Genomic DNA, 60,948 nt, shown 5'->3' on the forward strand with positions numbered 1-60,948 from the left:
GCCTCAAGCCCTGTCATTAAACGTAGCAGCGAGCACTAATGTTTATGATAGAATGTTAAAAAAGGATCCAGACAATAGGAATGCCTCTTTATTTTTCTGCTGCACCCTGCTGTCCTAAAAGTATATGTATGTTATTCAGGATCACTTAGTATTTAGCACATATGCATGTATTTTATGCACATAGAAGAATCATATGAATTATTTGTAAACATCTATGGATGTTCTAAAAATTAAAAGCGTCTCATCAGGACTGGTATCAAGCAGGAACATGTGCCTGTGGTGTCAGTACCATTTTGCTGGTCTGTCTAGATCAGTAAAACTTCAGACCTTGGTTTCCCTTTTGCCCTCTATGCGTTATGATCAACAGCATGGAGTAAAAAAGGATAGAAAAAAATACTTTCTTCTGCCAAATATCTGCTGCCTTCATAAGATCGCACCTTCTGATTTTTTCTTAAATATTTTTGTTTGGTGCGTTTAAGGCCTGAAAGCAGTGACCCTGTTGCTAAGCAACTGAGATGCTTAGGCCTCAGCCCCGGTGGCTGAGATGAAAAAAGGTCAATTAATGTGGCATGCCTGTCCTTATCAATATGCTACTGTGGCACCAACTTTTATTTCTTTGCAGTAATATATCATAATAAGTTTTGTAGGTCTTTATACTGTGGTTCTCCTTTTGAATAAAAGCATAACTAAGACTTGAGGGTATGTCTGATATAACAGAAAATGTAACCATAAAAAAAAGAAACCCAGAATAGAAATCATCTGACTGCTGACTATCCTGCTGTGCTGCCTGAGGCAGTTACACATTTCCATTGAGTTATTTTATGATCAGGCCAGTATGTTATTGAAATATTATCTCTTTAGCCTTTCTCATTCTGATAAGAAATGACAGGCTCTCAGAACAGTAATACACATGGAGAACAAAATATGGAGCTGTGGAGAAAATTCGGTTGGGGTAAGGAACAGTAGCTCAAGCATATTCCTGTTAAAACTTCCTCACCACTCTTGTATTGGATTTTAAATAACTGTCCTTTTTTATTCCAAAGTGAGCACCAGAAACCTTTACTACTAGTGCTGCTACTACTACTACTACCACTACGACTACTACTACTACAACAACAACAACAACAACAACAACAAAATTTTGTCAAATAATTTAGCAGTACGAACTACTTGCTACATGGAAAGTGTCCCTCATTTGGAAACACTGTTATTTTAAAAGGCACTCAACTGCTTGTCACTGGATTTTTAAAGCATTTAGAGATGTAACCTAAAATCCATTGACTGTTCCTACTGCCCCCACCTGCCCGTTGATCAGCCTCCTGACTGTGAAGATCACCCTCTTAGGAAATTATCAAAGGTAAAGAGCTACACAGGCTTCTAAGGAGGAGGTTGCTGCTGGTGTTGCTCTGGTTGTTTTGGGATCACTTGGTGATAAAGCCAGACACTTACCTCTTCTCCAAGGTGCATGGTGTCTGGGCTACTGTCAGCAGGTGCGTCCTCCTTTCCCACATAGTCAGAGTGGGACTGAAGAAGCACTCTCTCTGTCCCTGGAACCAGTGGTTACTAATTTGGCAGCACCTTTTGCATGATGAAGGCACTGCCAACAGGGTAAATTGTGTGGCATCATGCTGCCATGCATTAGCTGGTGCAGGGATGATCAGTGCTCAGACAAAGTGCCATATGGAGAAACCAGTTTTTACTTGGTGATTTGAAAACACAGAATGTTTTGCCTGCATTACTGATCATTCTTCCTTTCCAAGTGCTATTACGGTCTCAAGAAAGCTTAGTCTTCCTTATTTTTGACAGTCTTCTCTACCCCAAAACTGCACTATCAAACGCTCTCGATGCAGATGTTGATGGACTGGGTGTCCCATTTCTCGACTGCTCTTTGCCCTTCTTTCAAGCTTATCTTGCCACCCATGGCAGGAAAAAAGGGTCTGAGCAAGGTCCAAGTGCTTAATTATGTATTCATTCAAGCAGCAAACAAGAATTGCATCAGTTCATGGTGGTGGTTTCCATAAGTGATTCTTACGTGTCAGATAGTGGGGGAGAGGCTAACGCCTGCTAGCATCCCTTCAAATGAGCCTGTTCTGCAGAAAATAGGAGTTAAAAGCCAGAAAAGGCACCCTGCTCCTAATCCTATAGGTACTCCCAACAGTCTGTAGAAGAGTATTTTGTTGCTGTCAGATGAAAGAAATTCAGAATGCAGCCTTTTATATCTTAGTTGCAGTCACTTCATGATTTCAGGTACATAAATGCTACCTTGTTAATTACCATTTATAGATAAGAATAAAACTAAAGGTCTCAATCCCTGTTTTGAAAACATGACTACCCCTTCTCTTCCCCATACCTCTCACCCACGTTAAATAATTTGCTTTCTTGAAATTCCTCCTGACTTTACATTAATGTGAGACTAGACTCCAGGCCTACAGTTGTCACCCTGCTTTAGGGAATGGGATTTTGTATTCCCTCTCTTCTTATACCCCATGTACATAATGGTATATACTGACCTCCAACTAATTTGGAGCTAGGGCTCTCAGCTGTTCAGCCCGGTTCCCCCGCAGTTACGATGCTCATGTGTGTTTTACTTCCTTGTTTTATAGCATTAATGAAGAAGCAGATGTTGCCTTCCTCCCTGCAAATGCTATATACAGTGAATCATCTTAGCCTCTCTGTAAAATTTTAACTTAATGGAGTCCTGGCATTTGTGATGAGCTGAGGAACTTAATTTTATAGAACAACCTATTGAACAAGCTGTTCTTGGACATTCCCATCTCAACTAAATGTTAAAAGTATTAAAATTCACATTAGCACAAGAGGAAATTTTGCATGGGTAATCCTTTAATACAGTGTTTTATGGCTCTATTAGCTGCACAGCAGCTGGTGACATGATGAATTTAATCCATTAAAAAATTCAGTAAGAGGTTTAAAAGTCAGCTTTTTAAAACATAATCTTGCTGCAAGGGAAGAGAACTCCTCAGGGCCAGAGACATGGTGAGTTCACAGTGTGGCAGGTATACGAAATACACCTGCATGACAAGCTTTCAAATGCTTATGGTTTCACACCTAGCAGAGAGCTTATGGTGGTGAAAAAGAAATCAGGAGCACAAGGGAATTCTTAAGGAGCACGTTTAAGTAATGCATCTGTCCAGCTTTCTCTCCATCTCTCTATTTTTTTTCTGTTAAAGGATTTAATACTGTAGAGTTAAAAGGTCGCCTTTCTCCTTCTTATATATGTATTCCATACAAAGACCATAGCACAGGAACTATTTACTTCTCTCTTGAAGATTTACTACCTGCCAAAGCCTGGTAGAACTAGAAAATTCCTGTGTTTGCTGCATGAAGAAAAATTATGGATTTCTGAAAAGCCCTTTCTTTTTCTTGTTTTTGATACAAAGATAGAAGTTAACATGTTTGTGTGTCATGTATGTTTTATAAATGTGTATGAGTACACAGCCTTGCCAAGTTATTATTTTATAATGATATTTAATAGCCTTCTTGAGCAAGCTGCTACAGCCACATAGATTTAGTAAAAATGTGAGCTTCCATTCAAGAGTTTTTCTTAAAAGTTTCTTCACAGATGCAAAGAACTCCCTGAAAACATGGCTTAAATTCCTACAGGCTTGTAACCTAAAAAGTACCTAAAAATTAATTATTATTATTTTAAGCTACATGGCATTTTAATTATTTTGGGAGCCCTCTTCCAACACTGTTGGCGATATTATTATCATATGTCCTTGCTCCTCGCCAGTTCTCTGGAATCAGCCTTTTATGAAATTAGACTGCTTAAAAACTAATTTAACTTGACTGTGCAGTTGTTTCAATCATGATTTCCCCACACAAACATTTCACCAGTATCTATATTCTCCTGGATGACTTACTTTGGCAGGCACAAGTGCATTCTACCTTCCCTTCCCAAACATTCACCTTTGCCAGGTTTCCCTGGGGAAACACTAAATGTGCTTTAAATCAGGGTAAGCACATTTCTTTATGTAACCCCATTGGTAAATTTTATTTATTGTACATCTGATTATGATCCATGATGTACTGTTGCAGATCATAAAACAATAAAGGACACTTTAAGTAAATAAGTGATTTGGTCTTTACCCAATCCAACTATGCCAAGCAAGACCCCACAGAACTTCGGTAACATTGTCCTTTAAATTCTTTATTAAAAAAAATCCCAATGGCATAAATTGCTTTTCTTCTGTGAATCCTGCTCCTTCTTTCCTCTCCTTTTGGAAATAGTTGAGATATAAGTGAGAAAGAACTGCACAGAGACAGTGTACTCAGATTAGTTGAAAGCAAAACTGAGGGAAACATTTCTTGTTCATTGTATTTGATATTACCTGACAATAATTTTATTTGATTTTCCTCTAACTGACTTTGTGCTTCTTACATTTCATCTAGGTGCATATAAACATAAGCTTCATTACAAAATAAAGTTGATAGAAACTCCTGAAGAATTTGCATTCACTAAAAAACCTCAACAGGAATGTGTGTTCTAACTTGGGCTAAATAAAGGTATATCTACATACTCAGGTGTTTGCTGTTGTGCATTAGCTATGCCCATATTCAAAACAGATTCATGACTTATAGTCTAGGAATATCCAGAGATGAAATGTATCTTCTATGTGTAGATATGCACCGACTCAAGGTTATGGAGAGCCATCCATAGGAAGGAATTACAGTATGCAACTTCCTTTTACCTTATTTCTGAGGGATTGTAGTTTCTGATCACTTAGACACTGTATTTCACTAAATAAATCCCATGTAGATATTCTATTTTGTGACTGGTGCACACATCCAGTATGCTAGGACAGGTACACGGCAGTGTCTTTCTCACATTTTGGGTAACCTTTTGACTGGAAGCTGTGCTGCATTACAGTATCCTACTTTCCTCCTGCTTCAGGAGGTGTGAATTGGGGCGGGGGTGTGGGGGTGTGTGTACATGGAGGGGATTATGTGTGTATTAGACTCCATCCTGGCTCGACACTTGTTTTGCATATATTTTTATGTCTATGCCTGACATTATTTCTCCATTGTTATTGGCTGTCTTACTTTTTCACATCTTTTGAAAAACTGCCCTCTGTGCAGTGAGTTGGGTAGGTCAACATGGAGGAGTGTGTCTTTTAGACTGACTTTTATCTTGATGTGTACATCTAAGCTCCAGAGTGTACTATCAGGGTGGTATATTTAATAATCACAAACCACCTACTTGGCTGTCCTTAACAAAATCTTGAGATTTTGTAAAGGATAAAGATAATCTAAAAAAAAGAGAGAGATCAAAACACCAAGCAAAAACCTGTTTAGAAGCACACACACTCCTGAAGATCTCTGCCATGCTTTTCCTTAAAACCTATTTCCAGATAAATTGGTGTGAAGGTTACACCACTAGCTGAGAGAACGCACTGTCCTTTGTCCCCTCAAGTGTTCTGGCTGTTTAGAATGTAGCCATTTGCGTGGCTTTTTTGATTTGGTGATTTCAGTAGTAGGAAAAGCAATTAACATCTCCAAAAACCTAGAATGAGCTTCCTTAAGATGAATGTAATTACTACAGAACTAAAAATTTAAATTCAAACTATACTAAATCACCGTACACAGTGCAATTAGTAAAGAGAGAAATAACTTATTTGCCCTTTTAGAGTCATGAAACTTGTTATAACACACCCTTAGCAATACATTATATTTAAAATTGGATTTGTCAGAGTAGCATTTACTGGCAAACTTGATTCCTTTTTCCTTGTTACAGTGTGTAACATCGCAGATGGCTGATTTATAGATATTCAAATAATTGACTGTATTTCACACTTTCAGTACCAATGATTTTTAAAATAAGATTTTGATGCAGGGGAGCAGAGAGTGAAGAAAGATTTAGAACAGCTAGAATAGTACATTCACATAATATACACAGACACATACATACATACATAAACACTTTGCATTTAAAAACTGAAAACTTGATAAAACATCAATTAATAATTGCCCACATCACCTCTCTGAAGGAGGCATTGTTATTACACTCAACATACATAAATAACAGGGAAGAGCTTATCAAATGTAGATGGGAGGTTCTTCATGTTTTTATTATTGAGATACACAGTTTAAAGTGTTTACCATGTAGCATAAAAGTATGTGCCTATAGGCAACTTCTGAAAGCATGCATTCTACTTATTATAATAATAAAATATTACAACTTCTATTTTATTACTGGAAACTGTCTGATATGGAGAAGAGAATTTTAAAGACTTCTTATACCTCTTTTGCTAATGTCATTTAGCTTTTGTTTAAGTTTAGGTTGTACATTCTTCTACATTTTTCATTTGAACCATGTTCTAATTCAGTGTGACAGCTTTGTCTGTTTGGTAACTCCATTCTGTGGAAGAAAACAGTAAGAATATTGTGATAAAAGTTAATGCTACAATTTCAGATATCTTGTTTGCCTTTTAGCCAGTTATTGAAAAACCTTCCTTATTTTAAGAACACAAATTATCCCTATGAACTTTACGTAAAAGCAAAGTAATGGATTTGATTTGACAAAGGTCATTGACTGAATCATTTCTGTGGACTGCATTAAAAGAACTCTAAAAGTTGAGATGAACATGACTATTCACACTGCTTTGTGCTAGCAACTTCTCAACTGGACCAGAAAAAAATAATTGCTAAATTTGGAAGAAAAATCCCACTGCCTAGAAAAGACAATTTTATTGGTATGTGTTCCAGCATAGTTTAGTCTTATACAGGAAGACACCTCAGCAATGGGATGTCTGTATTAGGTATAATCAGTTATGCTTGTGATTGTAGAAAGAAAACCTGGATTTTAAAAAAGCCTCAGAATGAATCCAAATAGATTTATTGGTATAAAACTTAGTTAGATTAGATCAGAGCAACTTGGTATTTTCAAAGTTTACATTTATTGTAAGTATCTGCTTCTCACTTATCATGTCATTTTGACCTCATATTAATGTTTATGTTTACACAGGTAAAGTAGTACAAAATGCCACATATGGCAGTATAAACAAGCTTTGAAAGTTATTTAAATTACTATATCTCTTTCTAAATTTCATCGCCTCAGGTAAATACTTAAGCATGTGCAGCCATCATATACAATTTGAATGTTACCTGTCTCACCTTTTAATTGAACCCTTTACTGCAAGTGTCCAAACACGTGAGTGACAGAATGAGGAATACTCTTTTTCTTTTTCTTTTTTTTCTTTTCTTTTCTTTCAGCTTTCAGGACCACTTGCCTGACAGCAGTTACTCCTTGTAAGTTAATTCTTCAGGTTGTTTTCCCTAGAACTAACTTTCAAGACCACTGAGCAGCTACCAAGGGCACAGTCAGAGGCTCCTTGCCTTTATGAAGGAAAGACTGGCAAGAACATGTTTCTACAGTCTCTGCTTCTCACTGTTTCATTTCCAGATGAAAGGAGAGGCAGTGATCAATCATTTGCATAACCTTCTTGTCAATGCCCCATCACATATAATGCTACTTAAGAGTACTGCAGTCAAACAGCCTAAGCTAAGGCATGTGGGAGGTAGGTGCTAGTTTTGCCATCTGTAAAATTAGGATGCTAATATTTAGCAAACACACAATTTTACAATGATGAAACAAACAGTACTTGAAAAGTTTTTAGAAGAGGTAAAGAGGCTTCAAAAGTACTAATTGCTGTTACTAAACAAGCATTCTGAGGTGAGCAACTTCCATATGCGTTATGTCAAAAACATTTATCAACAACTTTTCTATGGTAGCTGGAAAAACATCATTTGTAAAGAAGGCATGGAGATAGTTTAATATGGCTAGATAATGAGGCCCCTAAAAAGCTGGTTTTCTCCGTGAAGAAATGCAAACCATCAGTGACAAAAAGGATCTTTTAAGTTGTCAAGATAGGCCACAAAGGTATTACAGGAAAATAAAAACCACCCTGGAAATGGCTCAAAAAAGACGATGTGGAATCTCCCACCTGTGAAGGGGCAAACAAAGCAAGCGGTGAAAAAATGAGAGCTGACATGTGTGTCACATGTGAAGAAGACAGAGTGGATAACAAGAACTGACATGTAGGAAGATGCCTTTGTCAAATTGCCAGAAGTTCCAGAGCTGGGGACACCTTGCTGAAGGCAGATGAGGTTGGGAAAGATGAATGCACCACACCACCTTTCAAAGGTCAAGACTATGCAACGGCATTGACGAAACACTGCCACAGCTGCCACACAGTCTAGGTAGAGAAAGAAAACTTTCATTCCTTCCTGCAACACAAAAATTGAAGGGGAATCTAATAATTAGCCTATTACAGGATAGTCAATCATTTAACTACTGAAAATCAGGGGAGACATATTCTAATCTCATTTCACTTGAGAAATCCTGTTGCCTTTATTGGCAGAATTTGTACCACTGATGGGAAATCTCTCATTCTGACTTCAAGAGCAGTTGTTCTCTTGCGGCCTGATTCATTAAGTTAATGGGACACTTTCTGTTGAGTCCTCTGAGAATAAGATCTGTGCACTGATAAATCTCAGTAGTTTCAGAAGTTCATCTAATCAAAGGTGATCTGAATGTCTTCCATCCAATTACTGCACCAAAGACAATCAGTTTCGTAATACTTCCAGATACTGCTTTTTCAGCTGGGTCCATCACACCAGGAAAAACGGTTCCTTGCACTTCATTGTACATCTGTATCCTTGCCTATAGCTCCTGCCAATCCAGAAAAAAAAAAGAGCAGGCTGGGTAGAAAGGGAAGAATAGAACAGTATCTTTCACTCCAGCACAAAAAAAGTGGGTTTAAAAGTTGAGGAAAGATTCAGGGTTTGATGTCATTTTGTCTAAATTGCTACAATCATTCCTGGATTTTGAACCACAAAGTGCAAAATAGCTTTCTGTGAAAATTCAATGGTTTTTCCTGTTCCCCATGCTATCTTCCTCCCAGATGTTGGTCTGGTGCTTTTTTGTCACTCTTTCCTCACAGTTTTCACCTTTCTACCCTTCACACCCCACTGTTTTTCTTATATAACTAATATATGTGGCAGTTTCTTCTGTTAATTAATTTCCATTATGAGGGATGTTGTCTTTTCTGTACACTAACACTACCCATGACTGCCAGATTTAGATAGCTACATGTATCTGAGGCACTCTCTCTTGACTGAAAAAAGGTCAAAGTGATCTTTGCTTGTGATACACAATAATTCATTGTCCTTACATTCCAAACCATGACCAAGACACTACATTTTGCTATGTATTTTATGATGCTTAATGTACCCACGTGATATTCCAGAAAGGTCTTGCAATAAAAGCAGTAATCCCCATTTTACCAATGGAATTTAAATCAGGAAAACCCACCTGCTTTATACTTTCCTAGCATCAGTGATTAGCTTCTGTTATGTACACAGCAGTGTAGGGGAAAATAGGCTAGTTGAAACTGATATATAAGCAGTCACACTGTTTGTGGTAACTCAATGCAGACTTCATGGTTCTTTGTCATGCTGCCTCAGATTGCTTGTCTTTATCTGCAGTTCTGGGCAGCTGTTTTTCTTGAGAAGCACTGGAAACTATGTATTGTGCACTGGAAACTAGGTATTGCATAAAAACAAAGGGAGGGTGCCTTGCTTGTCAAATTTGGTTATTCTGATTGCAAAGTGGTGGGAGCGAAGAGAGTTGTACAAAAAGTAATATAAAAAACTATCACACAGTGTTGGTCTCTTTCCACACTGACGGACTGCTTATCTTTCATATTTCAGTGCAGCTAATGGAGATGAGAGATGGAAGAGCTAAGCCAGTCTCAATTACAATAGGTAACCTGACTGGGGTCATGTGTTTGGTCTGAGTAATTGTCAATGTGTTAACAAGGCCCACATTTAAAGGAAGAGAGAACAAAAGGGGTAAAAGCCAAAATTTATCTGCCTATACTATCCATTCTTACAAGGGACCAACTAAAGCACATGTTCCTAATTCCATCAAGGACATTTCTTCCGTTTAATAAGCACATAGGAAAGAGAGACATTGTTCAAGTACAAGGGTTCAGTTTGCAGCAAGCCACAAATCACATTTCATTTATCAGGCCTACAGATGACAGGATATCATCAAATCCCTGGAGAGTCATATTCATTAAAAAGAAATCTTAAGTAATTACAACAATTAATTGACTTGAAACAGTTTCGGGTGGAGAAGGTTTACATAATTCATTTGCCAGACAAAACAAGCCTTATGAAGTCAGGGCAACATATTATTTAGAAGCATCCTCCCCTTCCTGTCATCTTGAAAAGTGCAGAATAACACCAAACACCCAGAGACAACTCACACGGGCAAACAAGCAAACAAACAAAAGACAGAAAAAGCATCTCAACTTCTACAACTTTACAAAAGTGATAGTACTTCACTGACCTGCTCATATTATTACTTAAAAACCTGAAAATAAAACATTCTCCCATTTCTCCTTGTGTTTATTCTAAATAGGCAAAGGATTTCTAAGAATTAATTATGTAGTAGCAAATCTGGGAAAAGAAGGCAAACTAAACCCCTTCACACAGCCTCCGTACAACACAAACGTCACCTATGTCTAGCTGCAAATTCAGCCTGGAGTTTCCTCCAGACTGGGAAGCACACAAACAAATTTTGTTACTTCCTGTCGACCGATCCTGAATTTATAAACATCAGAATGCCATTCTTACATCCATACCAGCAGTGAACAGAAAATTTCCTCAGATGACTCCTATTAACTACCCAATATTTTCTTGTGTTCCCTAATCTGCCTGTTTCTCCATTTTAGTGCTTACTTTTTACTTATTTGACAAATTGAGGCAGAGGTTTTTCTGTTCTATTTGTGTTCTGTCTCTAATACAGGATGGTATTAATCCATGAGTACGACTTCTCGGTATTACTAGAAAAAAGGCACAGCACTGAGATTTCCATGATAATTCCAAGTTCTTGAGTTGAGAAAACTCTTTATGTGCTTAGATTGTTTTTTAGTATGTTATTGTTTCTATTGGTGGCCCCAGTTGGAATTCCACTTCTCTGCACATACATATCAATATCTTTGGGGAAATGAAGGAAAAGAATAGTCATGCTTCAGAAAACGTGTTTGGCAGAATAACAGCCACAGAAAAGTAAGTGCTAGAAATGCTCTGGGATGCTTATGAAAACACTTAAATTCAATGTGTAGGCATGCAATTCATTAGTCATATAGCTTCACTTGAAGAACAAGGCAAATATTATTGTGAGAGTTAAAAAACTAGTTTCCTACATCATTGACTAAGACAAATCTGCAACTCTACCTAAAAATTAGGAAATACCCGATTCAAATGATTAGTGATGTACAGTGTCAGTGAACATGTTGATGACAATCAGTGCCTGTATATGACAAACAACAATGCTATTTTTTTAACTTGACTGTTACAGAAAGACCATCTCAGTTCATGAGTTTCTGGCCTCTACTATCTGCCTGCTACATCCTCACTAACAGAGATCCTTGTGTCTTTTCAAAGCTCTTCCCATGATGTCTGTAGAAAAAGAAAAAAAAATTCTGATTTTTGGTAGTGCCATACACTGAGAGGATAAATCAAGATTTTCCCGTGTTTTCTGGATGCATAGAATTTCAGGACACTAATTTCAGGTATGTTCTCTCTAAGGTCCAGGTATTCTGAATATTCTTCAAGTCACTGTTGGATTCCTTTGAAGTGGGCAGTTGGAGCTGCCTGCCACAGTGGAAAAGCTCACACATTTATGAATATTAATATGGCATATTTTTCATATGTATAAATTTATAATTTTTTCTTAAAAAAACTTTCTTATGTGAATTCTGGTGCTCTGATAGAAAATGCAAGTAGTGCAAGTAACTTTGTTTTTCTTAACTCATCATCCAGTTAGTCTCTGCCCATCAAAATAAGGTAACACAGATGAGTCACATTTCCCTGAAATTTTTATATGCAGATTATATAATCTGCAATCCACAAAGACAGAGTACAATTTTGCTGCTTTGTACCAGTAGGACTAAGGGAGGGTCTCAAATACAAACATTGTGTTTCCCTCTGATTCTGACCATAGTAGGCAGTGTGAAAAAACAGAACAGAATATATAAAAGCACTATCTATGTTATTTCAGAATATTTCATACAAGACTGATGCAACAAACCCATCACAAATAAGACATCATGACTGCAGCAATGATTAACTAGAATCTAAGTTCAAGTAGAAAATATTATTAATTTCTGCCTAAGTATACAATCATGATATTCTGCAAATTCTTTTTGATATTGCACACAGTTCACATGTGCTGGAGCCTACATAGCAGAAGGGATGCACTTAACTAGCATAAATAACCCACATACTAGGCTTCAGACCATTAGAAATGCAGACAACCAAGAAAGGAAACCTGATATACCTTTGATTAGGCAAGAAAACAAAGTAAAAACCTTACCAGCACAATAAAACTGGAGCTTGATGGCTGATTGCAGGTTGTGGCCAGTCTCAGGGCTGATTCATGCTGCAGATTCCACCAAGGTAGGTCCCACCTAGAACAGCAAGGTGCACCTCAGCGCAGGGCCATGTCCCAGCAGATCTGAGCTTTTGCCTGCCAGAGCCCACTTTAAAAAAAGAAACTGCCCTATGACCTTGAACGATCTTGGGAGTCTAAAGCTAGATACCCCTTGGAGGGGAGAAAAGGCTCAACACTTGCGTTTCCACTGACCCCTGAGGCTGGAGCTGTCCCCACACTGCAGCTCCCAGAGATGCTCTCAAGATGGAGGCGACTCCCCAAGGGGACTGTCATGTTCCTCACAGCCCCCTGGCAGACACCTCTCCCGTCCAGAACCTGCAGGGAGCAGGGACACTGCTCAGGGAGTTATGACTGCACCCAGAATATTTCTTACAGTTTTATTTTCCTCAAGGCACCCTCAGCACCCCCGGCACCACCCTGCAGCAAATGGTGGGCCCCAAGCCCCAGCCATGTGCTGCTTCCATATTTCTAAGGGGGCTGTTATGGAGACTGAGTCGTGCTGGCACTAGTACCAAAAACAGGGAACAGCACCAATGTGCAGCCCTCCTGCCTTAACACTTTTTGCCTTTTTTTTTAAGAAACAATTTCTGCAGGGTGGGGTTTAAACCCCAAGCCTCCTGCTACTGCCATCTTGGGCCCTTTCCTTACTCCTCCCAGAGCTGCCCCTCCTGCTGCTGCTGCCCCCCTGCAGGCCTCTCCTGCTGGCAGCAGCGGGTGGTGACAAGAATCTCTGGGCTGGCTCAGGCGGTGGGACAGGGCAACAGGGCTCTTCCTCCCGGCTGCTGCCATGCTTCACCCTCACAAAGTGCTGCGGGAGCCAGAGAGGCCTGGGCAGGCTGCACCCCTCTGACGGAGGGAGTTGCTTCCCCCTGCCCCGCCGCCTCGCCGCTCCCACCAGCACAGCCACCTGTGCCCATTGCTATCCGTTTCCTTCTGGAAAACTTGTGAATAAACCTGTGAGGCCACAAACGGACAATGCCCTGAGGTGGCCAGCCCAGGAGGGATGGCAACCCTGCAGTGCCACCATCTCCTCTCACTGGTGTCCCCTGAGGGTGGTGGCTGGGGGCAGGCAGCCATGGGCCTCAGAGGTTTTACCATTTCTGTGTGCGCTGAAATGGAGACTCGTGGCTAAACGGGCAACGCTAAAGTTCAAGGTCTTACCGTACCTTTGTTACATTCTTCCTTTATTCACATTTCCACCTTTTCCCCTCTCAAATTTCTCTGCAATACCCATGAGGGAGAAGGGACATTATTTTAAAGAACTACATCTATTTTAAAACGTGGTTTGCTTTGTGTTATAAAATCAGGAGAAAGCGTCCTGACCGGTGTGATCCTGTCTCTTCAGTCACACAGGTGCAAATGAAAATGAAATCCAGAGTAGCAGAGGCCTTTGCTTTGCCTAATTAGCTCTCACTGGGAGATACAGGTGATAAGTGTTTATCTACTGTCTGTGAAATGGATAAAATCCATTTCATGTCTGTATAATTGCATTCATCGTGTACTGTTTGACCTCAACAGGCACTACCTCACTAGCCTTCTCCTTTTTCTTCTCAGTCATATTTACCATTTTTTGAGCTGTTAAGACATTCACAAATTAAAGTCATAGAATCATTCAAGATGGAAAACCAGAACAGAACTTTTATTTGGAAGCTTCAGTTTTAAAGCGAAGCAAAAAAGAACAAAGGTATGGACCAGGAAGGATCTTTTTGTGTAGAAACCCCCAGGTCAGGAGCCATTTGGGAAGGTTTGTGGGATTACACAGCAATTTGAACCCTAGGCTCCAGGGTCAGAAGTACTTTAACTCCCACTGAAGGTGTGGAACGTACTCTTCCCTTGTTAAGAAAACAAAGAGGTTTTAAAAATGTATGTAAGCCAAACAACACAGCAAAGCAAGATAATACCCAGAAAGAACTTCTTGGTGTGAATCACGTTTGATGACCATATAACCCTGACAGAAGTGGCAGCTTTTCAAGTGGTGTAAATCATTGTAACTCTATTGACTCCAGTAAAGTTGCACTATCAGGGGATATGACCCTTTTTGTATTTCTTCCCAAGGCACAGCAATAATGACTAAAATTGTAAAAAATTACCTAGAGATTTTCACATTTTTAAGATTGTGCTGCATTAATCCAAAATCCATTGAACTCAGTAGAAGATTTTAATTGAATATATCGGTTTTGGATTGCCATGTTCAAGCTAAGCATGAATCTACAGCCATGTTACAAACCCTAAAAAAATGGTGTTTGTAATGGAATTGCTGACAGATCCTTAACTATAGTGGTGCTAGCAGGAGTCACTATAATATTGTAAATAAGGTGAATAGGCTCTTCTTATCTCATTTCACAGCTGAGCAGTGTATTGCCAGATAAATCAAATCAGGGTAAATGGCTTCATCTAATAAACTGGGTCAACATATAATGTATTTGTTCAGGTTTGCACTTTCATTGATTCTCATTTGATTCAAGAAGAGATATTTCAGTTTGTGTTTACAACATTTTTAAGTATCTCTTTTCCCCCTTCTCTAGAGAACAAGCAAGCGAGAGACTATGCAAGCTGGTAGCATCACAAAAATGTCAAGTTTTCTGTTTTCTGTAAGTTCTGCTTTCCATTTTTATGTATCTGGGAGAGAGTGGGGGTGGGGAATGAGGGAGTTACTATCTCTTATCTGCATTTTCTCAATAATGTTTTAGTGATGTTTGCTAATGTATCATTCATTAACCATCAGCCACTATAAAAAACATAATCTATCTCACAAAGTGGACATTATTATCGCATTAAATCATTTCACAATATACCTGAACGGTTCCACATGAGGGGCCTGGCCTGACTGAGCTCAAATGCCTTGGGGGCAAACTCTTCAGTAGTAATGAGATACGAGGTCTGTCTGTGATGAATATGATATTACTCGTGTCAGTGGCTGTGGACTGCACCCAGAATATTTCTTCTTCTTACAGGGATTTTTTTTTCCCCTATTGCAAAGGAACTCAGGCAAAGCACTATTAACCCAGTAAATGAAGCTCTAAAGATCACAGAGTGTGCCCATTAGTCGACAAGATTGTGACTAATCCAATTTTTCTTGCAGGGAGCAATTCTAATGCTTCTGTAACATCTGGGGATGGCAGGGCCTGCATTACTGATGAACCTGGTTATTTTTTCTTCTCCCTTTTTCTTCATCAAAGAACAATTATTACACTCACTTATTTCATTGCTTCTCCTTCCTCCCCTACATTTTGCCCCTGACTCCTTCTGCCATGATGACCTCTATGAGGATGGTTAAAATAATATTCCAGGCTGACAGAAGAACCAGAAAGGGTGAGGACTGCGAAGAAGGCTAAAAAAACACCCAACCCATTGTGCTTGTAGGAGTGTGGACAGAAAATGTGCTCGTTCACTGCAAGAAAAGTTCCCCCAAAACAAGCAGAAAAAGGACCTAGAACCTTTTATTATCAATCACAATTTAAAGCATGCTGTCTTAAATTGTCCCAGGGCTGGAAGAGAATCTCATCTTGCTTTCACTTACTCTGGTAAAAACATTAGGTGTTATTCTTTGTGTGGCAGCGTTACACATCAGGAACAGTCATGCTTTTCTGATTTATTTATTGTCAGTTATGGAATTTCATTCTAATACAAACTGCCACTTAAGACAGGCTCAGGTAATTTCATTTAGATGGAACCTCAAAAGGTATTTTACAATAGTAAAAAAATCTATCAAATGCTGATGGCTAACATATGTAGATTTTACAGGTTGATTTTCCTATGTTCAGAAGCAAATTACCTTCACCTGTTCAAAGATGCAAAAGATGTTAATTACCAGTAGCGTTCTGTTCTTACGGGTAGGGAACAATGCAGTAATGTAGAGGAAGAATGGATTAAATCCAGTTTACTGTAACTTCATTTGCAGTATTGCAATGTGTGAAGAAGTTTAGGGATAGAAAATCAGTCAGGGAATTCTGCACCTAGTTGCTTAAATCTTTGCATGAAGGAAGTTACTGTTCTCATAAATCAGCTGCAAATCTCTGAATTTTAGTAGTTGTTGTATTGGAGTTTCATGCTTAATCTCCCTTGCATATTTCTCATGCAAGACTATTTTATTGGGTTCCACATTAAGAATTAAAGTCTGTCCAACATTCAGAACATCTGAGCTAGAATTCTGCCTCTCTCAACAGCTGCTATTTCATTTTTATTATTTTTTTATTTTTATTATACTGCTTACACTGTGGCAGTATATTTGCAGAAAATAGAGGCTGTTTAACATATCCCAGGTAGTCTGGGTTCTGGAGGCAGAAACACCTTTTTCACAACTTATTTGTGTTTCTGCTTCTAACTGAAACCAGAATACACAGTTGTATGTGAACAAGAAAGAAAATGATATTGTTTTAGACTACAACTTCTTTTCTTTTCTAGAGTCCAAGGATACAATGATTCTGTTAGCTGTCAGTAAAAAATCTGCAGTGGCTCATGAATTTGCTATAAAATAAATCTGAAAAATGTCACTAGGTGACTTCAGTGAGAGTCCTTGAAGAGCTGGTGTTATTCAATATGAGGAAGAGTAATAAAAAAAGTGACAGGCTGAGACCAACATTTGCTCATGTTTGTAACAGTATAAATGCAGCAAGTAGGAAAGCAAAACACAAGGGATTTGGAAGTATTTTAACCAGTTAGGTGCCTGGGACATTAAATAGAAATACATGCTAATTTAAAAAAAATAGAATAAATTCAGAGATGCTGTGAACCACACATGGGAGTATTTATTACATAGAGTGGTCATGTAAGGTAGTGACAAAGGAAAGGTTCAAATCTTTGATGCTATCAGTCCAGCTGAAATACTAAGACCTGGCAACCCAGCCAGTGGCTTTCATCAACAGGAAAGCAACATAAAGAGGAAATGCCATTACTGCCTTTCAGAAGCTGTAGTTTAGTTTCATGGGGAACAATCATGTTTAATTTGAGGCACTATTTATCATTCAACAAGAAAGCAAAAGATGAACTATACAGTGGGTTGTTATGCAGTTAAGAAAGAATGTAGCAAAAACATGCATTGTGGTATAAATCCTTTTGTCAGAGCTTAGCCTAAGTAAAGTAGATCTATTTTGAACTCTTCAGTAATTACCTGTGTAGACTGGAAAATCTTTTTTTCTCTGGTTTGAAATTACAGGGAGTTTTAAGCTAGGTACTACTGAGATGCATACTTTATATATAAGGAATACTAATAGCTGGAGTCATTGAATGAAACAAGTCAGCAACAAAACGACTACTGGACCCACAGACCCAAGATTTTATACACGGATTCATTTCTGCATTTGTAGATATATTCACCTAGTCCCGTTGCTCTTTGGATTTTCACCAATACAACTAAAAGGCAATTCACCCAGTGATGTCAAGAGATGATATGCAGTCATAATATTGCCATGCCACTTTCCGGACTAGATTAGCTAGGAACTTGACCAAATGTATCTTACATGCCTTTCCTGACAGCTGTATGCATGTAATATTGAAAACAAGTCTGCAAGAGAGAAAACACTTGTGCTTGTGACTGAAGTGATTAAGTATGCAGGTGTTTGTTGGATTAGGCCTTTAGAGTGGATCTTGCCTAATGGCCGTAACTGTTATGAATGTAAGCCATGAATCAAATGGAATTAGTTGATGTATGATAATGTTATGATGCTGGGTGAAGAAAGGTACTTATTTTTGCCTTTGAGTCAATAACAAACACCATTAATTTTAATGTCAACTTTCCCTATTATTGTCTCAGCAATTTAGTTTTATTTCAATTGTTTCTTGGTTCTTTTTTTTTTGTTTTGTTTTGTTTTGTTTTGTTTTGTTTGGTTTGGTTTTGTTTTTGTTATTTGTCAGAAGCCGCCTTTAACTTTCTTTCAAACTGCCAAATCTGTTAAACTGTCAGCTGGCCTATGTGAAACTGCAGCAAAACTTCTGTTGACTTCAGTGGTACCGGATTTTCACTCACAGTTTCCACATTGTTTCAACGCACATGCAGATCCAAATTCAGCTATAAGGCAACATCAAAAGGATTTTTTCAGCCTACAGATTGCTGATCTGCCTGAAGGGTGCTACTTTCTTACATACAACGTGTCTTGTAGCAATGTTTGAGAACCCATGTACTTCATTGTGCCTGGGTAATTCCGCCAGTAACAGAACCTTGCACAAACTTTTTGTTCCCATACATATACTTGCAAAACACAGCCCTGAATAGTGTTTTGGCAGTGGCTTATCAAAAACTGCCCAACGGTACAACTCAGTAATTGTGAAACACTTTTTTTTTCCTCTGATGTTTAGCATCATACTTGATCATTGATACCCAGTTCATTTTTGCTGTGGCAAAAACAATTGAGTTTTCTCTCTTTAAATTCACAGAGAACTTGCAACTCACTTTAATATTGACTCCAACACTTAATTTTACATTTTACATGTCCAAGTCTTGAATTATTTTCTTAATAGTTAAATTAGCAGCGAAATCCAGCCACTGAAGAATCCTGAACAGAACCTAAGGAGTCACTAAATTACTAGTTCTGTTTAGATATTGAACTAATAGATATTGAACCCTACTTGTAGTCAATTTATTACTGAAAAATGTTATTTTACTACTTCTGAAAAAGCCTCCGGTATTTGGGCATAAACTGTCCTAGCTATTTAGATACAAGAGTATTCCTAAAGACAGTTGTAAGGCTAACTTGGTAGCATGTGGCTGGGAGTAACTGCTCGGCTCCGTCTGCTACCTTGTATCTCATCTCCCTTTTCAGTTATGCTTATATTTGTCGGGTGACTTTGTTAGGGTGTTAATCCTAGAAACAGAGTGCTGTATGGGCAATTTGAGATTTTGATTCTTTTTTTTAATTGGCCTGATAACAGTGTAGCTATAGTTATTGCTACAGGTAAGAGGATGTGCAGAATTTCTGTGCTTCAGCCTCAGCAGCATGAAGCAATTCATTTCAGAAGCTACACTTAGAAAAAGCACAGAACTAGTATATTTCCCACTTGACTTCAGTGGGAATCTTTTCTCCCTGAAAAAAGACACAGTATTTTGTTGCCTAATATTAAAAAAAATGCACTTCATTTTTGTTAGAGATACTGAAAGTTGGAATAGATGTCACAGGACAGCAGGCAGAAGGAAACATTTATGAAGGGTGTTACCCTGATTTACAGGCAAGTGGATTTTCAGGTGTTACGACCATCAGCATAAAACAACAACCCATTTGAAAATGATCATAAAGGAAGAGACAACAGGTATGTTGAGGAAAGCAGTCAAATTTACGGGATGCAGTTGTGCTAATCTAAAGGCAGCTACATCCTTTTGTTCAGGAGTAACTACAGTTCTCTCAGTGTCATCTCAGAAGATGATTGAATGAAGTTTGTGCCTGATACTGACAGGACTAATGGCAAAAGAGGCAAGCAACATATTTTTAAATGATAGTACAGTAAGCGGAAGCGGACCTGCTCGTGTAGTAATGCTCTATTAATTAAGATCATCAGGAGGCATTAGGAAGGAGAAGTAGAAGAGCCGGAAATGTTTAAAAAAATTATTCAAGGTATTATTTATGAGCTCTATTTCTAGGACTGCAGCTAGTCTGGTACCTCTCTCAAAAATAAATGATGGGGACTGATGCTGCATAATGGGACAATTTACAAATAGAAATGAAAGAAATGTTTATAATTTTGACCTTAGTGACTCCAGTAAGATCAGTCCTTTAATGTTTTAATATTGTTTCACAGTTTGTGCTGTTAAATCAAAAGGTTATCTATAATACATCTGGCACTATTAATGCAAAGGATCAGGGGTATTCAACAGAATTTATTCATTATTAATATAGATAATAAAGGATCATTTATGAGGCTACAGATGAGATTTTTATCATCAAAAGCTTAAAAAGGGAAATTTATTTTCGCTCCAGGACAAAGATGAAAAGAGTCAGTAATGGGAAATGTAAGAGTCAACACAAAACTGTCAAATTCATTCTTTTCCTGAAGACAGCTAGAACTTGATAGCAACAGATTAAAAACAAAAAATAAAATTAAATGTTTTTGCTGTAAAACCTTTTTATTGACAGGGAGGTGCTTTCAGTGCCAGTGTGGTTTGCTCTGGTTTTGTCCTTTAGCAAGACAGTTCTCAATGCTTTTCCCTCATGCAGCTGTGTTTTTCAATATCTTATAAGAAGACGTAGAGTGGGAGAATGTATCATTGTCTCAAAAATTTCTGGAAGCTGTTTGAAATTGAACTTGACAAGAGTGAAAGTCAGCTGTAGGGACTCTGCACTGCTGGGTGCAGACATCACACATATATTTTGTGGTTTAGGAATGTAACTCTGTGCTATATGATAGTATAACTACAATTAGAAGTAGAAGGATGTGCACATGAAACAGAAGTAACAACAAGAGTAAAATACCGATTTTTTTTTGCTGTCTTGTAATTGCCGGTATTTACAGAGGGAGAATGAACCCCTAGTGCAACCAAGGGTGCTTGTAAAGTGGCAGACCTTGATTTATCAAAGCTGGTTGAGACTTCTTAAGATCACTGGACCCATAATATTTGTTGAGACTGCCCCCTGCCTTACCAAGACTGCAGTCACACAGTGAAGTATCGCCTGTATGAATGGTGAATGCCAGGATATTCAGAGTTAAGGCTAAAACTCTCTCCTTGTTTCACCTATCAGTGTTATCTAGGGCAGTTGCTTGAATCAGCTTCTAGGGTTCTCAGAACATTCAATTATCTTGTTTCCCATATGATCTGCAATACCCAAGGGTGGATTTGGAATTTGATGAAGTTGTTTCTGATCTGAGGGTATGGACTGACCAGTCTGCTTGAGATGACCTCAAATCCTCACTAGGAACAGCAGTAGTAGTAAAATAGAAAGAGATGCATTGGAAAATTAATTTCATTACTTAGATACTGTCCTTGCATTGTCTAGAGTTTGGGTACAGTTCTGAAAATCCTCATTTACAGTCCCCTTTCCCCTTATTTTCTTTGGCTTTTTTTCCTGTCAGAAAAAGTCCACATTGCCTTTGCTATATGTGGGATTTTACAGAAATAGTTTAGGTTTTTCTCATTCAAGCAGATGAAACCTGGCAGGCAATATAGAAATGAGCCAAGAGCAAATTAGAGTTATATGATCTCAAGGTTTTCTTGAGAAGTTTCTGCTTTTTTGTCCATAATTTCATTGAAAAAAAAAATTATATTCTAAGGACCTGGAAAAAAAGCCCTTTCTGAAACTTGATCCAATAGAGAAAAACCTACAGGGTTGTATCTGGATGTGAAAAATTGAATCCTTTTTCCCTTCTCTCCAAACTGAATATGCTTTGAATATTTTGGATTTGAAACTGTGAATAACACTTGAATATAAGATAAATATTTTATAAGCAAATAAATTAATTTTCCCTGAAGGTGGAGAATGGGGAATCGTCCCTGGATGGGCTTGAGAACTCAGATTCTTCATCACATGTCAGAATTTGTTGTGAAACGATGTATCATAGAGGGTCAATGAGAAACAGTGCAGAGCACAGTGGGAATTTCTATGTCAAACTTTCTTTCTTTTAGTTGCCATTCCAGCCTCTAACTCAAGCATGATGACAGGTAAGTCCTGACTAATCTAACTGAGCTTAATAAGTTATCTCCCCAAATGTCCGTTTCAACCTTCTGCAGATATTACTGTTATCACAAAGAGTTAGCAGGATTTAATGTGCATGTGCCTCGCTCCGCTGCTTTCCTGCACACAACTTCCACTGAACGAAATTACTGGTCTTTGTGAGAAAGCAGCTGTAGGGTGACCGTTCTTCTGTTCTGCTGGGACCTGTCATCCTGGTGTAATAAATAGCTAGGTGCAGCAGCATCGTAAATCCCTCTAGCTGTCTGCTAAGTGAAGTTACGTAAAACCCTGTTGAGTAAATCCCAGGCAACATTAGCCTAAGTACCATCACTCGAGTAGACCACAATACCTGGACAGGCTTTTCTTGAAATCAGTGGAAAGAACAGTCCACACAGAACCATGGATGGGTTTTGGACCATAATAATAAAGAAACAAACCAAAAAAATAACCTTGCAGAGGCTAGGTTTGCTCATTACACAGATTTTTAAGCCTCACACAACCTCCTTGTAAAACCTTGTTTGGATTTCCTTCAACATATGACATAGGAGAAAAAGACTACAATAAACTTTTAGCTGCAGGACAGCCCATGTATTGCAGATGAGTTTTAACTTTTGATTATCCATCAGAGTTTATATTGAAGAGAGAGCATTTTGAATATCAAGTTAATTTACATATTTTGTCCAGTTTTATAAATTCTTTCTCCTTTCCTTGTGTCTCTAACAGGAATTGTTTAATGTATTATATAATACATAATTCTGCCAACAAACAACTATATATCTAATTAAAGAAATCAGCTTAGCAAAACCTGTAGTCACTCCTGGATGCTGTCAGACTTCTGTGAAGATGCACTGATGACCTTAAGGCTGCAGAAGACTTGAGAGGGCATCAGGAAAACAAAGAAGCAAAGCAGCTGGTAAGTTTGAAAGCAATGTGGGCTATTTTTTAGCTGGGCAATGCCCTATATTTCAATCACAAAAGATTAAATCCTATGTGACATGCAATACAGATGCCAAGGTCTTTTCTATCAGAGAAGCTTCTTAAAATTCATGAGAAGCAATCAGAAAGACTTTAGATGTGTAGAAAGTGAGGAGAAAGTGATTGATACATTAGACAAATACATACCTGCCCAAGTCATTAACATGAGGGAGGGAGGAAGGATACCATGGTTAATGCACAGAGAAAATGCGGTATATAGAAATATCTCTGAAAGCGTTCAGCTAATTAAAGGCCTGGAACAGGAAAGTATTACTCACATGGGTAGTCAAAATGGTAATTAAACCACCGCTGTAAGGACAACTCATGAGTAAGGGTTTGCTGTCAAGGCCTGAATGAAGTAAATGCATGAAAAGCCTGCACTGATGATTAAATCCTGTGCTTGTTAAAATGTAATAATTCCAGTGACAAGGAAGAGATTTGATTAGTGTGCTTGGACAGGAAGACATTAGTATGGTGGAGTGATTTATAGTACAGAGCAGCACAAAATTTTCAGATTTTTTTGTGCATGTTCAAACAGAATCCAAGGGTATTTTTTTCAGTGATTATGATCTTGTGCAATTAAAAGCATTCATTAATTTTACTAAAGTAGACAGGTACTTCTATTGGGTTTTAGTAAAAAAAAATACTTTTTTCACTTTTAAATGTTGGTTTGGTGGCATTTATTTTTACATATTAAACAAAGAGCAAAAATATCTTTGCTCTTGAATAATATAGATATTCCATGCAGATAGGTGGCATAAGATCTGTGTCAGTTATTTCTTGTGCTGCAGACTGCAAAGAATAATAGTACCTGTTAAGTGGGCGTATGTTGTGAAATATCAAATATAGTCCACTGAAATCAATGAGAATCTTTCTGCTAATGTGGTGGACTTTAGACCAAGCCAACAGACCTATTAGCTCTTCACAGAATACTTTTCTTATACATTTAAAAGCAAATTAATAAGGATTTACTCTGTTCTGGTGTGACTGAGAATAAGCAACAGAGCTACACTACAAGCCTTCTGTGACCGGTTATATTGTGCTCTGGTGCTTTGCGCAGCAAGTCATTTTCTCAGCTAATACAAATCTGTATACTTCCATAGTTTTGAATGAAGATGTGATGATTAATACCAGATGAGGGTCAGGGTCTGCTGTATTCTTGGAAACTAATCTCTACTGTTGCTTCTACTGATGAGCCACTTTTTCCCAGTGCTCTTACTCTGTGCCCATTTGCTAACAAGCATGAAACCTTTGCCTAGGAGTCTAGGGGCCCTGCAACACTACTTTGAAGTGTAAGTAACGATTGTGGCCCTGTAATCATCCATGAGACTGCATCATGAGCACTGTGGCTAGTTTTAGTCTTCCCACTACAAGAAAGACGTTGATATACTGACACGAGTCCAATGGAGGACCAACAAGATGGCCAGAGGTGGAATCACATGATACATGAAGAGTGGCTGAGGAAAGTGAGTCATTTCACTTGGAAAAAGGAGGTTTTGGGGGAGATCTTATTACTGTTTTCTACCACCCAAGAAAGCATAAGGACAGTAGGAGCCAGTCTCTTTTCGAAGGTTCATAGTGAAAGGATTATGGGCAGTGGGCCCAAGCTGCAGTAACAAAATCTCTGATTAGATATTAGGAAACAAATTTTCACACTGAGAGCAGTCAAATATTGGAACACATTATCAGAGAGGTTGCACACTTTCCATCCTTGGAGGTATTCTGAATTTGCCAGGCCAAGGCTCTGAGCAACTAGTTGGATCTGCTTTGGGCTGGGGTTGAACCATCTTACCCCAGAGGTCTCTTCCAACCTAAATTATTCTATGGTTCTGTGTAAGTACTTTTCATCTCACAAGCAGAGATCTGTTACAACTGAAATTTTCACACCATTTTCGTATATTATCATGCATTGAAATAACAACAGATGTTTATCTGGTGGGTTTCACTAGATTCAAGTTCTATTTAACTTTTCTTTACTGTATTTTCTTCTCAAGAGTTGTTAGTGTTGTAATTAAGTGTTGTTATTAATTTTGTATTGTACCATAAGCAATAAAGTTTTCAAATAATAAATTATTGAGAGTATAAGATGTGCATTGCTAACTGTTGTGTATTTTTCTCAAGCACAAAAGCGATTCAAACAGAATATGTAGTGTACAAAACAAAGTGAATTTAAAAAGATTTGGAATTAAGTGCTCTGGAGTTTAAAAATACTAGAATCAATATGACTTGAGCAGAATGAAAATTAAAGCCATAATCATGTTCATCTGAAAGGGAGATGAAATTCAGTGTAGGCACATGTCACTGGCACATGGGGAAACAACCATCCCAGATTTGTATATGAAATGGTGTGCTCTAGGTTGCTCATTACCTCTCAGGAACCAGATATTATGACAACAAAATCAGTATTTACATGAAAACACCAAAACAGTTCCCAAATATTCAAGGAAAGAAACCAAACAGCTTTAAGAAAAAAAGCAGACATGAAACCAGAAAATATCAATAGATGTCTGCAGGTCTGTATCTTGAATACTGTGTGGAGATCTGGTCTGTATCGTCTGTACTTTCAAAAGCATCCAGCCGAGCCAGAGGGTCTGCAGAGGAGGACAACGAAAGTGATCACTTATGGGATAGAAGGGCTGTACAAGGAATGTTAATGGTCTGGTTCATTTGCCTGCACAATCATCCAAGTATCCAACAACAGCTGAGGTATCTTTAAAAATCCAATATATTCACACATTGCTGGTAGATGTAATAAAGAACTTGCTGTGTATGACCTTTTGTGGTGGCAGCTAGGGTATGTGTACTAGGATATTTCAGGTTTCATTAGAAGCCAGTGTGGGGGTTCTAGCCCAAGATCATTGATCCAGGAGCTCTGTTCAAGCTCAGGACAATCCCTTCTTGAAGTACATCATAGATGTACCTCTCTCCAGTCCTGTCTGGGCTTGTCTCCTGCATGAACCTCACACTTACATTTGTAGCCTTATTTTCAGTTCCACCTCCGGCTCCATCTGCTGATTCTGACTGCAACCCCCTAGTAGGACCCTGGCTGGACCCTGGACCTGAATCATGGCCTTGGGCTTGTCTGGGACTCTTGATGAACACCCTGGCCTACCCATCCCACCGTCCAGCCCTATGGGACTCCACCCTGGTTGGTGAGCGCATTGCCTGGGCTGTGGTCATCCTCATCTCCCAGCTCATTCCTTGCTGTGGACCATCCCTGCTCTTGCTGCTCCCCAACAATACCTTTTTCTCCACAAGGATAGCCAAGCAACGGAGCAGGTTGCCCGGAGAGCTTGTGCAGTCTTCTTCCTCAAAGCTTTTCCAGAACAGACTGAATGAGGCCCTGATTAGCCTGCCCTTACCCTGCTTTGAGGGAAAGGTTGGTCTAGACAGTGTCCTGGGAGTTCCTCTAGCCTGATTTGTCCTATTAGTGCAGATTGGATAGAAGCTGATTGTTCACTTCATCTTCCGATACAAGAACTATTGGGGTATCAAAGGAATTGGAACAAAATCAAAACAAGGGAAAGAGGGTTTTTCATAGAACCTCTTGCTGTGGGATAGCATGGAAGCTTGAGGTTTACATGGAGTCAAGGACTGGGCAAGCTCATGGAGGAGGAATCTGGTGAGGATTTCATTAACAGAAACCACCTCTGACTCTGGAAGTCCCAGAGTTGCAAATCTGCAGAAACCTGAAGGATATTCAAGTCTGCTATTGTTTTATACTTACTTTATTCTTCTCCTAACATATCTACTGTTTGTTGCTATCAGAAATAGGCTATTAGGTTAGATGAATTTTTGATCTGACTCAGTACAGCTGTTCTTTTGGTCTCTTCTCCTTTTCTGGTATATGTTGAGAGAATTGGAGCTCTTGGCTAGCGAATGCCCAGCTTTCTGGGAGTGGTGCACGTGCACCTTGGTCAATGCATAGGGCTGCTTAATGCAGTCAGGCTCTTCAGAGACTTCAGCTGTCAAAATCTTTCCAATTCTTGACAGCAGACTTCGCAGAGGGTTTATAGAGATTCGAGATTTGATCAAATTTGTGCTAGGGGCATATATCTGGTATCTCCTTCCCACTTGCAAACTTTGGCACTAGAGCATAAAATGTGGGGCATGTTATCAACGGGTAACTGAAAGATTCTTTTATTAGAGACCGAAACCCACATTTTCTCTCAAAAACATCTAGTCCTTTTTGCTTTAAAATGAGTGAGACACAGATGCTTGCCCTGAAAAAAATATTTCACTCCAATTAGTTAATCAATTTATTAAAGAGGTGATGAGCAAATGAAAAATAAGGTCTCATACTGTAAAGTGTTGGACAGGTTTAATGTTAGATGTCACATGTATACAACCCCTCTGTATTCTACTGGCTTCTAAACCAGACAAGTTAGTGTGGACTCCAGGGCTCACAAACTGTGAAATAATGCAGTTTAAATCCCATGTAGTTTAGGAAGCAAGATACAGAACTGGACTGAGGCACTGGGGTGAGGGAGCTGCTGAGGAAGAAAGAAGAAAAATAAAGAAAACAGGCTTATAAGCTCATGCTGATGGTGACTATCCAATAACTTGAATCATGGACAGTTTCAGCTACACCTGGCAGATGCACACAGAGATACTCCCATGTTAGTTCCACACAATAATTTCCTGGGGGCTGGCGTTGAGAGGAGGTTGTTCACTTTGTGAACACTCTGAACCCATTTTTTTCGGTCTACGTGCTGTTGAGAGGTTGAACACTTTGTAGGCTAGCCCAGAGCCAGAAAATATGAACCAGCTCTGCCACGTAGCATACCTGGTCTGACCAGTCCAGGCCCCACAGGTTCACGTTCCCCCAGCCTACCAACCCGGCAACAGGAGGTGGAGCAACGCGCAAAGGCCGCAGTTTTTGCAGCCACGTGACATGACACAGTGTCGCAGGGAACCAGGCTTTGTTACAACTGCAAATTGTGGAACTGTTTGCTGCTGATACACCTCAGCAGGGTCCTGGAGTCTAGGGTTAAGTCCTCGGCTCTGTGAGAGGGATTCTGCATTTATAGCGTGCAAGAATGTTAATAATAAAATTCTCTTACCGCTTCTCTTTGTACTGCCAAGCTAATTTTTGGTGGGAGCTATTTCTTAATGGATATTAATGTAGTGTAGATCACATCGTGATTATGATTTCACATAAGGCTTTTATATAAAACAGAAGTGCAAGTCACTACAGAAATGCAAATGTGACTACATGATGCAAATAATATGCTTTGGGTAGGTGAGAAGGTGGCAAATAAAATATCCACATCTGATATTATTTATTCAAACATTTTCCATTGGGAAATACCTCTTGATGTGCAGTCACTGTGGCCTAACCTAGCCTGTTCCCTGGGAAATAGTAAAACAAATGTTGCTCCAATTAGGTTCATGTAGGCAAACGGGTTGCTCAACCCAGAACGGTTACAAACTAACGGTTTATAAGGGAAAAAAACCAACCTCCTGGAGAAATGAATACTTTTTCTTATTTATACTTTGGGTTTTGATTCTGATGACAGGTAAAACAAGAAATGATTTTGTAACTCACAGTAGTCCCTTACTGTGGTATATAGAACATTAATGAGAAAAACAATCATTCACTTAGTTCAGTTCTCTTTTCTTTCTACCTCTGGATCCCAATTTCCATTTTCAAAGAACCTCCTTTTGGTGCACAGACCAAAAAGTATTTGGACAAATTACACCAGACTGCAATAAATCTTTGTCACAGAGAAAGCATTCAAAGCACAATGAAGTGAGAAATATGTTAAAACTGGTATATCCAATGTGTCCATGTGCATTCCTGAGATATATGTCTATATATTTTTTATTATTAATACTAATAAAGGCAGGGCACGGGTGCAGCAGGCCTTAGTTTCTGTCTTTGGGGACTTTCATCTTTAATATAGTCTCTTAAAAATACATGCATTGCTACATTTTTCATTACCCTTAATTTTTTCATCAATCACGTTAATTTATACAGGGGGCACTTAATAATAGCTAATTAACACTTATGACTTTTTAAATTAAAAGACCTTTGGAGAGACTACTGCTGATTGCGAAAAGGTTTTTGTTCCTCCCATTAAAAAGAGAAAGAAAGAGAGACTGAAGATCTGGCTCGGGCATATGAGGGGAACTTCTCTCTTGCTTCACCGATCACACAACAAATGAAAACAGCAAAGGCCTGCACAAAGGCAATGCTGCTATTAGCCTACACTCCTGAAAGGTGCCATTATTTTAACTGATTATTAAGCAGCATATATATTATTCAGAGTGACCTTTAAATAGCTGAAAATTAAATTATAATTTACTGGGGAGATATCTAAAGCCATGTAGCTATTATTAAAAAAAAAAAAAGACCATGAGCTCATACAATCCCCTGAAAAATGTATTTTTATTATTATCAAATGCAGTGAAGAGAGAAAAAGCACTGAGTTCTGACAAGAGGGCTTTCATGGATATAAATAATATTTTTTAATAAAACCCCTGTTCTTACAATGAGAACTTGCCTATGTTTAATTTTTGACTGTGTTCACTTTTGGATATATCAGGGAGCTGTTGGGATTCACACCACTTTCCCTCTCTAGTGATGACAGTATGATTCCTTCCTTTAAAAAAAAAAAAAAGCCTTTCTCATCATTCAGTATATGTGCTAAACGCTTTGAGTGTTTTCTAAATATCTATGATCTGGCCATATAACTGAGTTTTAAAGCAGTAGTGCGGGATTTTTGTTGGGTTTTTTTGGTTGTTATATTATCACTATTCTAACATTTATTAATATAATAATAATTTAAGGCTAGTATTGTTGTTGTATCTGTTATTGTTATTATTATTATTATTAGATGCCACCAGTAGGTGTCCCCATTTCCTGCCAGACTCCTCAGCATCTGTAACATCTGTAAGGTCCTACATCATTCTGGTGATGAAGGAGGGAATCCAGTTTAGAAGGACAATATTCCACACCTGGAGTAACCTCTAACTACCTCCTCTGCAAATAGCCTCCGTTCAGCTGCTCCGGGGCCTGAGGGAAGGCTGTGCAACGTGCCCAATGCTTCCTCCCACGATCACCCAAGGCCATGATGCTCCTGCTCTTTGTCAATAAGAATATACAGCTGCTGGTAACAATTGCTGTTTATGGATATGTTTTCCGGATAATATGAAGGCAGGCTCATGCAGTGTGAAAAGACCAACATCCTTCCTCTTTCAGAGCTGCTCACTCTTTTTTTAGGTACATAGCAATGTGCCACCTTGGCAACAGCATTCTGTAGTCCCCATCTCTTGTTAAGGCCTGTTTCACAGGGTCTGCCTGTCATGAATTTAAATCACATGGGGTAGTTTTTTGCCACACATCAGACTCAATAAAAATCAAATCCACAAACATACTGATGAGATGGATTCAAAAATCCAAGTGCATTAATGAACTTGACTGAACGTAACAGTCTCTGCTTAATAACCTTCTGTGAATAGTTTTGGGGGATCATTTCAGCAGTTAAATACAACCACACAAGACCTTACAGTATCAGATATCAAAGTCCACATGTAGAGTCAGTCTACAGCATTGAACATCATAAATTGGCAGGAACAATTAAGAAAATAAAAAAACGCAGCCATCCTGGATATACATCACTTGCTTCACAAAATCAGTAAAATAGTTATCTTTTTTAACTGGAAATGGGAGAACAACTGAATTTCAAATTGAAATAGCTTTTTCACTCAGGATATATCTACTTTCACTTTCAAATGAGCGCATTGCTTCCACAAAAGAGACTTGTCTTGTCTTCTGAAAGAGTACAGTGGAATTGATGACAACCAAAATCTTCTTTGTTGAAAAAGTTATTAGAAAATAGTTTAAATATTCAATATTGAATCTTAGGGTAATTTCCACCGCATTCCATTAAATTATGTAGCAAAGTCTGTAACAAAAATCATAAATATAAATGGAACAACAGAGTAGCTTCTTTTTCATTATCACAACAAACTTCATCACAGTCTTCCAATCCACAATCATCTTATTGTTAAACATGGAAATGGTCTTGCTGATTCTGTAGGACTATTTGTGGGTTTAAACTAAAAGTACAGCCAGGGCTGATTTTATCTCTAATTCTTGAAGAACACAAAGCCTTTAAAAGTCAAGTTGTCTGGCTCATAAATAGCTGAAACAGGCAGTGATACATTTTGTTGATGAAACATAGTTTATAATTACGGTACAAATATAGGAGATATGTGCACATTCTGAGAGAATGCATAGATACAGCATTTTGAATAAATTCAGTTTTTAATGACTTATTTACCCACTTTGAACAGAAGGGTTGACTCTAACAGGATTCACCACAAAAGACACATTAAAACAACATTAGAAAAAAAGATTTTTAGACTAACCAATATTGCTGTATGTTTTCCCATTTCTCTGAAGCCCATAGAACTCAGCTTGCACATGGTAAACATTTTTCTGCCACATGACTTACAGCTCTTCCAGATGCCCGTGATGTTGCTCAAAGAAGCAAAGTGATGTTGTCAAAAAGATGTTACTCTTTGTAATCACCTGAATAGAAAGTCAAAATGAAACAGCATGTCATATTACATGAGAGTCACGCAGGTGAAGCTGAGTAGGCTGGCAGTGACTGAAGGATGAAGGACTTGGTAGGGTCTTGTTCTACCATTGTTTTTCTGTTTTTTTCCAGAGAACTTTGGATGAAGTCATGTGGGCTGACCATCCTAGCTAATCGTGCTAGGTGTGATACTCACCGCTGGAACAATAACAAATGTACTTTTCAGCCCTTTTTGAAGACACTTTCTTGTGACTCTCTTAACTTTTTCTCTGCAGGGTGACAGCTCCGAACTGGAGGAAGAAGCCAGCCCACAGGGGTGGCAGTCCTGAACGCTGTATGCTTGTTCTGCCTTTCAGTGACAATTTTCTGCAGTAGAGAAACACTAAGCCACCAAACCACATACAGGAAAACTGGTCTCAGATCTCAAGACAGTCTTAGAGCTGGGGCAGCAGGAGTTAGCAGCAGTGTTATCAGAGGCAATGTTTGTCAGCATGGCTGTGTGGTGGGACTTGAAATGCAGTAAGGACATTGCTCACCTCTCATCAGAGGAAGGCCAGCTCATATCAGGAATCAAAGCAGTATGAAGGAAGGAAGAAACTCATTCAAGGGGGTAGCAAGGCAGTGCAGTATGGCTTTGAAATTGTTTAACATCCTGATGAACTGGAGAAGGATTTACATATAAACGATGTCATACAAGCATATTCTCCATAATGCTTTGCCAGTAACCACCTCAGCATTATTCATTTTGATATCGCCCCACGCTGTGAAAACATGCGTGAACCGCAAGACTGTCACTGTGTTCTAAAGGGTAGAAAAAATAATTATAAATAAAACCAAAAAGCAAATACTCATTATTATATATTGGCAATTTACTTGATAATGGCCCACATAGTTACAACCAACATCCCTCATGTTAGAATTTCATGCTACAAGTGCCTTCACAGTTTAAAATAAAACTGCTGTGGAATAACGTGTTGAATTACCAAATATTTGAATAATAATAATTAAAAAGGAATTTGAAAAAGCTAAGCTTCAATTTACAACGATTTTCAACTGAATACAGAAATTTTAAAATATTTCTCACTCTGTGATCCACATTTCCAGAAGGTTCCTGGTTTTTTCTCTCCCTACCAGCAGGCAAACATTTCAGGCAAACATTTTTGTATCGTTATCAGTAACAGTACCAGTGACTCGTACTTATTTTACTCTCTCAGAAGACCTCAGATTCTCTGCAGAGTGTAGTGTATGAAATCCTGATCCTGTGAAAAACGATAGGCAGTGGAAACACCATCTCTAAAATCAGGAGTAGAGACATATGCTTAATCCCTTGATTTTCTACTATGAGGAAGGTAGTAGCAATACCTCACATGACTTGACACAACAAAAATCAAAGGAAGCTGGAATTCATGGGAAGTGGTAGTGTGCTCTCAGAGAAGGGATTTTTTTCCTGTAGTATCTTCATAAGTAAACAGCAGAATCATTTTACCAGTTGATTCATCTCTCTACTTATTTATTCAACAATTTTAAATCATCATCCATTGTTTTTCATATGACAGCAATAGAAATGGTGAACCCCCTGGTGGATATCATGAAGTTTTTGGCAGTCTTCCCTTTTTTGGATTAAATCTCTTCTTTGGTTCCTTCTGGGAAGTGGATGGATGTTTAAGGTTCAGAGTGGGTAGATAGTTAAGGTTCAGGGGCTTAGACTACGTGTGTGACTCAAAGTAGAGTTTCTCAGAAAGCTGGGACTGTTTTCCCTGGAGAAAACATCTGTTTGATCTCTGCTGGAAGACTGCCCACTGTGAGATCCTCTTAACTGAAGATGTCCCCAGCATTTATATGCTGCTTCTGGGACTTTGTGAACTGCCTTGTCCCCAGGGAGCACTGCTACCACAGCAGTGCATGTATCAGAACTGGAACTTTGATGTAAATGGGGCTGAATCTCTTAATTGCTTTAAAAGTCTTTGTGATTTGCATTGTCCCAGAGGACATGCAGTTATAGTGGTTCAAAGATCATACCATGCTTTGATGTTGCAGGGCTGGATTCATTATTGCTTGAAATTGTAAGAACAAAGCTTTACATGGACACTGGAAATTAGCTGGGAGCCAGTGCAGGGATGTGATCCAGGCAATTTCCTTCTCCAAGCTTAATGAGCCCTAGAAGACCCCAGCACTTTCTTGGTATGCAGACGTTTGGTTTTGGCAGGTGGGGACATAATGCTTTGGCCAGTTCTTTGCATGTTGCCTGAGCTCAGCTATAGCCAGCTGCTTCATCATGGAGCTAGCTCCCTGGAGATGTTTGGACATTTTATAAATGCTGGGCTTGCGTATCGCTAGTGGTTTGTCTGTGGAAAAAATGGCATATGGCCCATTAACCAGAGTGCGTAGCTGCTGTTGTGGACAAATGGGCTCCCAAACTTAATAGGTACTGCTAGATACCCCAAATTACAGCGGTTTATATTAGACTGTCAGGCTCTGTGTTCCATGGAAAACTGTATGGGACATAGGTCTTGCCCTGTATTGCTTACTGTTGCTTACCTGTTGCTTCTCTGAATCATTGTCAGCCTGGTTTGCAAAGTATCAGGCTAACAGCCTGTGAACAAGTGAGACTTGCTGCACACGTGAGGTAGCCTCTCTGCCCATCCATCAGCTGTCAATTTGGAACTGCCAAAGTCTCCATTCAGCTCTGTGCTTAGGGTCTCCAAAATTTTTTAAGATAGCTTTGGTCATGGACCAATCCTTGCAACTTCAGAGCTCAAGCCCCCTTGTTCAGAAATTGTGCTCAGACTTCAGAGCCTGAAATTTTAGCATATGTGCAAATTTGAGTGGACCAGGAAAACCAAGTCTATTACCTCTCTAAGATAAAGTCCATTCATTATACTGCATACAGAGCTCACATATATCTAAGGAAGAAATCAGATTAATTTTGTAGCCTGCAAAGAAATAATATAAAAATACATACATAGGATGGAAAAACAGGTGAAATAATAACAGTAATGAAATCAATACTGCTAATAATAGTAATTAACAATTCCTTTCCGTTTTCTAGACTGGGCAAGGAAGAGTTAAAACAGTTTGTACCAATTATTGACTACAAGATCTGCAAATGATTGCATAAAATTTCCAAAATATGCCTGCAAGCTTCTATTATTGATGTTGTGCCCCAGGACATGCACATATGGATTTAATTGTCTAAAGTGTTTTATTAATTAAATTGCTATGATTTACCTCTCCCATGTTAGCATTTACAGTTTATGAAACAGCTCGTAATTAGGAAATGACTATACTGATGTTGCTTGTTTACTTTGCAAGCAATACATAATGGTGCCACATTCCTCTTTTAAACCCACCCTCCCAGGCTACCTTTTTTCTAGCCCGATTAATAGGCAACTGCTGCTGGTGCGTTAAATTGCTTTTCGGGCATGTGTGTGTGGGAAGATAACTGCTAGGGTTACTGCTGCGGTTGAAGTGCACCACAGCATCCCTCGTCCTAGACTGGGAGCTTCATCCAGAGCTCACTGAATTTAATGGACATCTTATTCATATTGGTGTGTTTTGGATCTGTCCCAACAAGCAAAAATGGGGATTTTTTTTTTCCCTAAATAGAGTATCATGGTGATTGTTGAACACCCAAAATATTGTAGCCAGGCAAATATTACTTTATTCTCATGTAAAAGGTTTTGCATTTTCTGTACTGGCTCTCAGAAAGATTTTCTAGAATACTTATGAATAAATGCCCTGAAGTTGTGCACAACTGGACTTATTCAAATGAAAGAAAGTGTGTAAGTTTTATGCAGAATATTTGCCAATGACTAGATAGTTATTACTGCATTAAAAGGTTACTTAGCCAATCTAAATAATAAACCATTTCGGCCAAAAAGTTAGTGTTATTAAATCTATAATTAAATAATATAATCTCAAAGTTTGCACATTTTTTTGCTTATTTGCAGAATGCGGACACCATATGCGTGACCCATATGTATATGTGGAGTAAGAGAGAGAAGAAAGGAGTGTTACTATAGCAGGCAGTTGGACTAGATAATCATTGTAGGTTCCTTCCAATTGACATTTCTATTCCATTCTGTTCTATTCTGTTCTATTCCATTCTATTCTATTCTATTCCATTCCATTCTACTCTATTCTATGCCATTCTATTCTATTCTATTCTATTCTATTCTATTCTATTCTATTCTATTCTATTCTAATTCTATTCCATGATATATCTTAAGACCAGAATGGAAGAGAACGTCCTCTTGAGTAAAATATAGCACAAAACATCACTCGGTAATTCCTATAAATATTCTTATTTTGCTTCCATTCTGCTGCATTTCACACTGGGAGAAGATCTTACACAGGCATGGCCTTTTGCACTCCCAAAATTCCAGAGCTTTACAATGTTTGCTGATGCCCATCAACTCGGTACTCTGCTCTCCCCAGATTCTTACTGAGTTCAGTAAAGTGTAGGGATGGGCGCAATGCAGTTGACAGCATCGACTCGACTCAACTACCCTTTGCGCTGGCTTGCTTGTGATGCAAGCTAAAACCTCCCGGCATCTTTCGTTGAAAACTGTGGTTTTTTTAAAAAGAAAAAAGTTACAAGAATTTTGCAAAGGAAAGAAGATGATATGTAGGTTGTGAATCAAGACTTAAGATGTTCAGATGGCAACTGGTATTTTCTTCTGAAAGAATGACTTTACCCCTCCCTATGAAACAATATCCGGACCTGCTTAAGACTTTGTTTTGCTAGGCTAGCAACACAGGATATGACTGCATCATGCCACATCTTGGCTTTGCCTGCCAACGTAACACTTAATAGATGCCTTTTACTAACCAACAAAAGATAAAGCAATCTTTGGGCTAGCTATTATAATTGGTCTCAGCAGCCTTAGACTGTTAAGTGGTTTTGGTAAAACATAAAGTCGTCTTACAAAGGATTGCTGCCCTTGTGGCTTATTGAGCATTTGATGTGTAGTGAGTTATATTTCAAAGTGGTAAATTAATAATGGATCTCTCTACATGTGAAAGTTCTTTGGGGAGAGATCATTAAATGGGATTTACTGACACTGTTGTATTGACTTTGATTCCGTTTGATGAATGAGTGAGGTCATTTCCATCTTCAGTCTGGTTGATAAGTTGCTTTCTTCCTCCTTCTTTGCTTTCTGTGTAATAGGAATGGAAAATTGCTGCAATGAAGCAGTGCAATACAGGATAGCCAAAATCAGGTAAAAAAGGAACTTTCAGATAAAGCCTTATTTAATGCTTTTGAACAGGTCTTTTTTTTTTTTTTTTTTCCAAAAATCTTCATCAAAGCACTTTTGCTTAGTCCTGTGAAACCTGCTAGGCAGGCAGCACCTTTGAAAACCAAATCCTTTCTCTAAGTGCAAAAAAACTGAGAATGCTGACCAAAATACCACCCTTTCCTCAGAGCAGACTCTCATGTGACGCAAATATTCTTTATTCCAGGCTGAGCTTTTCAAACATTAATATCTTAAGCTGATGTTGTTTTACTATTTTAAGTACACTAGTACTCTTACTACTACATTCACAGTTAAGGAAATAAAAAGTAATTTCATAGGAGTCAGGGTGGTTCCTCCTGCATAAAACCAGTGAATATGAGAAAAAAAAAAGCCTATCCTTTTCCTGCTGTTTTGAAAGTGGCAGTGGACTAAAGAAGAATACGAACATACCCTAGACTTGCCCATCCTTAGGAAATGTAACAATGGTGTCTTCTATCCTTCTAATACACTTTCAGGAGTACCCAAGCCACCCTGTTTAACTGTTACCTGTTGAAACCTTTATTCCTCTTTGATTGATAGAGAGTGACAGGAAGGTGATTTGGAGAAGCCTGATCTGGGTCTAGGTCTTTGCTATGGAGCCCAGGAAAGCTTGACTGCATCCTGAGCTGGGTACAGACCATGCTCTGTGCCAGCTCTAAACTTTATTCTGGGTGAAAATCAGCTGTGCATCTCTGTTTGATGCTCTGGTTTTCCTAAGGGGGAAACACATGAATGAAGGCCAAAGAGTCCTACCACATCTCACATTGGTCCTTACACACAGCCACCACGCCCCTTGGAGGAATCCCTTTCTCCCCAGCAGCTGCAGTGGGAGCCTGGAAAGATATATGGGAAAGCTCAGCTTCACTGTCTCGGAGTGGCAGAATTTGCTTTCCCCACAGCTGGGAAGCTTTGAGTGGGTGCTGCCTAAACCATGCCACAGGCTGTACTGTTTCTGAATGCTAATGCACAAAGTCACCTTCTTTGCCATCCTATGCGTGCTTCAGGCATCCCACACCTTCACAAGGTGATTTCATTAGTATTCCAATTAAAAGCCTGTGAAGAAATATCTCTGTTGCTCTTTTCCTTGTAAATGCTGTAAGTTTGGTTTGCAACTGGAATTTTGAAGCTGGTCTCTGTGCAATTAAAATCCCAATTACACTGCTTTTCAGTTTCATTTTGTCATTCACTCCTTGATAAACTCCTTCACTGTACCTAACAAAAAAAAAAAAAAAAGAAAAAAGAAAAAAGAAAAAAAAAAGAAAGAACTAATCAGAATAAAAAAGAAATGCATAAAATCCTCAAAGATACAATCTAACCTTTATAGGAGTCAGAAAACCACTTAGTACCAGCACCTGGTATAATGTTTAGCTCCATTAGAGCACCAGCAGTATATCTACTATAGTAATGGCTTTACCTCCTCATAACATTAATTGATTGAATTCAAAATTGCAACATCAGTGTCAGCATGCAGTCTTCAAATCCCTGCCATGATTTTCAGTGTGTGTGTACAGAGCACTTCTGGCTGGAGCAGCAGGTGGACAGCCCCTGGCTGGCGCAGAGCTCTGCTCAATCGCTGCACTTGGCTGCTGGAAGCCCTGAAGTGTTTCCCCCTTACGGAACAGCTCACCTTTGCTATCATGGACAGTGCAACAAGCAGCCAGCACTGAACATGGGTAATGCCGCTGTGCACTCCTGTGCTTTGTTGCAGCTGTTGGCTTCTAAACTAAAAATCACAGAGGAAGGTTAATGATGTATGAAAAGAAGACTGTTTTTAAAGGCATGCATACAAATCTTGCCACCAAACAATGTTATTCAAGAATAAAATGTCATTTCCCGAGGGCTTGGTCCAAGGACCAAGAAAATCAAGAATAATGGTTTCTGCTGACTTCTTCAGGCTACGGATAAAGCTCTTTGGGCAAAATTTTCTTCTCCCATTCAGAACCCATGTCAGTGGCCTGTAGAATCCCTGATGAACAAAATATTCCTAAACTGTGCTTTGTAAGAAATCAGGAACATGAGTTTTTCCTATGCCTTTTCACATCTAAAATATACCTGAAGCTGTGAAGTAGTGCATGCCACTGTGGCCATAAGTGTGAGAAGAGCTAATCTGTCTATATGCAGGACTAGATCATCAGCAACGCTCATCTTGCACAGAAGGACCAAATTAACTTGCCAGAGCCATAAGATGAGTCCTCAGATGCCATCAGTCATAGCAGTCCTCTGGTGGTGTTAGGGCAGGGTGTGGTGGCTGTGGATCCATCCTATGGCTTCTAGTGGCCATTGGCACATTAGTCCATATTGACTTTGGGCTCTTTTCTAAGCTGTAGCAAAATGTAGCCATGTCAGATGACCAGAAACAGGAGCTGAGCCCTTTTTGCGAGCTTTCACTAGAAAATTTGGCCCCATAGATGCTTCTGCCAAGTAGCTGTGAAGAATAGCCTTAATAGTGAGATGGCAGTGCATGTGGAAGCCACACTTGGCACCCACGAAAAGACAAATTTATGTCATTTTCCTCTTCCATTTTATCTCTTGCGACAGTATTAAACGGCCTCAAGTGACATATTTTATGATGGCCTTTTTTTATTAAGTGCTAAGCAAAACCTGTATTTCTCCAGAGCACTCAGGGGCCACTAGTGTGAATTTGTCATTAACATGCTAAAGAGTTCTGCTCCAAGAATAGTGTGACCTGTTCGTTTGTATGTTAATAGAGCTCGTGTCTAGAAAGATTGGAAGGCAGCCTTCCACCAGGCACAGGCAGCTGCTGAGAACAACGCAAAGGGCTTTTGTGAAATCATAATCATAATAACAACAACAACAACAATAACTTGTATAGTTGTTATTTCCACTTGTATAGTGCCTTTCATTCAAACAACTCCAAACACCCTACAAATTAATACCCAGCAATTTTGGGAAGTAGTAGTATCCCCTACTGATCTGTCATAGGAACTGAGAGCGTGTAGACGAGGAAAGAGTGAGATTTGCCCTAGACTTCATGTGAAGACGATGAGAGAGCTGCAGATAGAGGCTGGAGTCCAAATTTGTGCTCCCCTGCAGCCTGACTATAAGGCAACATTGCTCTATACAGTGCAAAGAAGCACAGTGGGTTTAGAAGACCAAGAAAGAAATTTCTCAGTAATAAAATATCAGTATCAGTTATTATTTTTCAGTCTGGGTTCCTGAAATCATCTTCTGTACAAACAGAGAAATAAAACTGCCCTGCTTTTCAGTGACACTGAGCATCCACAGCTAAACCTCAGCTTAAATCTAAGCATCTCAGTATGAATTCAGCTCTCTGGCTGAAGGCATCTGGGTTTCAAACTGTTGGCAATTCAGCATCACAGGTAATTGAAACTATGTTCCTGGCTGTTATTTGGAATATGTTTGTGAGATGTTTGTGTTATGATTAAGGTGTAACATATCTGTATTAGAATCATAGAATCATCTTATAGGACCACGTTACGTTGCAAAGATGTACTGCTAACAGACAGAATGATGAGCTGAGCTCCTCATCCTGTGCGGCTGGTGAGGCTTCACCTGAGCCCAGGAGTGACAAAGGTCTGCAGAAGTACTGAGAAATTTTCCTCTCACCAACCCAGGAACCCAAATCCTTCTCTAAGTACAGACTGATCCCCACAGTGTGTGGTAGGAGCATCTCTCCCATCTAGCTTAGCCACTACAGGATTTAAATGCAGTCCTATCAGCTCTATTTAATACATTTGTAATAAATTCAAAAGGCTCACTGGAGAGAATGGAAAAGGCTGCCTCTGCCTCTGTCCTGCTTTCCTTGTCATCTGGGTAGAATAAAGGGGAAGGATGCAAAAATCAATTGCTTTTTCTCCCTGGGTCCAGATTTAAAAATATGCCTCCCCAGGAAAGCTGTGAATTCCATATTCCCAGCTCAGTATTTGTTCTAGGCAGTTTCTCATACCACACAAACAGTGTAAAAGGGCTGAAGTATATTTAGTAAGGCAGGTGAGGATAACAAAGTTCAACTTGTCCCCAGATTTGCAGTTTTGCAGATCAAGACATCTTTAATTCCCCTTGTCAGTCATTCATGTCAACTGATCAATAGAGCAAAGTGGGTGCATGTGTATAGTAGAAACAGTTACACCTTTAATCAGAGGGAGAGTATGTTGCTCAGCTCCGTACCCGTGTTTATTTGCACGTTTACTGCTGTGCTCATAGTGGGTGTAGAGCAGACCATGAAACGAACAGTATCTTTGCCCTGAAAAGTATTTAATCTGAGGAGCAAGGAGAGACAACAAGTCATATATAAACTACTTTGCCATAGGAATAAGACAGCTTCATCTGGCCAGTTACAAGGACATGTATTTAAAACAAGAATTTAGGGGAAAAAAGTAATTGCTTTACTGAAATAATGGCAGGTACCTGGGAAGAGATGCATAAAGAGACTAAAAATGATTCATTAGGCAGGAATCAGAAAAAGACCTTGAACACACCCCAAGGATTTTCTCACTGCATTCAGATGAAGCCAGAAGTTGGCAATATATAGTTATAAGGTGTTTTTGAAAAAAATTCAGATGGAAAGAAAGTGTCTGAAACGGCTGCGTGCTCTGCACTTCTGGTTCTTATCCAAGCCATGGTTTAGCCATGCTAAATTAGAAATTCTTCTTGTTTTTCTTCAAGGATTCTATTTTATGTTAAGGATTAATGTTGTTTGCCATTCAACAATGTATCGAATGACATAATTTATCCAGAAGGTAGATGTCAGATAATGCCCAGAAATATCACTTGATAAATTAACAGTGAGTCTTAATAACAGGGGCGTTTATGATAAAAAAAAGTTAAAAAGGAGAAGAAAAAGGAACACTGGGCAATTTCCACTTGGTTCCCTATATGATTTTAGGAACGGGTTCGAGTTTACTTGAATTCAAGGAGGTAAAATTAACTGAATCATAGAATCAGAGAATGGTTTGTGTTTGAAGGGACCTTAAAGATCATGTAGTCCCATCCCCCCTGCCATGGGGAGGGACGCCTTCCACTGGACCAGGTTGCCCAAAGCCCCATCCAGCCTGGCCTTGAACACTGCCAGGGATGGAGCACCCACAGCTTCTCTGGGCAACCTGCTCCACTGCCTCACCACCCTCACAGTAAAGAATCTCTTCCTTATATCTAATCTAAATCTGCCCTCTTTTAGTTTAAAACCATTACCCCTTGTCCTATGGCTACTAGTGGGAACAAGAGTGGAAATTAGTTCTGACAGGCAAGGGTATGCTGCGGTCAGAAAAGATAACAGAATCAAATGGTGTCCACTTAAGTCTATCAAGCCAGACCTTCAGAATAAAACTAATGAAAACTGTGAGTTTTTATCTGCAGGACCGGATCATCAGATACCCCCGTAACCCGTATACCCTGGTGACAAGAGAAGACGACGAGTCGGCAAGCGGCCTGTCCGCACCTGAGAGCTCTGCACCGGCGGAGTCCAGACAACGGCGAAACAGCTCCCGCAAGGCGGGGCTGCGATGTTTTTGTGTGATCTCAATTTTGGGGTTCATAACGCTGTCTAGCAGCTTGTATGAACATCAGCCGTGGGAATGGGTACTAGCGAGATGGGAGGACCAGAAAATACTACAAAGGATTGTTACCCCGGGACCCCCTAGTTTTCAAGTATATCTCTGTGACCTAATCCTCTCAACCCCCTGTTCGAACACTATAATGTATTACATGTGTCCCAGCTCTAACCCCGGCAAATCTTACTGTAACGTCCCTTATCAGTATTACTGTTCTCGCTGGGGCTGTGAAACCATCGCATCTGGCTGGAAGGTAGCGAAACCAGACCCGTTTCTTAAGGCCAGTTGGGGACCAACAGGCTGCACCCCTAGGAGACCAAGTGGGATGGGAAGAACAGTATGCCGAGGGAAATGTGACTGCCAATATATTTTCTTAAACGTAACCAATGAAAACGACCTAGGATGGACCATCGGCAAAACTTGGGGCGTTAGATACTGGCAACCCGGCACAGATAGGGGGGGACTGTTTTTTATTAAAAAACAGGAAGTAAAAAGCGGAACAGCAATTGGCCCCAACGTCGTGATCAAAAGCAATAACCAGCAAAGAAAAGAAAACTTGCAGACTGCCATGCCCGCCCCAGCCGATCCCTTACTAACCAAGCAGATAGTTCCCTCAAGCCAACCTAACATGAACTCTCACCATTTACCCAACAAGCCATTTTTTAGCGTGTTAGATGCCACCTTTCGTTCGCTAAATCAGTCAAACCCGGATCTCATGAATTCCTGTTGGTTATGTTATGACGTCTATCCCCCCTTCCACGAGGGCATTGCCCTCGATGCTTCCTTTGACTATTCATCAGACAGCAATCCAACCCAGTGTAGGTGGGATACACCATGGAAAGGAGTTACCTTGAACCAAGTCAGGGGCCTGGGCGTATGTATCGGTAATGTCGCCCCAGCAAGCTGGGATAGTGCTGTCGGCACAAGAACCGTTGCGGTTGACAAGACCCGTAAATGGGCGATCCCATCCGCACCCGGAATGTGGATCTGCCATCGTTCAGGAGTAACCCCCTGTGTGTCCCTCAAAATTTTTGACGATTCTGCTGACTTTTGTGTACAAATTCTGATTGTTCCTAGGATCCTATACCATCCAGAAGAAGAAATGTACCGCTACTGGGGAGAAGCCAATAGCAGGCTTCAAAAAAGAGAAGTACTGACAGCTGTAACAATAGCAACGCTGCTTGGTTTGGGAGCAGCCGGCACGGCCACGGGAGTGACCTCCCTAGCGACCCAGCGACGAGGCCTGTCTCAACTGCAAGCTGCCATCGATGAAGACCTACAAAAAATCGAGAAATCCATTACCTTTTTGGAGCAATCCCTCTCCTCGCTATCAGAGGTTGTTTTGCAGAATAGACGGGGATCAGACCTCCTGTTTATGCAGCAAGGAGGCCTTTGTGCCGCCTTGAAAGAGGAATGTTGCTTCTATGCTGACCACACCAGAGTAGTTAGGAACTCGATGGCCAAATTGAGAGAGAGATTGGCTCAAAGAAAAAGAGACAGGGAAGCCCAACAAGGGTGGTTTGAATCATGGTTTAACCAATCTCCGTGGCTAGCCACCCTGATATCCACCTTGGCAGGTCCGATTGCAATAATCCTGCTGACACTGATCTTCGGACCCTGTATATTAAACAAGCTCATGTCCTTTGTCAAGAGCCGGCTAGAAAGGGTCAACATCATGTTTGTAGAACACCAACAACTGCTTTAAAAATGTACTTGATCAGTATTTCCCCCGATTCTCCCTGGCTCTCCCCAAATATCCCAAGCTACACTCCATTACCCCCAGTCGCTTCCCAAGTGCCAATTGCTCAGTGTGCCTTATCTTTGTACTCTTTTTTAGAAATATTTTTACTATTTTAGCCTGTTTAGTTAAGCATGGGGGGGGGGGGGGGGGGGCGGGGGAAATGTTGCTAGGTAGGGCCTGGCGGCCGGAAGATCTCGCGCTGTACGGAAACACAGGGCCCCCCTCCAGGTAGCCAACAGCTTTTAGTTTATGATGTAAGCAGATGGAAGTGACATTGTAAACCTAGGCTATATAGTGTTGCGTCGTTCAGCAATAAATGCCATTTGCCATCCACCACATTGGTGTCTGTGAGCTGATGGACTGCGCGGCCAGGGGTCGGCCGCCGTGCCGTTCCTGAACCAGGTCACCGCGTGCCTGTGAAGGCAACAAGGCCCTACTAAAAAGTCTGTCCTCATCTTTCTTATATGCCCCCTTTAAGTACTGAAAGGCCACCATAAGGTCTCCCTGGAGCCCTTTCTTCTCCAGACTGAGCAACCCCAACTCTCTCAGCCTGTCTACATAGGAAAGGTGCTCCAGCCCTCTGATCTTCTTCGTGGCCCTCCAACAGGTCCATGTCCTTCTTGTGCTGGGGGTCCCACAGCTGAACACAGCATTCCAGGTGAGTTGCATAGTCTCTCCGTGTGGATTGGAAATCATGATGTCCAGCAATAGAAGGAAAGCGTCAAAAACCCAGGAGATGTAAAAGAAAGAAGAGGCATAAAAGTTAAAAAGAAAACAAACCAAACCAACAACAACAAAAAAGCAGAATGTAAGAGACACAAAAAAGGAAAACTGGGAGAGAACACAACATTTAGAGAGGGCTTTGTATAAATGAATGGGGTTTGGGGCATCTTTAGTTCCATACACGTTCATCTGATATGGGGTTCATTCAGGCTAAGGACCACCACTAACTCGCTCACTGCTGCACCCCTGCTGTAGACAACTGCAACCCAGAACATTTTTAAAGGTCATTTTACTAATTGCAATGGTCAGAGTTTCCCATCAGCCACACAAGGCTATGTCACTTTGGACCATGTGATGTACCTCAGCCTAGTGCTAAAACTAGAAATAAAATTGACTTAACTGATAAAGTCATATCAAAACCAGCAATACACCACTAATTTCAATAACCCAATTTAGAAGTGACAGATCAGATAAGGAAAAGCTAGCATTAGCTCACAAAAGCACTTATGACCTGCTTCCAAAGGCCAACGACAGAGCATATTGGTAAAAGAATTAATATGAGTTAGATTAGGGCTACAAGTTGCTCTGGGAATTACCTGTCAGCTGGAAATAAAAGAGATGATGTCTATCTTATTAAAGTCCGGAGATACAAATTTTGTTGCAGGTTGTATCAAGCAGTTTTCCTAGGTTGTTTTTTTTTTTCTTTCCCCTGAAAAAATGTAAGTTTTTACGTTATTTAAATAACACATAAGTAAGTAGCCAGGTTCTTATCTTGTTTAGAATGGGGATAAACCCTCCAAAAACCCCTGCCTGCCGTGTACTTCAGGCTCAGAGGGTGACACCAGAGCACAGTAAGTGGGAAAAAAAGGGAGAAACAGAGGATGTTTAACATTCAGAATTTGTCCACAGCCGATAATTTATTGGAACTCATCTGTAACAAGGCCTGGCACTGATTTATAAGTTGATTTGAAAAATAAATAAAAGTGATAGAAACCTGCATTTGGTTTTAATGATAGACTGTTGCAGCATGAAAAGTAAGGATATGAAACATTGCAAGGAAATTAGATATTATGCCCTGAAGACAACTGCAGCTACCAGCCCATTAATTGTTAGATATTTATTATTAAAAATTTCTTTTCATGAGTGACTGCAGAATATTTGCACTCTTAAAGTTGTTAAGTTCTGACATGAATGAAGCGTATTAAGCTCATTTTTTCTTCTCTCTGTGTGTGTGTGTGTATGTGTTTGTGGAGCTGACAAGGTAGCTGACCCCAAAATGTGATGAATCTTTCCTGCACAAACACACAAGTGCTGCCTCTGAATTGATGCCAAATAGGATAATAAATGCTGCGAATTTTTGTTACTGTTCTGAATTTCAATAGCAAGGGGCTGGACAGTGCTCAGAAACAAGTCTCTCTGGAAGCAGGGAGGGCCCAGCTCTGTTCCCAGTGAGATGGACACAGCCAAGGAGCTCCGACACTTTGCATGGACAGCGTGTCACCTCTGGCATGCTCCCAGAGCTTCAGCAGTTATACATGCTGCAGAAAGGAGGAGACGGGTACCTAGTAAAAAACAGTGGTGTATGTTTGACAAACCCAAAAGAAGGCAAGTAAAGTATCATTTTTAGAAAGTGCTCTAAAGCTTTTGGCAAACCGTGGCATTATATCATACCTTAAAAATACAGAGGAAATTCAGTCAAATGAATTCCGAAACAAAACGAGTTCACAGAAAGGCAAGACCATCTAATACATCCTCCCAATTCTACACCCTCAACTTACAAAATAGCCAGCACTGCTGATCTTTTCAGGAAGCAATACCTAAGGGAAAGAGCATGCGTAGGGCTGATGCACGAGGCACAGCATGGGGAGCTGTGTGTCCGCGCGCTGATGGCCACATTGACCTGCTGAGTGACTGTGGGTGCTGAGCTGCCTGTAGAAATACAGACAATGATATGCCCTTTCTTTTAAAAGCACTTTGAGGACAACTAAGGAAAATGGGAAAGAGACAGGGAGAAAGGAACATAATGTTTTATTATTACATGGTCGTTTTACTGCGGTAGTATCTAGAGTTACGAGACGTTGCACAAATACATAAAGAGAAATGGTCCCTATCTCAATCAGCCTATGATTTACCTGTCTCAGATTTTGCTATGAATTATTAATAGCAGGTATAATAATTAAGTATGATAATAATGCGGTTACAGAAACTTAATGGAGGAATCAGATTTAAAATCCTTGCTACTTGGATCGTCTGAGGCAAACATTACCCTCATGAGCTTGTACAGTGTTTGGATTATAAGAGGCAACTCTTGATTCTATTACAAGCAAAAGAATATATGCATCCTTGTTCCTCTTTTCCCTTCCAAGTTGTATAAAGCAGCTTATCCCCATTTCTCCATCCTCATCCTCACTTCGCTTGCAAAACTGTATCTCTAAGGCCACATGTGCTATACAAATGAGGTTTTCAAAAGCAGAGATGTGTTTAGCTCACAGTACAAGGTATCTGGTACTTCATCTGTCCTTGGGATGTGAGTATTTCTTTCTCCATAATGAAATATAACTTAAAGTCTACATTACTGTTATTTCCTTGTAGGTATTTCTTTGGTGTTTCTAACAAAGATAAAATCTGGGAAGCCACATACTTCCTTTTCAGAACACGGATTTAAAAAGGAGGAACATTTTATGCAGTGCAAAGAAGACAGCCAGCTATTAAAGAAGATTCACAGTTATAGGCAAATATATTAATGGTGGGGTTAGCTCTTGAAATGAGAATTTATAACATGCCTTAACCTAATCCCTCATTAAGATAATTTATTCCCACCCTCAAGGTCTCACATCACAGCTAGCACTAGGCAAATAATTAGTAACAAACAATTCATTTGATCAATTTCAGCTCCTCTTTTTTAATGAATTGTCAGCCACCGCAGTACAATTTTCTCAAATATATTTATAATTCAACATTATTTGCCAATTTTTGTGACGAATTTGTAGCCTGTTGTTTATCCAGGAGGAGCTGGGTGCTCGACGGTCAAGGCATTTTGAGAGGATGCAGGAGTCACATGGTATAATTGTGTTCTCTGTCTGGAAAGTGGGATGTACAGATCCATTTTACTTTGTGAATACTCAGGCTTTCAAGATTTGAACATTCTCCCTAAATAAAGTTAGGCACGTGAACATTTTAATCCGTAACTCACAGATGAGGATGGGAGTTCTTTGCTTTGGGGTCACATTGCCCAGGAGACTCATATCTCCCTTTGTAGCTGGGTGGGAAAGGGACCTACTTCTGTCTTGCTGCTGTGAGAGAGCATCCTGGCGTAGAGACGGCTGCAAGCCTGTGTGCTAATTAAGGCAGCCCTAGGAAGTTACTGCATCAGAAGCATTTCCTGATGAATCTCCAGCAAGTATCCAAACACTTGCTGAAGTACTGACTAAGCTCTTTGCTCAGCTGCCCTTCTGCCTGCTGTGGAGAAACCTGCGGGAGTCTACTTAGTGAACGTGGCATCCAGAGGACTGAAAGGCTATAAAATGAATTGGGGTCTCTGACACAGCCCTATCTGGGCCACCACAGCAGCCCTGGAAGGTATTTTCAAACTACATTTTTCATGTTATACCAGCCAGAATGAGAGCAGTTGTCAAGCTAATGAAATTCTTACCTCCCTGTCAGCTGATGGGAATAAAGCCATGCAATACCATTTCCTAAAACAGCAGCATGAAGTCACCGACCGAAAGTGCAACCTATAAAACAAAAGAAGAAAAATACAGCATTTACGGTACAAAGGCGCCAGGCTGGGATCCAGCAGGCCCACCTTAGAGTCACCCTGTGCCACATTCCTGTGTCAGCTGTCCTCTCCTCTTTTGCTGCGAAATGGGGAGAAACCTCTCGTCATTTTTCAGGGGCGGCTGACTGCTTGTGGATTCTGTTTGCTCTCCGGGATGAGGACAACTTCATACAGCAGAGCTGTTTGGGAACCAGGGAGGCAGAGCTAGGCATGGGTCACCCCGACACAAACAGCGATAGCTAGGCGGTTCAAGTACTCTCTCTAAACCAAGCACTCTAAATCCAGAAAACTCAATTAAGGTTACGCTTACGAGACAGCAGAAAATGTACCTAAAGCTCTCGGCCTCACGGCAGCCCTGCAGAGACACAAAGCTCTAACTATTCAGTAACAGAGAGGTATTTTAGCTCCTCAAATTAAGCACTTTTAAAACAATGCTATACATGTTCCTCCAGTGCTTCATCCTCTGCATGCCTGGGTGCGAGGCAGAGGAAAGGTGTGGGGGATCTGGGCAGGGATAAAGTGGCAAACTGTATTGCTCTGGCTGGGGATAGTTATAACTTCCCCATAAAATTTATGTTCTGTGCATTACATTATCAAAACCTGAACTTGATTTTAATTTAGCTCAAGACTTTCCTTAGGATAAACTATTAAAAATCTATTACATGAATACCAATTAAGAAACTCAAATAAAATACTAGCACTCAATATTCCTAATGAAGACACCATTTTAAAAAATACCCCCCCACACACACTCATGCAGTCCCCTCCTCCAAAGAAGTCTAGAGCAAGAGCAAGGAGAAACAAGATAGTATTTTGGCATTTGTCCCCCCTTTGCTTTCTGTTTTAGAGGACTTGCAGAGTGGCCAGATCTCTAAAGTATGGGTTAAACAGGACCCAATATTTCTCCACATCGAGAATGTACTCTGACCTCCTGCTAAACTGTCATCCCAGCCTTACTTTGGAGGAGTAAGAGAAGTGGAAGGAGCAGATTCTCAGGTATTGATGCTCCAGCTACATGCTAGGGAAATACAAAGTGTAAAATTGAACAGAATCATTTGTAAATGTGCTGATTTCACCCTATAGAACTGGTAAGATTCAGTTCACCATTTATAGAAAACCTATATAGAAGACCTAATTCTATTATTTCCCTTCTCTACTAGCTACAAAAATGCCCAGGTAGATTACGTTGTACAGTTTGGTGGGATACTGTCCCTTCACCTTTCCATCCTCATATTTGAACCTACTCTATAAAATCAGTATCACCTCTGGCAATGTTACAATCTTCTTAAGGAAAAGGGACTGAAACAGTCTCCAGCAGCCAAGATGACTGGTATGGTAACTAGAGCACTGGGTAAGTCTCCTGTTCCAGCACTTCTGCCAATCTAGTTCTTCGTTTCTTTTGGCTTTTTGATGGTAACATCTAAAAATGTAACATCTCATCTTAGATCAAACAGTATTTTCCATTAAGTGCAAACTGTTCTTCCTTGGGTTTGGGTTTTCTGGAGAAGCCTCTGCATCTCCTACCACCCAAAAGTTCCCTACACTTTCCCTAAGGATTAAATTTGGCCTCAGCCCAAGCCAAATATACATGCAATTGCTTCGGTTTGGCTGTTGGGTTTGAACGAGTTTAAATTGGTGAAACTCAACCCCAGGGAGGAGCTGGGTGATCTCCTTTTGTAGGAATTAGTACATTTTTGCTCTTCAAGAATTTCTACAAATGTCTGTGTTAAGTTTCTTTAAAAAACGATTGTTCTTAGTTACTCTGCATGAAATGCTAATTTCGTGCATATTAAACGTATGAGCTCATAGCAGCGCCCTATCCTTCATTTACAAGAAAAGGTCTCAAATAAGGTTTTTTTTTCTTCAGGAAACATGTTCTTTTTTTGGCAGAAAGAAGCACTAGCTCCTCTCTCTCAACAAGAAATCCTAAAGATATGAGATGTTATTCTGAGATTTCTGTTCTCCTCTGAAATGTAACTAGCAGTTACAATCCTCTTGCAGTGAAATAACAATAGATCTCCAGTCCACACCGCTCATATGTGTCAACAGGCTTTATGGTACATTGTGCAATGCACTACATTCAATAGAATTGGTATGAATTTGTCGTTATTGCACTTCTTGCAAACTAACAGTATAGATTTTTGTAGACAACTGTGGAGAAACAGGGAATCAGGACTGAACAGAACTTTATTAATCCATCGTTTAAAAAATAATCTGCAGTAGTGTCAGCCACAGACTTCTGGGTAACAAATCCAAGTAAATCACTTGGTTTGCTTTTAGATACCAGCATTCCGGAGGAAAAGAGGCTAACTTAAGTTAGACTCATAAGTGTCAGTTTTTCCACCAAATAAATCCACCGACTACACACATTCATTGAGAGTTGAGAGAGTCAGTATGTAGCTCACACATTAACTGAGATGAAACTACACCTGTTCAAAAACTGATTTGGTTGCATTTGTCAGTAGGATAATATAACGAGTATAAATTCACACTTAATATTAACTGGTTTAGCAGAGAGAGGGTATGTTCACCCCTACAGCAGTGTGCAGCTCACAGGCTACGGGTACTGGTGTTTTGATAGCTGGATATTAATAGACTCTACAGGCAATGGGACTTCACTATGATTTTTCTCCATCTTTTCTTGCAGAGTTCTGAGGTTATGAGGCACATGTGTATTCAAGGAAGTACGGCTACACCTCTCTGCTCAGTCCCAGATTTACTCCAGCTTCTTGCAAAATGTAACGGAGTTCAGATCACAGACACATGAACAGTACTGCAGGATAGGGAAGACCGTGATCTTATACTGCCAGCTATTCCACAGGAACAACCTATGTGCTCAAAACACATGAGATAATTCATGTTTTTTTCAGTGAGAAGTGTATACACAGGCAGTTTCTACTGAGTTTACTGTGTGGCAGCTTTCTGAGTCTCACGTCACAGAAATAATGCGGACACAAACTCTTAGGTGTCTACCACCCATTTAAAGGAGCAAAATGGTTACATATTTTGGGGGATCTGGTCTTTTTTTTTTTTTTTCCCAACAATTCAAAACTTTCTTTGCATAAAGAAATAGTACATATACCCTTGGCTCAAAAGATAAGAAAAGAATAAGCCCATGGACACTCAAAAAAGTCATAGTTGTCACGGTGAAAGGAATGCAAAATGACAGAAAAATTAGTTGCATAGTATAAAACTAGTAACTAGGATGCCAGGTCTTCAACTGCTATTCTCCAGCTAGCCTACAGGAATGAGAAACCAAAAAGGGTGAGGGCAGAGGAGCAAATACGGCGATAAAACCGCAAGTAATGCAGTGTGGGTTGCTCCTCTGACCGAAAGGAACAGCCTTCTCCCAAAGGCCCACTGCCTCCTGTGGCTACCTCAGCTCTTTTTCTGTTGCTGCCTTACAACATCCACACGCAGAAAAATTAAGCTTCTTGCAAGAAATAACAGAGGTAATGGATGTACTGCCAGCCTTCCCTGCTGTGGCAATTTTGAGAAGATGATGTGTTATGCACCATCTTATTTGCTGTTGTGATAAGCTTCAGACATGTACCATTATTTACTACATGAGGCTGAGAAAATAACACAGGTTACCAATTCTGTTGAAAAGAGATTACAATAATATAAATGAACACAGGGAAGAAGCGATGCAGACAATTTTTACTGTGAGTCTCAATAAATAAACCAAACAGAGAGGAAAAAAAGGTCAATATTGAAAATTGCTCATGAAGAATCCCCTGTGCCACAGAATATTAATTAGAAAAACAAAGAAAATAAATCAACCTGAAGCCTCTCCAAACTGTGCAAATGCAAAAATACACATTTTAACACTGTAAGTCATTACCAGAAAGAGAACAGCTAAACTGATTCAACTGCCACAGCTCTGAAAGAAGAAATCTAGCAGACTGAAGAAATGACCCACTAAATCATACACAGCTCCCTTCAGCCACCTGCCTATCCACCAAACGTGCTCACTCATTTCCAGTTTGGCACAGCTATTCTCGACTTTGAAGGACCTGCAATGAAGATGACTGACAGGAGCCATCCTATTTCTGACCATAAAGTCTCAACATACCTAAAAATAATGTCTTTGCCCATCAATCAAGGTATACATTTTAAGATTAATCTGTCTTCGCAGTGGATCTCCACAGCCAGCAAGGGAAGATTTGCACAGGGAGGGGCCATCCAATGCTGTCCTCTGGGGACTGATTTGGTATTTTCAGAACAGTAAAGCCATTAAGACTCAACAGGATTTTGATTGTCTTTGTTTTGAAAAATCCCTGTCCCGATTCTTAGTCCGGTTACTGAAACCTGAGTTGTATCTGTTGCATCCCACATTGTGTAATGGAGACATAAGATGGCCAAGACGTAATGCTGTTGCTGTCCAACACATCTTGATTTTCATTGCTTTCCTCATCCTACCACAGCGCACAGTGCAGAATTCCAACCTGGTAAAAGATACCACATCGCATTTCTCCGATACACAGTTACACCTGTCCTCCACACAGATGTAGCTGCCAGTAGGAAAAAATCTGGCTCTCCCAGTTAGTGACATTTCTATTTAGAAGCCAAACATGTATCATTTGTACACAGTCTATGCTTCAACTTCTTCGGAAAAAATGAGCTCTTATCTGAGAAAGAATAGATTATATTGAAGCTCTCTTGCAATGCAAAATTTACCAAGACTAAGATGGTCAATTCAAGCTGCCCTGGGGATCCAAAAGCTTTAGGCAGTAACTGGTCTTATCCCTGGCAAGCATGCAAACATGATTGCTTAATCTCAGGCTGCTTTAATCCCAGGAAAGATGGAGTATGCAAACCAAGGTTGTACAGCTGGGCATAAGTAATTTATTAAGGATAAGGAGTCCAGGAAAACCAGGTGTACCTCACCGTAAGGATTAGCTACTTTAAAATCAGTTCTTACTATGTAGTTATGTAGAATTTGTTTTCATTTGTTAAAATCAAGGATGGTGATACTACCTGACAGCCGGAATAGAGTCTTCATTGGAAGAGGCCAAGCACCCACATTCATATTTTACTATTAGCTGCACTGCATAGGATGGGGTAAACTAGGGATAGAATACTACCAGCTGTTAGCTTGAACTGCTTATTAAGTGCAATTTTTAGTTTATTTCTCACTAAAATGATTTTCCAGTACCAAAATTTGGATAGTACACAAAACAAATAATCCTAACTTTAGGCTAGAGCACCAAAAGATTAAAGGCATGTTAAAGCCTAAAGAGCTTAAATTCTGCTTAGTCGCTGCCTGAAGCCTATATGAACTCTGCTTTATGCATGAAAGCCTTTCAGGGGCCTCAAATCCTCTTTTTGGACATAGAACCATAGAATAGTTTGGGTTGGAAGGGACCTTTAAAGGTCATTTAGTCCAACCCCCTGCAGTGAGCAGGGACACCTTCAACCAGATCAGCCCCGTCCAACCTGGCCTTCAATGTTTCCAGGGATGGGGCATCTACCACATCTCCACCTGTTTCATCACCCTCATCATAAAAAATTTCTTCCTTGTAGCTAGTCTAAATCTACCCTCTTTCAGTTTAAAACCATTACCCCTTGTCCTATTGCTACAGGCCCTGCTAAAAAGTCTGTCCCCATCTTCCCTACAAGCCCCCTTAAGTACTGGCAGGTAGCTACAAGGTCTCCCCGGAGCCGTCTCTTCTCCAGGCTGAACAACCCCAACTCTCCCAGCCTGTCTTCATAGGAGAGGTGTTCCATCCCTCTGCCCATTTTTGTGGCGCTCCTCCAGACCTGCTCCAACAGATCCATGTCTCTTCTGATCCACCTCTCTTCTGAAGGGGTACTTTTAACTTTTAAACTACAGGTCGTTTTGAAAGGTGAGATGGGGCATTGCTATTGCTGTCGCTGTTTTGCTCATGAAGGACAATTACTTAGCTGCACTTGCTTATTCAAATTAAAGCTGAGGTGGGTTCGAATAACTCACCTACCTGCAAATTTAAGTGCTTCTACTTTCTATAGATAGCCTGTAACATAACCCACTTCCTAAGCAGAGCCTATAGTGCCCTTAATTTTTTGTGCTGAGGGCTCTTTACCTGTGATGTGTAGTCCTGCAAAACACCGCAGTAGTACCCACGTAATGGAACTACCACAAGAGCCTGCAAGATTTGAAGTCATGGAGAAGCACGCAATAAGGAAACACCTCTGTAGTACACAGCCAAAAATATCCCATTATACGTGAGACTGGGCTGCAGAGCTTCTGCAGTGCTTTGGCACTGGGATGCACCATTCCTGTTCCCCAGCTGCAGACAACAGTGTGAAAAAGCCTTTTCAGAGGTTTGGTTCTATCCATGTTTGTGTTAGCACTGAGTGCCAATAGTTACGGTAGTGCTGGGGAAACAAAGGAGTTCAGGAACCTAGAATGAGGCAAAAGCGAAAAGATAGGAACTGTAGCCTGTCAAGAAAGATTCATTCTTCTACATATGGCACTAGTAAACGGATCCTATAAATGTGTCTGAATTCCCCAAGATGATGTTAGTGGCCTACTGAACCGCTCCCCAGTTGCTTCCCAGGCTATGACTGGAGCTACAGCCTCTCTCTTGTATAACAGCACCGTGTTGGTCCTTCCTAGGGCGGACAGGGAGAGCACCCGCTTCCATCTCCAACTGGAAAACACCTTCCATAGGAATGGCAGAGAGTTCGGGGAGACCTATGTTCCCTCAAGATGCAGATTGCAGAGGAAGTAAACACCAATGCTTTCCTTAAACTGCGAGTGAGGATTGGCTTGCTAAATCCAGTTTACTGCCGGCACTACCCAGAAAATGCAGCAAGCTGAGGCGAGAGGGACCTGCTGCCTGCACAGAGCGCAGGGTGGGCACACTGGCGGCACAGCCCCAGCCAGATGTGGTGTGCATCCCCAGCCTGCTCCGGTGCGCATCCCCAGCCAGATGTGGTGTGCAGCCCAGCCTGCTGCGGTGCACATCCCCAGCCAGATGTGGTGCGCTTCCCCAGCCTGCTGCGGCATGCGCACCCCCAGCCACGCGTGGCGTGCAGCCCCAGCCACACGTGGTGCACATCCCCAGCCAGATGTGGTGTACAGCCCAGCCTGCTGCAGTGCACATCCCCAGCCAGACGTGGCGCGCAGCCCCAGCCAGATGTGGTGTGCAGCCCAGCCTGCTGCGGCATGCAGCCCCAGCCACACGTGGTGCGTGGCCCCAGCCACACGTGGTGCGTGGCCCCAGCCACACGTGGTGCACATCACCAGCCAGACGTGGTGCGTGGTGCGCAGCCCCAACCTGCTGCCTCGCAGCCCTCTCCCGCCCCACACCAGGTACTTCACCCAGACCCAGACCATGTCACCATCTATCCCAGGACAGTTTGCAGCAGAAGCTGAACTGAGCCTGTTCTGCACTCAGACGTGCCACACTGCCAGGAGCCCACGGGACAGTGATTCGATCAGTTTCCCCTTTACTGCTGCAGTTACAGGCAAACAGCAGATCACTCTGTGACAGGTTGTGTGCTGGTTAACAGCAGCATTTACCGCATGTGCGTTCCAGTGCTGCTGGGGTTCAAATGTTCAACCCGACACAGCAACTCGGCTTCAGTTGTACGTGGAACTAGGGCTGCTATACAATAGATTTTTACATATATGCTTGCGTAAATGCCTGATAATACAGAAATGTGTTTAAGTGGAATTTATACCTGGGTTTTGAGCAAGCAGAATGGCACCTAGCACCACTGCCCACGTTCATGCAGAATGCCGAGTGTAAGGCAGCAAATGGTGTAGCGACACTTCTAACAGACACCTGCAGAGCACCTCTGGTCATCTGGTCCAACCTCCCCTGCTCAGACGCCAGCTGCCCAGGGCTGTGCGCAGACACCTTTTGAGTATCTCCAAGGATGGAGACTCCACAACCTCCCCGGGCAACCTGTGCAACCTCGGTCACCCTCACAGTACAGTTATGTGTCCTGAGGTTCAGAGGCAGCCTCCCGTGTCCCTGGTCCTGCTACTGGCACCGCAGAGAAGAGCGTGGCTCCATCCTCTCTGCACCCTCCCTTCAGGTATTTGTACACACCACGTAAGATTCCCCTGAGCCTTCTCTTCTCCAGGCTGAACAGTCCGGCTCGCTCAGGCTTTCTTCAGAGGAGAAATGCACCAGTCCTGCCATCATCTTCGTGACCATTTTCTGGACTCTCTCCTGCAGCCCTGTATCTCTCTTGTCCTGGGAGCCCAGAACTGAACACGGTACTACAGGTCTAACAGAAATTACAAGGTAAAACTTCACACCTGAAATAAATAAATAAAAAAAAAACAAGAGGAAACATAAAACTGAGAAATCTAACAAAGAAAAAATATTTAAATATCCAAAAGCGTAGAGAAGCAATACATTACTATCACAACTCAAGGAAGAAAAAAAAAAAAAAAGTGAAAAACATCAGAAACTGAGCCAAGTACAGAAAAGAAGCATTAAGTCAGCATCATATTCTAAGCTGAGTATTTGCGCTGGGATGTTCTTTATTGCATTACTGTCTTTGCTTCTCCACAAGTGAATGGCAAAAAGATACAGATCCAGCATATCACTATGCTCAGTTCCTCACATTATTACAACTCCTCACAGCTTTCCAGTGGCAGCAGCTTTAGAGCAGTGGCAAGGAGAACGAAATTCAGACCAGCCACCTGAAAGGGAATGATATCACACCTCTCCTACGGCTGCTGTGCTCTCTGGCTTGTTTCTATAGCAGTGTTCACAGAAAATGGAACAAATCAACAAGATGGTAACAATGCACACAATGCAAAGAAGCTTCAAACAACAATGCAGGAAACCTATTTTATGGCTGCCTTAATTTCAACCTTAAATTATACTAGTATAGAACACAGACAGAAATAATTTAAAATCTCTAACACCAGGGTAAAAGGAAACTGAGCTTACATTGGTACCGTTTCATTTCAGATACAGAAGGGCTCTGTTGGACTTGGGGCATGGAATAACAGAGGGTATTAACATCCATTCCTTGCTCATCACGGACTTACGAAGGCAACTTTGGGCAAGTTACCATCTCAGCTTCATCAGTGAAATGGAGATAGGATTTTTCTGCCTCATAGGCAAAACTAAAATTAATCTCTATGAACTGCCTGAATAGTCAGGAGTTTTATATTAAATATTAAAATTAATATAAAGATTTTTAAACAGGTAAAATGTAAAAGAAAAAACCCACCTTCCACTAACAAATTCTGAGCTATTACCTAAAGCACATATAAAATCCCTCCAGAAAAAAAGTACGAATCCATTTAATTACTTCCCTAACTTGTGAAGTTTACTTATTATTTCCTGCCCCCCAGAGTATACATGCAATTCTATACCTCTTTTCAGAACAGTAAACAACTCAATTTCCATGACTGAAGAAGCAGTGGTCAAACATGAGAGAAGGGCTTGGTTTTGCCTGGGAGCACTGGAGGCATAAAGAAAAGAAATAATTAAGACAAACCAGGTTAGTAAGGAAGGCACTTAAAGAAAAAAAGAGCACTTGCGAGAATTTATTTCCTCTTCCTTCAGTTCTCAAAAGGCAAGCAAAGGAGAAGAGAGATTTTCTTGGAAGATGGAATGAGGTCAAGGAGCTAACTCATACATGTACTCATCAAGACCCTTCCAAAAATAATAGAAAGCGTAAAAGGAAAGATTTTTTTTTTTTTTTTGTGGAGGAAAAAAAAGGATATAAAAGAATCATCCATCCACTCAGTCATAACGGATATGAAGCAGGAAATACGGAATGTGACCAATCTGTAATAGTATAATGTGAGCCCTTAAATGCAGGAATAGAAACCTGAACCGACCCACAGCGCACCAACAGAACACGTTACAGAGGAAGTCAGCACCCAGAAGTAAGACGGGTAAGGAAGGAAGTAAGGAAGACAAGCAGGAATGACGTGTGCCTGTTTTAGCTTAAAATGTTTGGGAAGCACACGAGTGGTAAAACAAGATTAAGAAAAACAGTTTAATGCAGTATCAGGAGCCACTGTAGGTGTGGGGGAAGGGTCCGGGGTGGCGGCTCATTGCATTAATTCTTCCACACTTGTATTCACACACAGGTATCTGAGTAATTAGCAGTTCGACAATACTGACGTGCCGAAATACTGAAGAAATCCACTGCACAGTCAATTACTCCGGTATTCAAGTGTGCCAAATAAATGCAAAAATGTAATGGGAAAGCAACAGCAGGCACATACTGAAGTAGTCACGCAGAGCTCCTTGGGTCCCCCCAAGGAGGCAGGCACAGAGCATGGCACTGGGGGAGGTCTCCAGCATCAGTGGAGACCTTGGGCAGCCTCATGTTTCAGTGTGAACATCAATCCCACAATAACCAATTCTTGTATCACAGTGTTTCTGCCGCGAGGAGAAAGCCGTGTACCACAATAAGTAACTAATTCACATTATATTTAGATAATAGTTTTTATGGTGACAGAACAAATGTTTTTTTTCCTGTAGCTTCATAATGCCTACTGCAAAGAGTCCTGGAGCCAAGGAGTATGAAATGCCAAAGTGACTACGATCAGCCTACACAGCAACATGAGGGAGGGTTAACCAACACCCCAATGTAAGTGCTCTTACACAAAAAATAAAGAATCTACAGTTACTTTGTGGACAAGCCCTTATTCATATTTCACAGATAACAGAAAATCAACATAGATATACAGTACAGAGGATCCTAAACCAAAATTCTGTAATAAGAACACTTGGAGGTTTGTGAGGTTCACTTACTTGCATGCACTATAAAGCTTATTAAAAAGCCAAAGAAACCCACAAACAGCAATTCAATGAAATGAAGGTTTTCTTAAATGTCTCCATGAAAGTATGAAACTGCCACAACAGGTGGAAAACTATGAACTACTCTCGTGTGTGCATTTTCTTTAACACACATATTGTTGATCAGCAAGTACTAGACTCACACCTATGAAAATAAAAACCTGACTCTTAAACTTAAGCTATTAACACTAAATCTACAATATTCATTTGTGTATAAAAATAAGTTTTAAAAGTACACCTGCAAAACGAAACATTAATTTCTATAGGTAAGAAAATGAATAAAAAATAAATCAAAACTTCCCCTAACGTGCTTCATTAACTCAGTCTTGTATACAATAGAGAATAAATTAAAAGGTAAATTACCATGAACACCACACTCTCCAAAGAGAAAACACAGAGACAAAACTGCATTAAATAAACAGTTTGGCAATCTACATACTACACTTGATTTCTACTCAAAAGCTTTGGGAGTGACCTCATCTATTTATATACGATGCCAAACAAATTGTATTTACTAAGACTTTCTGCATGTATGGAGCTTTCACATAATTTGGTTTCCTGAAATTCAGTAAAGTTTAGCAATAGCGTTTACAGATGGCAAAACTGAGACTGAAAAATTGTTCAAAATTATGCTCAAATGCTAATTACCAAGTTCCACCAAGACAGTGAACAGAGCAGTAAATGTAACATAATTAACTTTCTTTTCAATGGTTAAAAAAACGTCCCTCTCTTAAGCTTTATAGGTAACGTAACCGCACTGGAAAGAGCAACTTCATCTAGTGAAAAGAATTCATGGGAATGTAAGAGTTGATAAGTATTATGGGGAAAGAAATGTGTCAATCCCCCTGACTCGGTCAAATGCCCTCTTGCATCAAATTTGCAATTGTAACCCTTTTTCATATCTTATCATAAAGCTCTGGCTGCAACATGAAAACCGATAGACAGGGCAGGCCATCCTTCTCTATCAGGATGTATCCGTCCATCAAACTCGCACCTCTCTACCTTATCCAGGGCACAATCAATCATGCAGCAGTTGGGAATTTAAAAAGCAAAATTGTTACACGCAGTAATTTCTCCTAACTTGACAGCATTGGGTGTATATGGGTTGAAAAGCTTTGCTGGCACACCAGAGTACTGAGTGCTGGCAACAGCGCCGTTACGTGGCACTGTTCTCCACGCCACTTGTCCCATTGTGCTAAGATGACTACGTTATTCCATGTTCTATTTCCTAACATAATATGGCACAAGCTAGCTACCAACTCAGTAAGTAAAATCTAAGGCACATTTTGTGTCTGGGCTTTGACTGCAAGCTCCCTGGAGCGGCAATTCTTCCTAAGTGTCTGAAAAAACATTTTGCACGTTTTGAATACTTTAATGAAGTACTATTTTTGGCAGAAGGCAATCCTGTGAGGTACTTCCATTCTTTGTATGTTCTTCCCGACTATGTAATTTTATGATCCAATTTACTTTTGTCCAAGGTGAAAGAACACACACCAAGATGCACCTAAGGGACACAACAACAAAAAAAT

General features: G+C 40.2%; 1 protein-coding gene and 1 long non-coding RNA gene across 2 annotated transcripts; both read left to right on the top strand.

Annotated features, from left to right (window-relative positions):
• Positions 1-22,675: 22,675 nt before the first annotated feature.
• On the top strand, positions 22,676-38,139 carry LOC308061176. The gene is made up of 2 exons (XR_013927113.1): positions 22,676-28,439; positions 28,472-38,139. It is a non-coding gene; the product is annotated as an uncharacterized lncRNA (long non-coding RNA).
• Positions 38,140-42,106: 3,967 nt separating this feature from the next.
• Positions 42,107-44,110, top strand: ERVFRD-1 (endogenous retrovirus group FRD member 1, envelope; the record flags this gene model as incomplete). The annotated part of the gene is made up of 1 exon (XM_080380635.1): positions 42,107-44,110. The coding sequence occupies one exon, from the start codon at positions 42,107-42,109 to the stop codon at positions 44,108-44,110; it is 2,004 nt and encodes a 667-aa protein (XP_080236761.1).
• Between the last annotated feature and the right edge of the window lie 16,838 nt (positions 44,111-60,948).

The sequence above is a fragment of the Falco punctatus genome (assembly GCF_963210335.1).
Source record: "Falco punctatus genome assembly, chromosome: 3".
NCBI lineage: Eukaryota > Metazoa > Chordata > Aves > Falconiformes > Falconidae > Falco > Falco punctatus.